The following is a 72,089-nucleotide window of genomic DNA, read 5'->3' as shown; positions in this document are numbered from 1 at the left end:
CTATCCTGTGTGATACTGTCTGCTGAGCTGTGTATCTAATCCTATCCTGTGTGATACTGTCTGCTGAGCTGTGTATCTAATCCTATCCTGTGTGATACTGACTGCTGAGCTGTGTATCTAATCCTATCCTGTGTGATACTGACTGCTGAGCTGTGTATCTAATCCTATCCTGTGTGATACTGACTGCTGAGCTGTGTATCTAATCCTATCCTGTGTGATACTGTCTGCTGAGCTGTGTATCTAATCCTATCCTGTGTGATACTGACTGCTGAGCTGTGGATCTAATCCTATCCTGTGTGATACTGACTGCTGAGCTGTGGATCTAATCCTATCCTGTGTGATACTGTCTGCTGAGCTGTGTATCTAATCCTATCATGTGTGATACTGTCTGCTGAGCTGTGCCTCTAATCCTATCATGTGTGATACTGTCTGCTGAGCTGTGGATCTAATCCTATCCTGTGTGATACTGACTGCTGAGCTGTGGATCTAATCCTCTCCTGTGTGATACTGTCTGCTGAGCTCTGTATCTAATCCTATCCTGTGTGATACTGTCTGCTGAGCTGTGTATCTAATCCTATCCTGTGTGATACTGTCTGCTGAGCTGTGTATCTAATCCTATCCTGTGTGATACTGTCTGCTGAGCTGTGTATCTAATCCTATCCTGTGTGATACTGTCTGCTGAGCTGTGTATCTAATCCTATCCTGTGTGATACTGTCTGCTGAGCTGTGCCTCTAATCCTATCATGTGTGATGCTGTCTGCTGAGCTGTGTATCTAATCCTATCCTGTGTGATATTGTCTGCTGAGCTGTGTATCTAATCCTATCATGTGTGATACTGTCTGCTGAGCTGTGGATCTAATCCTCTCCTGTGTGATACTGACTGCTGAGCTGTGGATCTAATCCTCTCCTGTGTGATACTGTCTGCTGAGCTGTGTATCTAATCCTATCCTCTGTGATACTGTCTGCTGAGCTGTGTATCTATTCCTATCCTGTGTGATACTGTCTGCTGAGCTGTGTATCTAATCCTATCCTGTGTGATATTGTCTGCTGAGCTGTGTATCTAATCCTATCATGTGTGATACTGTCTGCTGAGCTGTGGATCTAATCCTCTCCTGTGTGATACTGACTGCTGAGCTGTGGATCTAATCCTCTCCTGTGTGATACTGTCTGCTGAGCTGTGTATCTAATCCTATCCTCTGTGATACTGTCTGCTGAGCTGTGGATCTAATCCTATCCTGTGTGATACTGTCTGCTGAGCAGTGTATCTTATCCTATCATGTGTGATACTGTCTGCTGAGCTGTGGATCTAATCCTATCCTGTGTGATACTGTCTGCTGAGCTGTGTATCTAATCCTATCATGTGTGATACTGTCTGCTGAGCTGTGCCTCTAATCCTATCATGTGTGATACTGTCTGCTGAGCTGTGGATCTAATCCTCTCCTGTGTGATACTGTCTGCCGAGCTGTGTATCTAATCCTATCCTGTGTGATACTGTCTGCTGAGCTGTGTATCTAATCCTATCCTGTGTGATACTGTCTGCTGAGCTGTGGATCTAATCCTATCCTGTGTGATACTGTCTGCTGAGCTGTGTATCTAATCCTATCCTGTGTGATACTGACTGCTGAGCTGTGGATCTAATCCTATCCTGTGTGATACTGTCTGCTGAGCTGTGTATCTAATCCTATCCTGTGTGATACTGTCTGCCGAGCTGTGGATCTAATCCTCTCCTGTGTGATACTGTCTGCCGAGCTGTGTATCTAATCCTATCCTGTGTGATACTGTCTGCTGAGCTGTGTATCTAATCCTATCCTGTGTGATACTGTCTGCTGAGCTGTGTATCTAATCCTATCCTGTGTGATACTGTCTGCTGAGCTGTGGATCTAATCCTATCCTGTGTGATACTGTCTGCTGAGCTGTGGATCTAATCCTATCATGTGTGATACTGTCTGCTGAGCTGTGGATCTAATCCTATCCTGTGTGATACTGTCTGCTGAGCTGTGGATCTAATCCTATCCTGTGTGATACTGACTGCTGAGCTGTGGATCTAATCCTATCCTGTGTGATACTGTCTGCTGAGCTGTGGATCTAATCCTATCCTGTGTGATACTGTCTGCTGAGCTGTGGATCTAATCCTATCCTGTGTGATACTGTCTGCTGAGCTGTGTATCTAATCCTATCCTGTGTGATACTGACTGCTGAGCTGTGTATCTAATCCTATCCTGTGTGATACTGTCTGCTGAGCTGTGGATCTAATCCTATCCTGTGTGATACTGTCTGCTGAGCTGTGTATCTAATCCTATCCTGTGTGATACTGTCTGCTGAGCTGTGTATCTAATCCTATCATGTGTGATACTGTCTGCTGAGCTGTGTATCTAATCCTATCATGTGTGATACTGTCTGCTGACCTGTGTATCTAATCCTATCCTGTGTGATACAGTCTGCTGAGCTGTGTATCTAATCCTATCCTGTGTGATACTGTCTGCTGAGCTGTGGATCTAATCCTATCCTGTGTGATACTGACTGCTGAGCTGTGGATCTAATCCTATCCTGTGTGATACTGTCTGCAGAGCTGTGTATCTAATCCTATCCTGTGTGATACTGTCTGCTGAGCTGTGTATCTAATCCTATCCTGTGTGATACTGTCTGCTGAGCTGTGGATCTAATCCTATCCTGTGTGATACTGTCTGCTGAGCTGTGTATCTAATCCTATCCTGTGTGATACTGACTGCTGAGCTGTGGATCTAATCCTATCCTGTGTGATACTGTCTGCTGAGCTGTGTATCTAATCCTATCCTGTGTGATACTGTCTGCCGAGCTGTGGATCTAATCCTCTCCTGTGTGATACTGTCTGCCGAGCTGTGTATCTAATCCTATCCTGTGTGATACTGTCTGCTGAGCTGTGTATCTAATCCTATCCTGTGTGATACTGTCTGCTGAGCTGTGTATCTAATCCTATCCTGTGTGATACTGTCTGCTGAGCTGTGTATCTAATCCTATCCTGTGTGATGCTATCTGCTGAGCTGTGTATCTAATCCTATCCTGTGTGATACTGACTGCTGAGCTGTGTATCTAATCCGATCATGTGTGATACTGTCTGCTGAGCTGTGTATCTAATCCTATCCTGTGTGATACTGACTGCTGAGCTGTGTATCTAACCCTATCCTGTGTGATACTGTCTGCTGAGCTGTGTATCTAATCCTATCCTGTGTGATACTGTCTGCTGAGCTGTGTATCTAATCCTATCCTGTGTGATACTGACTGCTGAGCTGTGTATCTAACCCTATCCTGTGTGATACTGTCTGCTGAGCTGTGTATCTAATCCTATCCTGTGTGATACTGACTGCTGAGCTGTGTATCTAATCCTATCCTGTGTGATACTGACTGCTGAGCTGTGTATCTAACCCTATCCTGTGTGATACTGTCTGCTGAGCTGTGTATCTAATCCTATCCTGTGTGATACTGACTGCTGAGCTGTGTATCTAATCCTATCCTGTGTGATACTGACTGCTGAGCTGTGTATCTAATCCTATCCTGTGTGATACTGCCTGTTGAGCTGTGTATCTAATATTATCCTGTGTGATACTGTCTGCTGAGCTGTGTATCTAATCCTATCCTGTGTGATACTGACTGCTGAGCTGTGTATCTAACCCTATCCTGTGTGATACTGCCTGTTGAGCTGTGTATCTAATATTATCCTGTGTGATACTGTCTGCTGAGCCGTGTATCTAATCCTATCCTGTGTGATACTGTCTGCTGAGCTGTGTATCTAATCCTATCCTGTGTGATACTGTCTGCTGAGCTGTGTATATAATCCTATCCTGTGTGATACTGTCTGCTGAGCTGTGTATCTAATCCTATCCTGTGTGATACTGTCTGCTGAGCTGTGTATCTAATCCTATCCTGTGTGATACTGTCCGCTGAGCTGTGTATCTAATCCTATCCTCTGTGATAGGCCGGGGACACACACAACGTATAAAAAAAACGGTCTGTTTTTGACGGACGAGAATCGCACAAATGTTCCCAAAACAGTGATCCGTGTGCAGTGCGAGGATGCGATTTTCTCGCATCAAATCATCCGTATGGTGAGATTTTCTCACACACTTGCAAAATGAGCAAATAATGGCTGAGCCATTCCTGTCACCTGCCCAATGCCTGAGAATTTCTCGCAAGTCACACTGATGGTCCGTGTGCTGTGCTATTTTTTCTCACCCCCATAGACTTTCATTGGAGATTCTCGGCCGAGAAACGCTGACAATCGCAGCATGCTGCGATTTCACTCGGATCCTGAATACAGCCGAGAAAATATCGGATGATGGGAGCTGCCCCATAGATTAACATTGGGACGAGTGCTATGCGATTTTTTTTTATCGCATTGCACTCGTCCGTATTACGGTCTAGTGTGAACCCGGCCTTACTGTCTGCTGAGCTGTGTATCTAATCCTATCCTGTGTGATACTGTCTGCTGAGCTGTGTATATAATCCTATCCTGTGTGATACTGTCTGCTGAGCTGTGTATCTAATCCTATCCTGTGTGATACTGACTGCTGAGCTGTGTATCTAATCCTATCCTGTGTGATACTGTCTGCTGAGCTGTGGATCTAATCCTATCCTGTGTGATACTGTCTGCTGAGCTGTGTATCTAATCCTATCCTGTGTGATACTGTCTGCTGAGCTGTGTATCTAATCCTATCCTGTGTGATACTGTCTGCTGAGCTGTGTATCTAATCCTATCATGTGTGATACTGTCTGCTGAGCTGTGTATCTAATCCTATCATGTGTGATACTGTCTGCTGACCTGTGTATCTAATCCTATCCTGTGTGATACAGTCTGCTGAGCTGTGTATCTAATCCTATCCTGTGTGATACTGTCTGCTGAGCTGTGGATCTAATCCTATCCTGTGTGATACTGTCTGCAGAGCTGTGTATCTAATCCTATCCTGTGTGATACTGACTGCTGAGCTGTGGATCTAATCCTATCCTGTGTGATACTGTCTGCTGAGCTGTGTATCTAATCCTATCCTGTGTGATACTGTCTGCTGAGCTGTGGATCTAATCCTATCCTGTGTGATACTGTCTGCTGAGCTGTGTATCTAATCCTATCCTGTGTGATACTGTCTGCTGAGCTGTGTATCTAATCCTATCCTGTGTGATACTGACTGCTGAGCTGTGGATCTAATCCTATCCTGTGTGATACTGTCTGCAGAGCTGTGTATCTAATCCTATCCTGTGTGATACTGACTGCTGAGCTGTGGATCTAATCCTATCCTGTGTGATACTGTCTGCTGAGCTGTGTATCTAATCCTATCCTGTGTGATACTGTCTGCTGAGCTGTGGATCTAATCCTATCCTGTGTGATACTGTCTGCTGAGCTGTGTATCTAATCCTATCCTGTGTGATACTGTCTGCTGAGCTGTGGATCTAATCCTATCCTGTGTGATACTGACTGCTGAGCTGTGGATCTAATCCTATCCTGTGTGATACTGTCTGCTGAGCTGTGGATCTAATCCTATCCTGTGTGATACTGTCTGCTGAGCTGTGGATCTAATCCTATCCTGTGTGATACTGTCTGCTGAGCTGTGGATCTAATCCTATCCTGTGTGATACTGTCTGCTGAGCTGTGGATCTAATCCTATCCTGTGTGATACTGACTGCTGAGCTGTGGATCTAATCCTATCCTGTGTGATACTGACTGCTGAGCTGTGGATCTAATCCTATCCTGTGTGATACTGTCTGCTGAGCTGTGTATCTAATCCTATCCTGTGTGATACCGTCTGCTGAGCTGTGTATCTAATCCTATCCTGTGTGATACCGTCTGCTGAGCTGTGTATCTAATCCTATCATGTGTGATACTGTCTGCTGAGCTGTGTATCTAATCCTACCCTGTGTGATACTGTCTGCTGAGCTGTGTATCTAATCCTATCATGTGTGATACTGTCTGCTGAGCTGTGTATCTATTCCTATCCTCTGTGATACTGACTGCTGAGCTGTGTATCTAATCCTATCCTGTGTGATACTGTCTGCCGAACTGTGTATCTAACCCTATCCTGTGTGATACTGTCTGCTGAGCTGTGTATCTAATCCTCTCCTGTGTGATACTGTCTGCTGAGCTGCGAATCTAAGCCTAGCATGTGTGATACTGTCTGCTGAGCTGTGTATCTAATCCTATCCTGTGTGATACTGTCTGCTGAGCCGTGTATCTAATCCTATCCTGTGTGATACTGTCTGCTGAGCTGTGTATCAAATCCTATCCTGTGTGATACCGTCTGCTGAGCTGTGTATCTAATCCTCTCCTGTGTGATACTGTCTGCTGAGCTGTGTATCTAATCCTATCCTGTGTGATACTGTCTGCTGAGCTGTGTATCTAATCCTATCCTGTGTGATACCGTCTGCTGAGCTGTGTATCTAATCCTATCCTGTGTGATACTGTCTGCTGAGCTGTGTATCAAATCCTATCCTGTGTGATACCGTCTGCTGAGCTGTGTATCTAATCCTCTCCTGTGTGATACTGTCTGCTGAGCTGTGTATCTAATCCTATCCTGTGTGATACTGTCTGCTGAGCTGTGTATCTAATCCTATCCTGTGTGATACCGTCTGCTGAGCTGTGTATCTAATCCTATCCTGTGTGATACCGTCTGCTGAGCTGTGTATCTAATCCTATCCTGTGTGATACTGTCTGCTGAGCTGTGTATCTAATCCTATCATGTGTGATACTGTCTGCTGAGCTGTGTATCTAATCCTACCCTGTGTGATACTGTCTGCTGAGCTGTGTATCTAATCCTATCATGTGTGATACTGTCTGCTGAGCTGTGTATCTATTCCTATCCTCTGTGATACTGACTGCTGAGCTGTGTATCTAATCCTATCCTGTGTGATACTGTCTGCCGAACTGTGTATCTAACCCTATCCTGTGTGATACTGTCTGCTGAGCTGTGTATCTAATCCTCTCCTGTGTGATACTGTCTGCTGAGCTGCGAATCTAAGCCTAGCATGTGTGATACTGTCTGCTGAGCTGTGTATCTAATCCTATCCTGTGTGATACTGTCTGCTGAGCCGTGTATCTAATCCTATCCTGTGTGATACAGTCTGCTGAGCTGCGTATCCAAGCCTAGCATGTGTGATACTGTCTGCTGAGCTGTGTATCTAATCCTATCCTGTGTGATACAGTCTGCTGAGCTGTGTATCTAATCCTATCCTGTGTGATACTGTCTGCTGAGCTGTGTATCTAATCCTATCCTGTGTGATACTGTCTGCTGAGCTGTGTATCTAATCCTATCCTGTGTGATACTGTCTGCTGAGCTGTGTATCTAATCCTATCCTGTGTGATACTGACTGCTGAGCTGTGTATCTAACCCTATCCTGTGTGATACTGTCTGCTGAGCTGTGTATCTAACCCTATCCTGTGTGATACTGCCTGTTGAGCTGTGTATCTAATATTATCCTGTGTGATACTGTCTGCTGAGCTGTGTATCTAATCCTATCCTGTGTGATACTGACTGCTGAGCTGTGTATCTAATCCTATCCTGTGTGATACCGTCTGCTGAGCTGTGTATCTAATCCTATCATGTGTGATACTGTCTGCTGAGCTGAGTATCTAATCCTATCCTGTGTGATACTGTCTGCTGAGCTGAGTATCTAATCCTATCATGTGTGATACTGTCTGCTGAGCTGAGTATCTAATCCTATCCTGTGTGATACTGTCTGCCGAGCTGCGTATCTAATCCTATCCTGTGTGATACTGTCTGCCGAGCTGTGTATCTAATCCTATCATGTGTGATACTGTCTGCTGAGCTGTGTATCTAATCCTATCATGTGTGATACTGTCTGCTGAGCTGTGTATCTAATCCTATCCTGTGTGATACTGTCTGCTGAGCTGTGTATCTAACCCTATCCTGTGTGATACTGTCTGCTGAGCTGTGTATCTAATCCTATCCTGTGTGATACTGCCTGCTGAGCCGTGTATCTAATCCTATCCTGTGTGATACTGTCTGCTGAGCCGTGTATCTAATCCTATCCTGTGTGATACCGTCTGCTGAGCTGTGTATCTAATCCTATCCTGTGTGATACTGTCTGCTGAGCTGTGTATCTAATCCTATCATAGTAACATAGTAACATAGTTAGTAAGGCCGAAAAAAGACATTTGTCCATCCAGTTCAGCCTATATTCCATCATAATAAATCCCCAGATCTACGTCCTTCTACAGAACCTAATAATTGTATGATACAATATTGTTCTGCTCCAGGAAGACATCCAGGCCTCTCTTGAACCCCTCGACTGAGTTCGCCATCACCACCTCCTCAGGCAAGCAATTCCAGATTCTCACTGCCCTAACAGTAAAGAATCCTCTTCTATGTTGGTGGAAAAACCTTCTCTCCTCCAGACGCAAAGAATGACCCCTTGTGCCCGTCACCTTCCTTGGTATAAACAGATCCTCAGCGAGATATTTGTATTGTCCCCTTATATACTTATACATGGTTATTAGATCGCCCCTCAGTCGTCTTTTTTCTAGACTAAATAATCCTAATTTCACTAATCTATCTGGGTATTGTAGTTCTCCCATCCCCTTTATTAATTTTGTTGCCCTCCTTTGTACTCTCTCTAGTTCCATTATATCCTTCCTGAGCACCGGTGCCCAAAACTGGACACAGTACTCCATGTGCGGTCTAACTAGGGATTTGTACAGAGGCAGTATAATGCTCTCATCATGTGTATCCAGACCTCTTTTAATGCACCCCATGATCCTGTTTGCCTTGGCAGCTGCTGCCTGGCACTGGCTGCTCCAGGTAAGTTTATCATTAACTAGGATCCCCAAGTCCTTCTCCCTGTCAGATTTACCCAGTGGTTTCCCGTTCAGTGTGTAATGGTGATATTGATTCCTTCTTCCCATGTGTATAACCTTACATTTATCATTGTTAAACCTCATCTGCCACCTTTCAGCCCAAGTTTCCAACTTATCCAGATCCATCTGTAGCAGAATACTATCTTCTCTTGTATTAACTGCTTTACATAGTTTTGTATCATCTGCAAATATCGTTATTTTACTGTGTAAACCTTCTACCAGATCATTAATGAATATTTTGAAGAGAACAGGTCCCAATACTGACCCCTGCGGTACCCCACTGGTCACAGCGACCCAGTTAGAGACTATACCATTTATAACCACCCTCTGCTTTCTATCACTAAGCCAGTTACTAACCCATTTACACACATTTTCCCCCAGACCAAGCATTCTCATTTTGTGTAGCAACCTCTTGTGCGGCACGGTATCAAACGCTTTGGAAAAATCGAGATATACCACGTCCAATGACTCACCGTGGTCCAGCCTATAGCTTACCTCTTCATAAAAACTGATTAGATTGGTTTGACAGGAGCGATTTCTCATAAACCCATGCTGATATGGAGTTAAACAGTTATTCTCATTGAGGTAATCCAGAATAACATCCCTCAGAAACCCTTCAAATATTTTACCAACAATAGAGGTTAGACTTACTGGCCTATAATTTCCAGGTTCACTTTTAGAGCCCTTTTTGAATATTGGCACCACATTTGCTATGCGCCAATCCTGCGGAACAGACCCTGTCGCTATAGAGTCCCTAAAAATAAGAAATAATGGTTTATCTATTACAGTACTTAGTTCTCTTAGTACTCGTGGGTGTATGCCATCCGGACCCGGAGATTTATCTATTTTAATCTTATTTAGCCGGTTTCGCACCTCTTCTTGGGTTAGATTGGTGACCCTTAATATAGGGTTTTCATTGTTTCTTGAGATTTCACCTAGCATTTCATTTTCCACCGTGAATACCGTGGAGAAGAAGGTGTTTAATATGTTAGCTTTTTCCTCGTCATCTACAACCATTCTTTCCTCACTATTTTTTAAGGGGCCTACATTTTCAGTTTTTATTCTTTTACTATTGATATAGTTGAAGTATCATGTGTGATACTGTCTGCTGAGCTGTGTATCTAATCCTATCATGTGTGATACTGTCTGCTGAGCTGTGTATCTAATCCTATCATGTGTGATACTGTCTGCTGAGCTGTGTATCTAATCCTATCATGTGTGATACTGTCTGCTGAGCTGTGTATCTAATCCTACCTGTGTGATACTGTCTGCTGAGCTGTGTATCTAATCCCATCATGTGTGATACTGTCTGCTGAGCTGTGTATCTAATCCTATCTTGTGTGATACTGTCTGCAGAGCTGTGTATCTAATCCTATCATGTGTGATACTGTCTGCTGAGCTGTGTATCTAATCCTATCCTGTGTGATACTGTCTGCTGAGCCGTGTAATATTCACTTCTCTTCCTGTGGGTTCTATCCGTGGATTGCTGACATCACGCCGCACTGTTCTCCGCTCAGAACATTCCATAGTACTATAATTCAGGGGAGTTTGGTTACCATAGAAACAAGCATGGAGGACTCTCCCTCACAACATGTAGGGCGTGGACCTGTATTCAGAGCATGGGTGTGACTGTAGTCCGAATGATGATGTCACTGTCATTAAACCTTTATAACAAGAAAAACTGAAGCAGCTGGAAAATGTCTAGATATTTCAGCAGAAAGATAATTACGTATCTGACACATCACCGGGATGAGGTAACAAGAACGATGCTATTATCATGGGCTGAGCTACACTACACTCACACTGCATTCTCCTATATGTATCCAAAGGAGTAGTAGTTATATTTTTGTACATAGGGGCAGTATTATAGTAGTTATATTCTTGTACATAGGGGCAGTATTATAGTAGTTATATTCTTGTATATAGGGGCAGTATTATAGTAGTTATATTCTTGTATATAGGGGCAGTATTATAGTAGTTATATTCTTGTACATAGGGGCAGTATTATAGTAGTTATATTCTTGTACATAGGAGCAGTATTATAGTAGTTATATTCCTGTACATAGGGGCAGTATTATAGTAGTTATATGCTTGTACATAGGGGCAGTATTATAGTACTTATATTCTTGTACATAGGGGCAGTATTATAGTAGTTATATTCTTGTACATGGGGCAGTATTATAGTAGTTATATTCTTGTATATAGGGGCAGTATTATAGTAGTTATATTCTTGTACATAGGGGCAGTATTATAGTAGTTATATTCTTGTATATAGGGGCAGTATTATAGTAGTTATATTCTTGTACATAGGGGCAGTATTATAGTAGTTATATTCTTGTACATAGGAGCAGTATTATAGTAGTTATATTCCTGTACATAGGGGCAGTATTATAGTAGTTATATGCTTGTACATAGGGGCAGTATTATAGTACTTATATTCTTGTACATAGGGGCAGTATTATAGTAGTTATATTCTTGTACATGGGGCAGTATTATAGTAGTTATATTCTTGTACATAGAGGACAGTATTATAGTAGTTATATTCTTGTATAGGGGACAGTATTATAGTAGGTATATTCTTGTACGTAGGAGCAGTATTATAGTAGTTATATTCTTGTATATAGGGGGCAGTATAATAGTAGTTATATTCTTGTACATAGGGGCAGTATTATAGTAGTTATATTCTTGTACATAGGAGCAGTATTATAGTAGTTATATTCTTGTATATAGGGGCAGTATTATAGTAGTTATATTCTTGTACATAGGGGCAGTATTATAGTAGTTATATTCCTGTACATAGGGGCAGTATTATAGTAGTTATATTCTTGTACATAGGGGCAGTATTATAGTAGTTATATTCTTGTACATAGGGGCAGTATTATAGTAGTTATATTCTTGTACATGGGGCAGTATTATAGTAGTTATATTCTTGTACATAGAGGACAGTATTATAGTAGTTATATTCTTGTATAGGGGACAGTATTATAGTAGGTATATTCTTGTACGTAGGAGCAGTATTATAGTAGTTATATTCTTGTACATAGGGGCAGTATTATAGTAGTTATATTCTTGTACATAGGGGCAGTATTATAGTAGTTATATTCTTGTATATAGAAGCAGTATTATAGTAGTTATATTCTTGTACATAGGGAGCAGTATTATAGTAGTTATATTCTTGTACATAGGGGGCAGTATTATAGTAGTTATATTCCTGTACATAGGGGCAGTATTATAGTAGTTATATTCTTGTACATAGGGGCAGTATTATAGTAGTTATATTCTTGTACATAGGGGCAGTATTATAGTAGTTATATTCTTGTACATGGGGCAGTATTATAGTAGTTATATTCTTGTACATAGAGGACAGTATTATAGTAGTTATATTCTTGTATAGGGGACAGTATTATAGTAGGTATATTCTTGTACGTAGGAGCAGTATTATAGTAGTTATATTCTTGTACATAGGAGCAGCATTATAGTAGTTATATTCTTGTACATAGGGAGCAGTATTATAGTAGTTATATTCTTGTACATAGGGGGCAGTATTATAGTAGTTATATTCTTGTACATAGGGAGCAGTATTATAGTAGTTATATTCTTGTACATAGAGGACAGTATTATAGTAGTTATATTCTTGTATAGGGGACAGTATTATAGTAGGTATATTCTTGTACGTAGGAGCAGTATTATAGTAGTTATATTCTTGTACATAGGAGCAGCATTATAGTAGTTATATTCTTGTACATAGGGAGCAGTATTATAGTAGTTATATTCTTGTACATAGCGGCAGTATTATAGTAGTTATATTATTGTACATAGAAGCAGTATTATAGTAGTTATATTCTTGTACATAGGGAGCAGTATTATAGTAGTTATATTCTTGTACATAGGGGGCAGTATTATAGTAGTTATATTCTTGTACATAGGGAGCAGTATTATAGTAGTTATATTCTTGTACATAGGGGGCAGTATTATAGTAGTTATATTCTTGCACATAGGGGCAGTATTATAGTAGTTATATTCTTGTACATAGGGGCAGTATTATAGTAGTTATATTCTTGTACACAGGGGCAGTATTATAGTTGTTATATTCTTGTACACAGGGGGCAGTATTATAGTAGTTATGTTCTTGTTCATAGGGGGCAGTATTATAGTAGTTATATTTTTGTATATAGGGGCAGTATTATAGTAGTTGTATTCTTGTACATAGGAGCAGTATTATAGTAGTTATATTATACATAGGTTCAGCGTCGGACTGGCTTGGTAAAGGCCCACCAGTAACATTGACTCCTGGGGCCCACTGTCCTCTATGCAAAAATAAATAATCTGACCCTAGTACACACATTTACATATGCTTCTATATAATATTCATTAGGCTAGCTTGCTTAATGAATGAATAGACACCTTTTTCTGCAATTGTGAATCAAGTGTAATAGCATTACTCATTAACAGTCCTGTATTAGCAGTATTATAGTAGTTATATTCTTGTACATAGGAGCAGTATTATAGTAGTTATATTATACATAGGGGGCAGTATTAACATAGTGATATTCTTGTACATAGGGGCAGTATTATAATAGTTATATTCTTGTACATAGCGGCAGTATTATAGTAGTTATATTATTGTACATAGAAGCAGTATTATAGTAGTTATATTCTTGTACATAGGGGCAGTATTATAGTAGTTATATTCTTGTACATAGGGGCAATATTATAGTAGTTATATTCTTGTATATAGGGGGCAGTAAAATAGTAGTTATATTCTTGTACATAGGAGCAGTATTATAGTAGTTATATTCTTGTACATAGGAGCAGTATTATAGTAGTTATATCCTTATATATAGGGAGCAGTATTATAGTAGTTATATTCTTGTATATAGGGGGCAGTATTATAGTAGATATATTCTTGTCCATAGGGGCAGTATTATAATAGATATATTCTTGTCCATAGGGGCAGTATTATATTAGTTATATTCTTGTACATAGAAGTATTATAGTAGTTATATTCTTGTACATAGGAGCAGTATTATAGTAGTTATATTCTTGTACATTGGGGCAGTATTATACTAGTTATATTCTTGTACATAGAAGTATTATAGTAGTTATATTCTTGTACATAGGAGCAGTATTATAGCAGTTATATTCTTGTACATAGCAGTATTATAGTAGTTATATCCTTATATATAGGGGGCAGTATAATAGTAGTTATATTCTTGTACATAGGAGCAGTATTATCTATATATATAATTGTCTAAGGGTTTTTCCGTCTGTCTGTCTTTCTGTCTGTCTGTCTTTCTGTCTGTCCTGGAAATCCCACCTCTCTGATTGGCCTGGCGGCCTCGACCAATCAGCGACGGGCACAGTATCGACGTAAAAATCCTGCGTCTCTGATTGGTCGATGCCGCCAGGCCTCGACCAATCAGCGACCGGCACAGCGACGATGATGTCATAAAGGATGTAGACATCCCGCGTCTCTGATTGGTCGATGCCGCCAGGCCTCGACCAATCAGCAACGGGCACAGTGACGATGATGTCATAATGGTTGCCATGGCGACGATTATGTCATAAAGGTTGCCTCAACCAATCAGTGACGGGCACAGCGACGATGATGTCATAATGGTTGCCATGGCGACGATGATGTCATAAAGGTTGCCTCGACCAATCAGCGACGGGCACAGTCTGCCGCGAATTCTGTAATCATCATTGTCCATATACTACGGGGACATGCATAATCTAGAATACCCGATGCGTTAGAATCGGGCCACAATCTAGTAGTAGTTATATTCTTGTACATAGGAGCAGTATTATAGTAGTTATATTCTTGTACATAGGGGCAGTATTATAGTAGTTATATTTTTGTACATAGGAGGCAGTATTATAGTAGTTATATTCTTGTACATAGGAGGCAGTATTGTAGTAGTTATATTCTTGTACATAGGGGCAGTATTATAGTAGTTATATTCTTGTACATAGGAGGCAGTATTATAGTAGTTATATTCTTGTACATAGGAGGCAGTATTATAGTAGTTATATTCTTGTACATAGGAGCAGTATTATAGTAGATATATTCTTGTACATAGGGGCAGTATTATAGTAGTTATATTCTTGTACATAGGAGCAGTATTATAGTAGTTATATTCTTGTACATAGGGGCAGTATTATAGTAGTTATATTCTTGTACATAGGAGGCAGTATTATAGTAGTTATATTCTTGTACATAGGAGGCAGTATTATAGTAGTTATATTCTTGTACATAGGAGCAGTATTATAGTAGATATATTCTTGTCCATAGGGGCAGTATTATAATAGATATATTCTTGTCCATAGGGGCAGTATTATAGTAGTTATATTCATGCATCCAGTATAATTTATAATTTGGAAGCTGCAGACACTTGTCTCAATCAGGTTACGACAGCAGTAGAGTCATTACCTAACACAGAGGGTGATGGGAGACTTACTAGAGAAAAACAAACATTTCCACAGAATTACAAATCCCTTGCAATAAAGTCTTTATATGGATCTGATTCTGTGTGGCGCTTTTTTTTTTAACAAAGAGGCCAAATCTTTTTTTGAGCCTCAGGAAGGTCCTATTATTTTACCAGAGCTTCGTTCCCAATCATGTAACTCCACACAAAAGACCTTTTTATCGGATGGTAAGTCCCTCTCATATGTGATCCGAATTAATGGCGGTGAATGAGGATGGGTTGGGAGGGTTAATGCAGACTCATGGGGGGCCGGGAGCTGTTCTTTTTGGGCAGGCTTACCATTCAATATTAAATACATTTCTTCCAGCCCTTCATTTTTGCATTTTGTGTGTGTAAAGATTAAGTGAGCTGCGTATGGGCATCTTCCCGTGCCCAGAAGAGGACCCCTGCCAGGACAGAAGAAAGGGGAGCAAAACAAAAACTTCTTCCATATTTGTCCAAAATCCTGCAGTGGAGCGAAATGCGGAAAAACATAATCTAACATTTGGTTAAAAAAAACAAAACACATTTCATGAAAAGAAAACTTAACAGTTGACGCAAATAGTAAAGCCACTAAAAAGGGCAAATTACTCCAGAAAAGTGGAGAAACGGCAATGATGAATCGGGGCCAAAATAGGGGAAAATTTGACAACCACAATTACATTTCACTCCTATGTGTCGTTCATCTGGATATGAAGCCATCCCAGGGTCTCCGGCCTCCCGGGTTAATAGGCTTATGTGTGCGGCCCTTTTTCCCACGCCTGGGCCGGGATGGGCCGGGAATCTCCCTCCCAGAATGCTTTATTTCCACATCAGTTCTCAGGGATCCTACAACAAAAGTGTCGTATAATAATGGAATTCATCTCAGACAGGGCTCTGTGCGGCTACAAGGGGTGTCTGAATGAGGCGACTATTGAGAAAGACGTACTACATGTCAGATAATGAAGTCGGAGATCTCGCCCATTTAACCTCTCTCCAGCAGACAAGATAATCAGAATCCAAACAAATGGCCCAGTCTAGAGCTCCGGTGTGATATGTGCAAATAAATACATTTAGAGAATATATTAATCTGAACATCAATTTACACTCCACATGTAGTAAGATTCTACATAAAAAGTAAAGTAAATACTTTATACCACTTGTCCTGTATTATACTCCAGAGCTGCACTCACTATTCTGCTGGTGCAGTCACTGTGTACATACATTACATTACTTATCCTGTACTGATCCGGAGTTACATCCTGTATTATACCCCAGAGCTGCACTCACTATTCTGCTGGTGCAGTCACTGTGTACATACATTACATTACTTATCCTGTACTGATCCTGAGTTACCTCCTGTATTATACCCCAGAGCTGCACTCACTATTCTGCTGGTTCAGTCACTGTGTACATACATTACATTACTTATCCTGTACTGATCCGGAGTTACATCCTGTATTATACTCCAGAACTGCACTCACTATTCTGCTGGTTCAGTCACTGTCTACATACATTACATTACTTATCCTGTACTGATCCGGAGTTACATCCTGTATTATACTCCAGAGCTGTACTCACTATTCTGCTGGTGCAGTCACTGTGTACATACATTACATTACTTATCCTGTACTGATCCTGAGTTACATCCTGTATTATACTCCAGAGCTGCACTCACTATTCTGCTGGTGGAGTCACTGTGTACATACATTACATTACATATCCTGTACTGATCCTGAGTTACATCCTGTATTATACCCCAGAGCTGCACTCACTATTCTGCTGGTGCAGTCACTGTGTGCATACATTACATTACTGATCCTGTACTGATCCTGAGTTACATCCTGTATTATACTCCAGAGCTGTACTCACTATTCTGCTGGTGCAGTCACTGTGTACATACATTACATTACTTATCCTTTACTGATCCTGAGTTACATCCTGTATTATGCTCCAGAGCTGCACTCACTATTCTGCTGGTGGAGTCACTGTGTACATACATTACATTACTTATCCTGTACTGATCCTGAGTTACATCCTGTATTATACCCCAGAGCTGCACTCACTATTCTGCTGGTGCAGTCACTCTGTACATACATTACTTATCCTGTACTGATCCTGAGTTACATCCTGTATTATACTCCAGAGCTGCACTCACTATTCTGCTGGTGCAGTCACTGTCTACATACATTACATTACTTATCCTGTACTGATCCGGAGTTACATCCTCTATTATACCCCAGAGCTGCACTCACTATTCTGCTGGTTCAGTCACTGTATACATACATTACATTACTTATCCTGTTCTGATCCTGAGTTACATCCTGTATTATACCCCAGAACTGCACTCACTATTCTGCTGGTGCAGTCACTATGTACATACATTACATTACTGATCCCGAGTTACACCCTGTATTATACCCCAGAGCTGCACTCACTATTCTGCTGGTGCAGTCACTGCATACATACATTACATTACTTATCCTGTACTGATCCTGGGTTACATCCTGTATTGTGCTCCAGAGCTGCACTCACTATTCTGCTGGTGCAGTCACTGTGTACATACATTACATTACTTATCCTGTACTGATCCTGAGTTACATCCTGTATTATTCTCCAGAGCTGCACTCACTATTCTGCCGTTCCAGTCACTGTGTATATACATTACATTACTTATCCTGTTCTGATCCTAAGTTATATCCTGTATTATACTCCGGAGCTGCACTCACTATTCTGCTGGTTCAGTCACTGTGTACACAGCGTGCAGCTCCATGTGTTGCTGCAGCGCCCCAGAGTCCTGGTCGTTGCAGTAATGTCGTTCTTCCACCAGGGGGAGCGATGTTACATCTGATGGCACCAAAGGAGTTCACCCTGCCAGATATCACAGCCACACACACACTTCACACGCCGGCCACCAGGGGGAGCAAAAGGTTCTATCTATTAGGCGACTCCTCACACTTGGGTAAAACTGGGGGGGTTGGTTAGGAAGTCAGACAGTTGGAGCCAGGAGGAGGAGAGGAGCAGACTGGGCTCGGCCCAGGTAAAGGGAAAGAAGGACACGGAGCTGCGCCTGCAACCCATGCGGCAGCCTCCTAAGAAAGGACACGAAAGGAAGTGTGCCATAGTGAGTGAGCACAGAAGTCATAGCAACAGGAGTGAAACAACAGCAGGAGACCAGCTAGAAGCAGGCTGCCTCCCTCTGAGCGCAGATCTGGTGGCCAGAACACCGAGGGAGTAATAGACTCTACGCTTTACTTCAGAGACCGGCAGGGCAGTCGATTCCAAGTTGGCTGTCCGACCTAAAAGCCTAAGCAGACAAGGTGGCAAAGCGTAGGAGGGGCGTTTCTAGGGTCCCTATAAAATAGCCTCAGGCCACCACCGTCATACGGGTTATGTCCTATCCATCTGGGGGACAGAGAGAGAGAAGCAACAAGAGTGAGGACCTTATGGTAGCTAATGCAAGTAGGGACCTACTACGTTACTGTGCGCAAGGGGAAGGCTACTGATTTCCACCTGGATAAGGGGACTCTGGAATTGCCATCAGACCGGCCGGACCCTGCTACCCTGTCATCCGGCACTCTGGACTGTGGATGCTGAAGCCTTCAGGAAAGGTAAAGAGACTGCACCCATTGTGTCGTCGTTATTTGCCATGCCTTACATCATCCACCATCACCATCTACACTTCTGGGAAGCCCTGGGGATATACTTCACCTGTGGGAAGGTACACCATCTAGCTGCCATTCCATCACCCCAGCGGACCCCTAAGCAGCGTCGGTCACCCTGACCGAATACCACAGGTGGCGTCACGAACACTGCCGTTATCTGCAAACTCTAACCTTTTATTGGGCGCCCATCATAGGGCCACGGTCCGGGTCAGGCCACCGTGACATCCTCGCTGAAGGAACTGAAGGACCCAGTACCGAGTACCCCATTGCCCTTACGTGGGGGCGATCCATTGCTATGCAGCCGCACGCTCCGCTCTGGAGTGCCGATGCCAGAGCTGGGTTTTAACCAGCGAGACTCGGCCGTATCTCGTTGTGTGTGATCCCGGCCTTTGAGTGCAACTGCACGTGGTGACAAGTTCAGTTTGGGTAGCCCGAGTACGCTTAGCAACCGGTAAGGAGATCACCACCGTATCTGTAGTGGTAATGGTGCACACATCTTGCTGTCATGGTGGTGCTAGCAGGAGTTACTGTGGGTGTGGTAGTGGTTGTGGCCGCTTTGGCACAAGGGGACGCTGTTACAGCACGAGGTGGCATGGCCGGTGTCTTTGAGCTGGACGGCTTTGACGTAGAGTCTTTACACTTGTGTATGTTTAAAGCGTACCACCCTTTTGCGCCAAAGTGCCTAGTGTACGTAACACAGTCTCCGGGGTAAAGATGCCTTTCCGGGTGTCCTTCCCAAAGGTGGGACTCCACGTCCCTCCTGTTGACAAAGATTTCGGCATAGAGACCGGACTCCTTTATAAACCCCCAGCCTTTTTGTAATCTGAAAGCTACCACGGTGCCCTGCTTCAGTGGGGACTGGTTTGCCTGATAGTCGTTTCGGGTCTGGGCCTTAGTTTGCAGGTCTCACTCGTCAAAGGCTCTACGCTGGGCCTCATATTCCTCTTCCTCTACCTCCCATATACTGGTGAGTCGGCGCTGGTACTCGTCCCAGCCTAGGACTTCCAGGGTTTCCTCCTCGCTCTTTCTCCTCCCAGGGAACCCCATGAAATCAGGTCCGGGATTGACCCAGCGGTAAACGAGTTAAATTGGGGCCTTTAGGAACTGCTCCATCCCCGTAGGCTGGTCCCATTGCCTCAAGTTTTGGATCCGGCTGGACCCGTAGGGAGGTGGCACTGCAATGGGCCTACCAAAAGTTAATCGGCTACCGGGGCAGGGTTGGCGTCCTTACCTGCCGCTGCGGTATCTCCGGTGCCGGTCTTCTCCATCAATGTCGGAGGCTGTTGGACAGGGAGTGGCGCTGGTAAATCCTCCGCGGGTGCCATCTGACACGTGGCTTTGGTGCCCAGCTGCATCCACAGGAGCTGGTCGATGAGCTCTTCCACTCCGGACTGCAGGAATTCAGGGGCGACAGGTGGGGTCTGGCCTCGGCTTTTTTCCAGGTGTCTGAGGGAGTCCTCCGCTTCCACCCCACGCTCTGGTTCCTTGCTGCTGGCCATGGCGTCCTCCACGCAGCTCCCTCCATCCTGGTCTCTTTCCCGCTCTCTCCTTCGGGGCGGTTTCTTCTTCTTGGTCTCCTCCCGCCATTTAGGATCAGAAGGCGGATCTCTGCTGCTGACGGACATGTCCTCAGGGTACAGAGATACTTGGACGGCCATTATTTTTCGCGCTTCTCAGTTAGTTCCCGCCCACGATGTTGCACTTGTCTTTTCTGGTGTTCTTCGTGGCGCTGCAATGTCTACGGTTTTGGCGGCAATTTTGGCGGTCTTTTACAGTGAACAGTCTCACAATAAGGTACGATTCAGGCACAGTTCTGGCACAATCTCTAGGCGCACATGACCCGATTTACGGGGTTTAATAGATCCTGTTCGTGACGCCAAAGTTGGAGCGCCCCGTCAGTGCAAGGGGGTACTCGGTACCGGGTCCTGCGGTTCACAGGGGGATGTCACAGTGGCTGACCTGGGACGTCCGTATAAAAGGGAAAGGTCGCTAAAGGGATAAAGTTTGTGTTCGTGACGCCACCTGTGGTATTCGGTCAGGGTGACCAACGCTGCTTTAAGGGGTCCACTGGGGTGATATTATGGCAGCTAGATGGTATACCTTCCCACAGGTGAAGTATATTCCCAGGGCTTCCCAGTGTGTAGATGGTCATATGGTGAGAGGTGCAGAGAAGAACGAGGACACAAGGTTGCAGTCTCTTTACCTTTACTGAAGACTTCAGCATCCACAGTCCAGAGCACCAGACCACAGGTCAGGCAGAGTCCAGTCGGTTTGGAGGCAAGTCCAGAGTTCCCTTGTTCAGGTGAAAATCAATAGCCTTCCCTTGCGCTGCAGTGGTGTAGTCCCTTACTGCCTATGGCTTCACATAAGGGTCTCACAGATGTGATGTTTCGCTCTCTCTGTCCCGCATATAGGATAGGACAAAACCCGTATGATGGGTGACTTGAGCCTTTTTATAGGGTCTCTTAGATAACCCGGCTCTATTGGGTGTCACCATGCCTCCTGGGTGTAGGTGCAGACAGGTAACATGCAATTAGCTGTCCTGCCGGTCTCTGAAAAAAGGCGTAGAGGTCCTTATTCCCTCGGTGTTCTGGCTACCGGGGTTCTGCGCCTCAGAAGGAGGCAGCCTGTTCGGGTCTGGTCCCCTTCTGGTTTCCTCTCCTTTGCTTCGACTTCCTTCACGCTCGCTGCAATACATTTCTGCCTTCCAATGTCTCTTTCTTGGAGCTGCAGCTCTGAGGGCATGCACAGCTCCGTGGACCCTCTATCCTCCTCAGATGGCTGTCTGGCACTTTCTCTAACTTTCCCTACAGACTACCAGTTTTATATATATATATATATATATATATATATATATATATATAGGGACTGACCTAATAAATAGGAGCAGAAGCTCTCCCTGGTGGCCTGGAGTGTGAATGTGTTGCATGTTTGTGATACCTGGATGCAGTTATCCTTTCTTGCCTCCAAACGTAGCATCACTCTCCCCGAGAGGAAAGCAATACCACTGTGACGACCAGGACCCTGGGGCGCCACACTTGCATACCAGGATGGGGATGAGGGGGGGCATGCATACAGGGATGGGGATGAGGGGGCCATGCATACAGAGATGGGGATGAGGGGGCCATGCATACAGGGATGGGGATGAGGGGGGCCATGCATACAGGGATGGGAATGAGGGGGCCATGCATACCAGGATAGGGATGAGGGGACCATATATACCAGGATAGGGATGAGGGGACCATATATACCAGGATAGGGATGGGGCCATTCATACCAGGATAGAGATGAGGGGGCAATGCATACCAGGATAGGGATGGGGGGGCCATGCATACCAGGATAGGGATGAGGGGACCATATATACCAGGATAGGGATGGGGCCATTCATACCAGGATAGGGATGAGGAGGCCATGCATACCAGGATAGGGATGAGGGGACCATATATACCAGGATAGGGATTTGGCCATTCATACCAGGATAGAGATGAGGAGGCCATGCATACCAGGATAGGGATGAGGGGGCCAGGCATACAGGGATGGGGATGAGGGGGCCATGCATAAAAGGATAGGGATGAGGAGGCCATGCATACCAGGATAGGGATGAGGGGACCATGCATACCAGGATAGGGATGAGGGGGCCATGCATACCTGGATAGTGATGAGGGGGCCATGCATACCAGGATGGGAATGAGAGGACCATGCATACCAGGATGGGGATGGGTGCCATGTATAGCAGGATAAGGATGGGGATGGGCGCCACGTATACAAGGATTGGGATGAAGGGGTCATGCATACCAGAATAGGGATGACAGGGCCATGTATACCAGGATAGGGATGAGGGGGTCATGCATACCAGAATAGGGATGACAGGGCCATGTATACCAGAATAGGGATGAGGGGGTCATGCATACCAGGATAGGGATGATAGGGCCATGTATACCAGGATAGTGATGAGGGAGACATGCATTCCAGGATAGGGATGAGCTGGCCATGCATACCAGGATAGGGATGAGGGGGTCATGCATACGAGGATAGGGATGAGTGGGCCATGCATACCAGGATAGGGATGAGCGGGCCATGGATACCAGGATGGGGATGAGAGGGGGGACCATGCATACCATTATGGGAATGAGGGGGCCATGCATACCAGGATGGGAATGAGGGGGCCATGCATACCAGGATGGGAATGGGCACCATGTATAGCAAGATAGGGATGGGGATGAGGGGGCCATGCATACCAGTATAGGGATGAGGGGATCATGCATACCAGGATGGGGATGAGGGGGCCATGCATACCAGTATAGGGATGAGGGGGGCATGTATACCAGGATAGGGATGAGGGGGCCATGCATACCAGGATGGGGATGAGGGGGCCATGCATACCAGTATAGGGATGAGGGGGGCATGTATACCAGGATAGGGATGAGGGGGCCATGCATAACTGGATAGGGATGAGGGGGCCATGTATACCAGGGTAGGGATGAGGGAGCCATGCATACCAGGATGGAGATGAGGGGGCCATGTATTCCTGGATTTGGGACATATATATACCAGGATAGAACTACAATACCCAGATAGATTAGCGAAATTAGGATTACCGTATATACTCGAGTATAAGCCGACCCGAGTATAAGCCGACCCCCCTAATTTTGCCACAAAAAAACTGGGAAAACTTATTGACTCGAGTATAAGCCTAGGGTGGAAATGCAGCATTTACCGGTGAATTTCAAAAATAAAAATAGATCATTATTTCCCCATAGCTGTGCCATATAGTGCTCTACACCGTTCATTATTTCCCCATAGCTGTGCCCCATATAGTGCTCTGCACCGTTCATTGTGCCCCATTGCTGTGCCATATACAGTGCTCTGCACCGTTCATTGTGCCCCATTGCTGTGCCATATACGGTGCTCTGCACCGTTCATTGTGCCCCATTGCTGTGCCATATACGGTGCTCTGCACCGTTCATTGTGCCCCATTGCTGTGCCATATACAGTGCTCTGCACCGTTCATTGTGCCCCATTGCTGTGCCATATACGGTGCTCTGCACCGTTCATTGTGCCCCATTGCTGTGCCATATACGGTGCTCTGCACCGTTCATTGTGCCCCATTGCTGTGCCATATACAGTGCTCTGCACCGTTCATTGTGCCCCATATCTGTGCCCATATACGGTGCTCTGCTCCGTTCATTGTGCCCCATTGCTGTGCCATATACGGTGCTCTGCACCGTTCATTGTGCCCCATATCTGTGCCCATATACGGTGCTCTGCACCGTTCATTGTGCCCCATTGCTGTGCCATATACGGTGCTCTGCTCCGTTCATTGTGCCCCATTGCTGTGCCATATACGGTGCTCTGCACCGTTCATTGTGCCCCATATCTGTGCCCATATACGGTGCTCTGCACCGTTCATTGTGCCCCATTGCTGTGCCATATACGGTGCTCTGCACCGTTCATTGTGCCCCATTGCTGTGCCATATACGGTGCTTTGCACCGTTCATTGTGCCCCATTGCTGTGCCATATACGGTGCTCTGCACCGTTCATTGTGCCCCATAGAAATCTCTGCCGCCGCTGCTGCAATAAAAAAAAAAACCACATACTCACCTCCCTTGATTGCAGCTCCCGGCGTCTCGTTCCGGCGCCTCCATCTTCCCGGCGTCTCTGCTGACTGATCAGGCAGAGGGCGCCGCGCACACTGTATGCGTCATCGCGCCCTCTGCCTGAACAGTCAGAGCGCAGACGCCGGGAAGATGGAGGCGCCGGCTGGGAAGATGGAGCGGCGCCCGGCGGCTGGAACGAGGACAGGTGAATATGCTATGCTTACCTAGTCCTGGCGATCCTCGCGCTGTCCCTCTGCCTGGTCTTCGGTGCCGCAGCTCTTCCTGTCAGCGGTCACCGGCACCGCTGATTAGAGAAATGAATAGGCGGCTCCGCCCCTATGGGAGGTGGAGCCGCTTATTCATATCTCTAATGAGCGGTCCCACGTGACCGCTGAAGAGGGGAAGAAGCTGCAGCACAGAAGCCCGTGGGACGGCAGGGACAGCGCGAGGATCGCTGGGACTAGGTAAGTATACCTCAGCACCCTCACCCCCTCACCCGCCGACCCTGCCACCCACATTGACTCGAGTATAAGCCGAGAAGGGCACTTTCAGCCCAAAAATTTGGGCTGAAAATCTCGGCTTATACTCGAGTATATACGGTATTTAGTCTAGAAAAAAGACGACTGAGGGGCGATCTAATTACCATGTATAAGTATATAAGGGGACAATACAAATATCTCGCTGAGGATCTGTTTATACCAAGGAAGGTGACGGGCACAAGGGGGCATTCTTTGCGTCTGAAAGAGAGGTTTTTCCACCAACATAGAAGAGGATTCTTTACTGTTAGGGCAGTGAGAATCTGGAATTGCTTGCCTGAGGAGGTGGTGATGGCGAACTCAGTCGAGGGGTTCAAGAGAGGCCTGGATGTCTTCCTGGAGCAGAACAATATTGTATCATACAATTATTAGGTTCTGTAGAAGGACGTAGATCTGGGTATTTATTATGATGGAATATAGGCTGAACTGGATGGACAAATGTCTTTTTTCGGCCTTACTAACTATGTTACTATGTTACTAGGATGGGGGATATTAGTACAGAAACGACCACATTTTTTGCTTAACTTTTTTTTTCTCTTTTCCTCCTCTAAAAACTGGGGACATGTTTACAATATAGGGAAATGGATAGGGCCATAACTACAATATGGGGACATAGCTACAATATGGGGACCTGGATTGGGACATAACTACAATATGGGGACCTGGATATGGGGACATAAATACAATATGGGGACCTGGATATGGGGACATAAATACAAAATGGGGACCTGGATATGGGGACATAACTACAATATGGGGACCTGGATATGGGGACATAACTACAATATGGGGACCTGGATATGGGGACATAACTACAATATGGGGACCTGGATATGGGGACATAACTACAATATGGGGACCTGGATATGGGGACATAAATACAATATGGGGACCTGGATATGGGGACATAACTACAATATGGGGACCTGGATATGGGGACATAACTACAATATGGGGACCTGGATATGGGGACATAACTACAATATGGGGACCTGGATATGGGGACATAACTACAATATGGGGACCTGGATATGGGGACATAACTACAATATGGGGACCTGGATATGGGGACATAAATACAATATGGGGACCTGGATATGGGGACATAAATACAAAATGGGGACCTGGATATGGGGACATAAATACAATATGGGGACCTGGATATGGGGACATAAATACAATATGGGGACCTGGATATGGGGACATAAATACAATATGGGGGCATAAGTACAATATTAGTGCACATTTGTAATAACCACATCCATAATGACCAAGGCTCTAAAAAATTTAAAAAACTGCAAAAATGTTCAAAAGATGCATAGAAAAAAATGGTATCACTAAAAGTGTCACTTTGTCCTTCAAAGAATGCAGCCCTCCCCCCATACTCAATTTTTTTCTATATGCTGCCCATATACCTGGCCCGGTGGGATCCCGATTTCAAATTCCCAGAGACCCCCTTGCATTATATATATAAACTGTGCTGTAAATATTTTATGTCCACACAATAAATAGACACCAAAATCCTGTGTTGCAGTTGCAGGAAGGAGACAGCTGCTATTTCTGATAGAAAAACATTTGCTTCATCTACTTCCTGTTTATACATTTCCTGTGTCTCACGCAGAAGCAGCGGTAACTCTTCCTCTACCAAATCACTTCCCCCATTCCCTCAACTGAGTCCTATTCTATGTATACACAATGTCATCAAAACCGCCAGCAATGTATTATAGTATATAATCTTGCATATAGGGGCAGTATTATAGTAGCTATATTCTTGTACATAGGGGCAGTATTATAGTAGTTATATTCTTGTACATAGGGGCAGTATTATAGTAGTTATATTCTTGTACATAGGAGCAGTGTTGTAGTAGTTATATTCTTGTACATAGGGGCAGTATTATAGTAGTTATATTCTTGTACATAGGGGCAGTATTATAGTAATTATATTCTTGTACATAGGAGCAGTATTATAGTAGTTATATTCTTGTACATAGGGACAGTAATATAGTAGTTATATTCTTGTACATAGGGACAGTAATATAGTAGTTATATTCTTGTACATACGGGCAGTATTATAGTAGTTATATTCATGTACATAGGGGCAGTATTATAGTAGTTATATTCTTGTACATAGGAGCAGTATTATAGTAGTTATCTTCTTGTACATAGGGGCAGTATTATAGTAGTTATATTCTTGTACATAGGGAGCAGTATTAGGGTATGTGTCCACTTTCAGGATGGCCGGCGGTATCGTCGGAACGGCTTAGCCGCTCTGCGGTAAGCCCCGCCCCCTTTCTGGGACGCTATGATGCCGGATGTGTTCATAGCACACATCCGGCATCATCGCTCCCCACCACAGGGCCCTGTGCTATATCTTGCGGCGACGCAGCGTCGCCACAAGATATACGGACATGCTGCGATCTGAAAAGACGCGCAGCATGTCCGGAGTGGCAGGGCCGCCGCGTGCGTGTTACCACGCATAGTGGAGACGGGATTTCATTAAATCCCCTCCACTATGCTGTAACATCTGGACGCTGCGTGTCTGACGCTGCGGCTCTATGCAGCGTCAGACACGCAGCGTTTCCTGCACGTGGACACATACCCTTATAGTAGTTATATTCTTGTACATAGGGGGTGTATTATAGTAGTTATATTCTTGTACATAGGGGCAGTATTATAGTAGTTATATTCTTGTACATAGGGGCAGTATTATAGTAGTTATATTCTTGTACATAGGGGGTGTATTATAGTAGGTATATTCTTGTACATAGGGGCAGTATTATAGTAGTTATATTCTTGTACATAGGGGGCTGTATTATAGTAGTTATCTTCTTGTACATTGGGGCAGTATTATAGTAGTTATATTCTTGTACATAGGGAGCAGTATTATAGTAGTTATATTCTTGTACATAGGGGGTGTATTATAGTAGGTATATTCTTGTACATAGGGGCAGTATTATAGTAGTTATATTCTTGTGCATAGGGGGCTGTATTATAGTAGTTATCTTGTACATTGGGGTAGTATTATAGTAGTTATATTCTTGTACATAGGGAACAGTATTATAGTAGTTATATTCTTGTACATAGGGAGCAGTATTATAGTAGTTATATTCTTGTACATAGGGGGCTGTATTATAGTAGTTATATTCTTGTACATAGGGGCAATATTATAGTAGTTATATTTTTGTATATAGGAGCAGTATTATAATAGTTATATTCTTGTACATAGTGGTCAGTATTACAGTAGCTATATTCTTGTACATAGGGGCAGTATTATAGTAGCTATATTCTTGTATATTGGAGCAGTATTATAGTAGTTATATTCTTGTACATAGGAGCAGTATTATAGCAGTTATTTTCTTGTACATAGGGGCAGTATTATAGTAGTTACAGTATATTCTTATACATAAGAGGCAGTATTACAGTAGGTATATTCTTGTACATAGGATCAGTAATATAGTACTTATATTCTTGTATATAGGAGGCAGTATTATATTAGTTACATTCTTGTATATTGGTGCAGTATTATCGTCTTATTTTGGTGTAGTAGTGAATTAGTCTACGGTAATTTTCAAAGACAATGGATGAATATTATTAAAGTTGTGTCCCCTGGCTGCATTTTATTTTTAAATAACAAACTGTCCTCCCCAGGTCCAGTTCCAAGACTCCACCACTGCTGCTCCCATCCTCTGTTATTGTCTGCAGTGGTGACATCTCATCTACAACACTGGCTGTGCGCAGCTGAGTTCACTGGCTGCAGCAAAGTCGACATAACAATAAGGGGCAGCAAGACTCGGTGCTGGACCCAAATAGAGTGAGTTAAGCGCAGTTTGTTTGTTTTTTTTATGCTCAAACTGCAACTAGGGGATAAGGGAGTCTCCAAAAACTTTTTCTTAGCATTTTGCCCCCAGGTTCTAAAGAATATGATATTTGTGCTTTGACCTGATGATGAAACATTCAGAACAGAAATAACAGAACCTGCTTTTCGGAACCTCACTGGCCGGGACAGTCACATATCTGATTGTGGATGCCTGACATGTTCTCATGCACTTTCCCTTTAATCTTTGTTCCTCATTCCTTCGCTGATGGTGTCGGCGATCATCATATGACACATGAAGTGACGCTCACATTTCACCACTCCTGACTCATCCCACTGGGGATTTGGTGGTGATATCAGGCTACGAACCATTGGGCAATAATGGATGCGGCACCATGTTCTATTCATTCTGTGCATAGAGTAGTAATATATTACTTCACAGCCGCGGCTCAGTCGTCCACGGGAGTAAAACACAGTGAACTGTATGGAACGTCCTTTATTCTGACATCAGATGTTTCCTATAGAAAGCTCACCCTAAACTTAGGCAAGGTCAAAGTTGTCCCCTTGAAGGTCATATTTGCCATTGGCAATGGATTTTTTTTAAATCATTTTCTAGGTATGTACTAAATACAGTAAGATAGTGACCAGCCTACGGGCTATGAGTCCTTTCACCTGTGCCAGCCTTATGCCATAGCGGCTGATGTGAGTTGTCCTGGGCACATAAATGGGTTACTTATGGTTACTGCATCTGAGTCCATATTCATCATATAGTCGCTGCTCAAAATTTAAGGGAAAATTCTACATATCTTCTTTTAAAAGTGCCAATAGGGCACTTGACCATGGAGAAAGTATGTGCCCCCTCCACATTATACAACAGGAGCTTTTCTTACCTCCCATTCTACATCCATAGACAGTAATATGGAGTTGGTTTGAAGACATTTTCTCCAGAGTCCAGTGGTGGAGGCTTTACACCACTCCATCTGACTCTCGGCATTGTGCTTGGTGATGTAAGGCTGCATGCAGCTGCTCGGCCATGAAGCTCCCGGCGGGGGCGCATTGTTTGTGCTGATTGTAATACCAGAGGAGGTCTGGACTCTGTAGTATTGGGGTCAGCAGAACTTTAGTGACTTTTCTGCCCCCTGCTCTGCAACGTTTCGGGGTCTCCATTTCGGGACTGAGTTGCTGCAGTTCTTACACTTCTCAGTAATATCACACACAGGTGATGGGGAAGATTTAGGAGGAGTAAGAAATGTAGTGAACGGACTTGTTGCATCGGTGGCTCCTATTACAAGACAGCGCTGTTATCAGTGAGCTCTGCACCACAAGCCCCCTGTGTGTAACATGTTACTAATGACAGACGGCATGGCAGGGGCAGATGTTATATACGGGGGGGGCAATAGGGATGGATGTTAAGCCCTGGGGTCGAGGGACCGGATGTTATACACAAGGGGCGAGGGGCCGGATGGTATACACCAGGGGTCAAGGGGACGATTGTTTTATGCCAGGGGCCGGATGTTATACACAAGGGGGGGGGGGGTGAGTGGCTGAATGCTATACACCAGGGGCAATGGGGCCGGATATTATACACTGAAGGCAAAGAGGCCGAATGTCATACACCAGGGGGCGGAAAGCTGGATGTTATACAACAGGAGGAAATGGGGTCGGATGTTATACACAGAGGTGATGGGGAAACATATTGTACACCAGGGGGGCCAGAGGCCAGATGTTAAATATGGAGGTGATGTGGCCGGATGTTATACACCGGGGGCCAGCTGTTATACTTGGGGGTGATGGGGCCGGGTGTTATACCCATGAAGCGAGGGACCAAATTTTTACAATGGGGTCAGATGTTATAGATGGGGGTGATAGAGCCAGATGTTATACAACCCCTGGCAAAAATTATGGAATCACCGGCCTTGGAGGATGTTCATTCAGTTGTTTAATTTTGTAGAAAAAAAGCAGATCACGGACATGGCACAAAACTAAAGATTCAAGCAATAGAAAGACAGCGCTCCATCCGGGTGTAAAGTCCAAACAAATGAGTTTTATTGAGCCATCAAACAGCAACGTTTCGACCCAGAGGGTCTTTGTCAAGCATAACATTCAGTGCACAGGTGCGGCTTTAAATAGTGTGTATGCCACACAGGGCACCAATCACCATCAAGCCGCCCCTTTAATACATTTAACATATAATAAAAAGTACAAAATAGACATCAGACATGTACATATTAAAAGTTTCCCTCCATCTGTGGCAGCAATCCGTGTGGCAGATCGATATAGCCCTGTAACATAGATATACAGAAGTAAATAAAGAGTCATAAGTAGTTAACTTCCGGCATCAGGATCCACCTTAAGTCGTTTACCCAATCCCCTGAGAGCCACATGGCTACCCATAAACAAAAGAGAGCCAATAGGCTCCAAACTACCATATGCTCCATGTTAGCACCAATCATCAGCACCAGGAAATCACCCCGGACCAATCCGAGGGTTCCCAACAGGCCCAGAGCCTCCCATATCTCCTCGCACGTCACTGGCATGGAGTTACGCCCACCTTCCAAAGCCCCACGGCGCAACGGCGCAAGCGCATCCCCGCCATGTAGGTAACAACACCCAACCAGAGCGTGTCACTGCCTGGGAGTCCCGGCAACCATCTGGAGCTCCGCCGCGCAACACCTAGGGGACGCATGCGCACCTCCGCCCGGACCGGCCCCCACACACGTCACCGTGTAAGGAACCGCCCCCCGCCAGATCGCGTCATGCGTCCACCTCCAGCGGCGTCTGACGAGCTGAGAAGCGGTTGCCAAGGAGACAGACACCATGAACTACATGGCCGCTATTTAAGTCTCCTCAGGGCAGCATCCAAAAAACACATATGCGCCCCACTCTCAGGACCAACTCCCCACTTCATATCACGCCAGGGGACCAACCGTACATATATCTCATGTGACCAATAAACCACATTAGGGGCAATAAGAAAGGCTGATAATTACTAGCATCCCTCATGGCACAAAAAATGGAACACAGTACTCCAGATACTTAATTAAGGGGAAAATATCCTACAACTACATAATAGCTTCAATATAAAAATGTACAGGGCTCTATACTTATCAGTCCAAATATCCATACGAGGCATCGCACAACTCCATATAGTAACTATATACATCTCAGAAAAATTATATATAATATGTATAATAGTCCACCATAGAACAGTCGAAGAAACTAAAGGAGGGGGACCGGACGAAATCCCACATAGTACAGTTGACCGTCCCCACATCACTTCAAAAAGTCCCGTCCTCCTGGTGGCCGACTGTAGCAGACATAATCTAGAACAGAAAAAAATATCAGAACCAGAAACAAAACACCAACATTGTATCCAACCTCTGGATACATATTATATATAATTTTTCTGAGATGTATATAGTTACTATATGGAGTTGTGCGATGCCTCGTATGGATATTTGGACTGATAAGTATAGAGCCCTGTACATTTTTATATTGAAGCTATTATGTAGTTGTAGGATATTTTCCCCTTAATTAAGTATCTGGAGTACTGTGTTCCATTTTTTGTGCCATGAGGGATGCTAGTAATTATCAGCCTTTCTTATTGCCCCTAATGTGGTTTATTGGTCACATGAGATATATGTACGGTTGGTCCCCTGGCGTGATATGAAGTGGGGAGTTGGTCCTGAGAGTGGGGCGCATATGTGTTTTTTGGATGCTGCCCTGAGGAGACTTAAATAGCGGCCATGTAGTTCATGGTGTCTGTCTCCTTGGCAACCGCTTCTCAGCTCGTCAGACGCCGCTGGAGGTGGACGCATGACGCGATCTGGCGGGGGGCGGTTCCTTACACGGTGACGTGTGTGGGGGCCGGTCCGGGCGGAGGTGCGCATGCGTCCCCTAGGTGTTGCGCGGCGGAGCTCCAGATGGTTGCCGGGACTCCCAGGCAGTGACACGCTCTGGTTGGGTGTTGTTACCTACATGGCGGGGATGCGCTTGCGCCGTTGCGCCGTGGGGCTTTGGAAGGTGGGCGTAACTCCATGCCAGTGACGTGCGAGGAGATATGGGAGGCTCTGGGTCTGTTGGGAACCCTCGGATTGGTCCAGGGTGATTTCCTGGTGCTGATGATTGGTGCTAACATGGAGCATATGGTAGTTTGGAGCCTATTGGCTCTCTTTTGTTTATGGGTAGCCATGTGGCTCTCAGGGGATTGGGTAAACGACTTAAGGTGGATCCTGATACCGGAAGTTAACTACTTATGACTCTTTATTTACTTCTGTATATCTATGTTACAGGGCTATATCGATCTGCCACACGGATTGCTGCCACAGATGGAGGGAAACTTTTAATATGTACATGTCTGATGTCTATTTTGTACTTTTTATTATATGTTAAATGTATTAAAGGGGCGGCTTGATGGTGATTGGTGCCCTGTGTGGCATACACACTATTTAAAGCCGCACCTGTGCACTGAAAGTTATGCTTGACAAAGACCCTCTGGGTCGAAACGTTGCTGTTTGATGGCTCAATAAAACTCATTTGTTTGGACTTTACACCCGGATGGAGCGCTGTCTTTCTATTGCTTGAATCTTCTGTGGTCCTGGTGGGTTCCCTGGACCTGGACGGGCGCTCCAGACTGTGAGTGCTGTCGGCCATTTCTCTCTTTTTTATGGCACAAAACTAAAGTAATTTCAAATGGCAACTTTCTGGCTTTAAGAAACACTAAAAGAAATCAAGAACAAAAAATGTGGTAGTCAGTAATGGTTACTTTTTTTAACCAAGCATAGGGGAAAAATTATGGAATCACTCAATTCTGAGGAAAAAATTATGGAATCACCCTGTAAATTTTCATACCCCAAAATAACTCCTCCATCAAATTAGATCTGCTTGTTAGTCTGCATCTTAAAAGGAGTGATCACACCTTGGAGAGCTGTTGCACCAAGTGGACTGACATGAATCATGGCTCCAACATGAGAGATGTCAATTGAAACAAAGGAGAGGATTATCAAACTCTTAAAAGAGGGTAAATCATCACACAATGTTGCAAAAGATGTTTATTGTTTACAGTCAGCTGTGTCTAAAATCTGGACCAAATACAAACAACATGGGAAGGTTGTTAAAGGCAAACATACTGGTAGACCATGGAAGACATCAAAGCATCAAGACCGGAAACTTAAAGCAATATGTCTCCAAAACAGGAAATGCACAACAAAACAAATGAAGAACGAATGGGTGGAAACTGGAGTCAACGTCTGTGACCGAACTGTAAGAAACCACCTAAAGGAAATGGGATTTACATACAGAAAAGCTAAACGAAAGCCATCATTAACACCTAAACAGAAAAAAACAAGGTTACAATGGGCTAAGGAAAAGCAATCGTGGACTGTGAATGACTGGATGAAAGTCATATTCAGTGATGAATCGCGAGTCTGCATTGGGCAAGGTGATGATGCTGGAACTTTTGTTTGGTGCCGTTCCAATGAGATTTATAAAGATGACTGCCTGAAGAGAACATGCAAATTTCCACAGTCATTGATGATATGAGGCTGCATGTCATGTAAAGGCACTGGGGAGATGGCTGTCATTACATCTTCAATAAATATACAAGTTTATGTTGATATTTTGGACACTTTTCTTATCCCATCAATTGAAAGGATGTTTGGGGATAATGAAATCATTTTTCAAGATGATAATGCATCCTGCCATAGGGCAAAAACTGTGAAAACATTCCTTGAAAAAAAGACACACCGTACATACTCGAGTATAAGCCGAGAATTTCAGCCCATTTTTTTATGCTGAAATTGCCCATCTCGTCTTATACTCGAGTGCAGCGCCCCAGAGATCTGGTCGTTGCAGTATGACACTCTGCCACTAAGGGGAGTGATGGTACGTCTGATGGCACTGAAGGAATTCTACTGACCAGGTATCACCAGCACACATTACACTTCACACTCCGGCCACTAGGGGGAGAAAAAGTCTTTATTTATTGGGCCACTCCTCACACTGGTAAAACTAGGGGTTGGATAGGAAGTTAGTCAGAAGCTGACTGGGTTGGATTCAGGCAACATCCCGTGGCAGGGGGTGTTGCAGGGAGAAGACACAGGGGGGTCCCTGTCAGGCGTGGGAACCTGGCAGGTGCCTAGCGAACAGAGCAGAACGTTATGGAACCGCGCCTGCACACCCTGCGGCGGTATCCTAAGAAAGAGACACGAAGCGAAGGATATTGTGGAACAGTGAGAAACGAGATCTAGCACAAAGGAGAGCCAGTAGGAGTCGTGTCGTGAGACCGAGGCAACATCCTACTGAGGCGCGTGGCCGGTGGCCGGAACACCGAGGGAGTAACTGACTCTACGCTTTACTTCAAACTCCGCAGGACAGTTAATTATAGGTTGGCTGTCTCACCTAAACACCTACGAAGACATAGGGGGCAACTGTGGGAGAGGGGCGTCTCTAGGATCCCGGAAGAACTCCAGGCCTTCCCGTCATACGGGTGCGTCCTAGCCATAACATACCTGGGGGACGTTGAACTAGAAACATCTGGAACGAATAAGAAAGAATGAACGAATGAGAACAGAAGTTGTGAGGACTATTCCGAATGCTCAGCAGGGTAGCACTACAACACACAGGCGCTATTGGTAGGCAATGATTTCCACCTGCAAAGGGAATTCTGGATGTGCCCATCGGACCAGCCGGTCTCAGAGAGCCCTGTTAAACGTGCTCTGGAGTGCGGATCCTGAAGTCTTCAGTAAAGAGGTAAAGAGACTGCAACCTTGTGTCCTCATTATTGATTGCACCTCACACCATCACCATCCTCCTTACTTGGAAGCCCTGGGGATGTACTTCACCTGTGGGAAGGTATACCATCCAGCTGCCATTCCATCACCCCAGCGGACCCCACAGCAGTGTCGGTCACCCTGACCGAACACCACAGGTGGCGTCACGAGTCCCTGATAGACTGTACCACCTTTATTGGACGCCCCTTAGCAGGGTCGCGGACCGGGTCTAGCCACCGTGACAGCCTCAGAACCGCACCAGAGAGGCCCGGTACCGAGAACTCGTGGTCCTGTGTCTGGGGGCGCTCCAACTGTCATACCCAGGAGTCGGCAGGGGAGGGGGAGCGGCAGTTGTGTAATAATACTCACCTGCTCCTGGTGCGGTCACTGCGTGTCCCTGGTTCTCCAGCGCTGACAGCTACTTCCTGTAGTGAGCGGTCACATGGTACCGCTCATTACAGTATTGAACACGGACCTCACTCCACTCCCATAGGGGTGGAGCCGCATATTCATTACTGTAATGAGCGGTAACGGTGACCGCTCAATACAGGAAGAAGCTGCTGGCGCCGGAGAACGAGGGACGTGCAGGGATCGCGCCAGGAGCAGGTGAGTATAACACAGTGCGCGATATTCACCTGCTCTGCGTTCCACCACCAGCCGCCGCTGCGTCTTCCCGTCCTCTGCAGTGATGCTCAGGTCAGAGGGCGCGGTGACGCGATTAGTGTGCGCGCCGCCCTCTGCCTGAACAGTCAGTGCAGTGGATGGGGAAGACGCAGCGGCGGCTGGTGGTGGAACGCAGAGCAGGTGAATATAGCAAGTGCCGGGGGCCTGAGAGGTGAGTATGTAATTTTTTTATTTTTTTTTTATTGCAGCAACAGCATATGGGGCAAATGTCTGTATTGGGCATCTTATTGGGCCATGTGCAGTGTTATATGGGGGAAATATCTGTATGGGGCCATGTGCAGCATTATATGAGGCAAATATCTGGATGGAGCATCATTATGGGGCCATAATGAGCATTTGTGCAGCATTATATGGGGCATATTTTAATATGGAGCATCTTATGGGGCCCATCATGAACTGTATGGAGCATTATATGGGGCTCCTAATTCAATATGTATATTCAAAAACACGTAACCTACTGATGTCTCGGTTAATTTTACTTTTATTGGTATCTATTTTTATTTTTAACATTTACCGGTAGCTGCTGCATTTCTCACCCTAGGCTTATACTAGAGTCATTAAGTTTTCCCAGTTTTTTGTGGCAAAATGAGGGGGGTCGGCTTATACTCGGGTCGGCTTATACTCGAGTTTATACGGTATAAGGTCAATGTCCTGGCCTGCAAATGGTCCGGATCTTAATACAATTGAAAATCTTTGGTGGAAGTTGAAGAAAATGTTCCATGACAAGGCTCCAACCTGCAAAGCTGATCTGGCAACAGCAATCAGAGAGAGTTGGAGCCAGATTGATGAAGAGTCCTGTGTGACACTCATTAAGTCCATGCCTCAGAGACTGCAAGCTGTTATAAAAGCCAGAGGTGGTGCAACAAAATACTAGTGATGTTTTCGAGTGTTTTTTTTGTTTGTTTTTCATGATTCCATAATTTTTTTTCTCAGAATTGAGTGACTTCATAATTTTTCCCCTATGCTTGGTTAAAAAAGTAACCATTACTAACTACCACATTTTTTGTTCTTGATTTCTTTTAGTGTTTCTTAAAGCCAGAAAGCTGCCATTTGAAATGACTTTAGTTTTGTGCCATATCTGTGATCTGCTTTTTTTCTACAAAATTAAACAACTGAATGAACATCCATAATTCCATAATTTTTGCCAGGGGTTGTACACCGACATGATACTGTATGTCGTACTGGGGTGGGGTGGGGGGGCGAGGGTCCAGATATTATACTTATACACCTTGGGGCAAGGGGCCAGATGTTATACACCTTGGGGCGAGAGGCCAGATGTTATACACCTTGGGGCGAGAGGCCAGATGTTATACACTGGGGGGCGAGGGGCCAGATATTATACACCTTGGGGTGTGGGGCCGGATGTTATATACTGGGGGGCGAGGGGTCAGATGTTATACACCGGGGCGATGAGCCAGATGTTATACATGGGGAGGGGCCAGATGTTATACATGGGGTGATAGGGACAGATGTTATAAACCAGGACAGGGGGACAGATGTTATACACCAGGGGTGAGAGGTCAGTCGCTATATACCAGAGGGTAAGGGGACTTATGTTATACATTGTGGATGAGGGGAGATGGGTCCGGATGTTATAGGGGGGGGGGACGAGGCCGCATATTATACACTGAGGAAGGGGGAGATGAGTCCGGATGTTATAGGGGGGGGGGGGGGGACCGAGGCCGCATATTATACACTGGGGGAAGGGGGAGATGGGTCCGGATGTTATAGGGGGGGGGGGCCGAGGCCGCATATTATACACTGTGGAAGGGGGAGATGAGTCCGGATGTTATAGGGGGGGGACTGAGGCCGCATATTATACACTGGTGGAAGGGGGAGATGGGTTCGGATGTTATGGGGGGGGGGGACCGAGGCCGCATATTATACACTGGGGGAAGGGAGAGATGGGCCCAGGTGTTATGGGGGGGGGGGGGGGACTGAGGCCGCATATTATACACTGGGGAAAGGGGGAGATGGGTCCGGATGTTATGGGGGGGGGGGGGGACTGAGGCCGCATATTATACACCGGGGGAAGGGGGAGATGGGTCCGGATGTTATGGGGGGGGGGAACTGAAGCCGCATATTATACACTGGGGGAAGGGGGAGATGGGTCCGGATGTTATGGGGGGGGGGGACCGAGGCCACATATTATACACTGGGGGAAGGGGGAGATGGGTCCGGATGTTATGGGGGGGGGGGGGGGACTGAGGCCGCATATTATACACTGGGGGAAGGGGGAGATGGGTCCGGATGTTATGGGGGGGGGACTGAGGCCGCATATTATACACTGGGGGAAGGGGGAGATGGGTCCGGATGTTATGGGGGGGGAACTGAGGCCGCATATTATACACTCGGGGAAGGGGAGATGGGTCCGGATGTTATAGAGGGGGGACTGAGGCCGCATATTATACACTGGGGGAAGGGGGAGATGGGTCCGAATGTTATGGGGGGGGGGGACTGAGTCCGCATATTATACACTGTGGGAAGGGAGAGATGGGTCCGGATGCCATGGGGGAAGGGGGAGTAAGACCGCATATTATACACAGGGGGAAGGGGGACATGGGGCCGGATGTTATAGGGGTGGGGGGGGGGGACTAAGGCCACATATTATACACTGGAGGAAGGGGGAGATGGGTCCGGATGTTATAGGGGGGAGAACTAAGGCTGCATATTATACACTGGGGGAAGGGGGAGATGGGTCCGGATGTTATAGGGGGGGGGGGGACTAAAGCCACATATTATACACTGGGGGAAGGGGGACATGGGGCCGGATGTTATAGGGGGGGGGGACTGAGGCCACATATTATACACTGGGGGAAGGGGGAGATGGGTCCGGATGTTATAGGGGGAGGGGACTGAGTCCGCATATTATACACTGGGGGAAGGGGGAGATGGGTCCAGATGTTATAGGGGGGGGACTGAGGCCGCATGTTATATACTGGGGGAAGGGGGAGATGGGTCCGAATGTTATAGGGGGGGGACTGAGGCCGCATACCGTACACTGGAGGAAGGGGGAGATGGGTCCGGATGTTATAGGGGGGGGGGGACTGAGTCCGCATATTATACACTGTGGAAGGGGGAGATGAGTCCGGATGTTATGGGGGGGGTGACCGAGGCCGCATATTATACACTGTGAAAGGGGGAGATGAGTTCGGATGTTATAGGGGAGGGGACCGAGGCCGCATATTATACACTGGGGGAAGGGGGAGATGGGTTCGGATGTTATGGGGGGGGGGACAGAGGCCGCATATTATACACTGGGGGAAAGGGGAGATGGGTCCGGATGTTATGGGGGGGACGGGGGGCGGACTGAGGCCACATATTATACACTGGGGGAAAGGGGAGATGGGTCCGGATGTTATGGGGGGGGTGACTGAGGCCACATATTATACACTGGGGGAAGGGGGAGATGGGTCCGGATGTTATGGGGGGGGGGGGGGACTGAGGCCACATATTATACACTGGGGGAAGGGGGAGATGGGTCCAGATGTTATGGGGGGGAACTGAGGCCGCATATTATACACTGGGGGAAGAGGGAGATGGGTCCGGATGTTATGGGGGGGGGGGGGGACTGAGGCCACATATTATACACTGTGGGAAGGGAGAGATGGGTCCGGATGTTATGGGGGGGGGGGGGACTAAGACCGCATATTATACACTGGGGGAAGGGGGACATGGGGCCGGATGTTATAGTGGGGGGACTAAGGCCGCATATTATACACTGGGGGAAGGGGGACATGGGGCCGGATGTTATAGGGGGGGAACTGAGGCCACATATTATACACTGGGGGAAGAGGGACATGGGGCCGGATGTTATAGTGGGGGGAACTAAGGCCGCATATTATACACTGGGGGAAGGGGGAGATGGGTCCGGATGTTATGGGGGGGGACTGAGTCCGCATATTATACACTGTGGGAAGGGAGAGATGGGTCCGGATGTTATGGGGGGGGGGGGGGGACTAAGACCGCATATTATACACTGGGGTAAGGGGGACATGGGGCTGGATGTTATAGGGGGGGACTAAGGCCGCATATTATACACTGGAGGAAGGGGGAGATGGGTCCGGATGTTATAGGGGGGGGGGGGGGAACTAAGGCCGCATATTATACACTGGGGGAAGGGGGAGATGGGTCCGGATGTTATGGGGGGGGGGGACTGAGGCCGCAAATTATACACTGGGGGAAGGGGGAGATGGGTCCGGATGTTATAGGGGGGGAACTGAGGCCACATATTATACACTGGGGGAAGGGGGACATGGGGCTGGATGTTATAGTGGGGGGAACTAAGGCCGCATATTATACACTGGGGGAAGGGGGAGATGGGTCCGGATGTTATGGGGGGGGGGGGACTAAGGCCGCATATTATACACTGGAGGAAGGGGGAGATGGGTCCGGATGTTATAGGGGGGGACTGAGGCCACATATTATACACTGGGGGAAGGGGGACATGGGGCCGGATGTTATAGGGGGGGACTGAGGCCACATATTATACACTGGGGGGAGAGATGGGTCCGGATGTTATGGGGGGGGGGGGGGGGGACTGAGGCCGCATATTATACACTGGGGGGAGAGATGGGTCCGGATGTTATGGGGGGGGGGGGGACTGAGGCCGCATATTGTACACTGGGGGAAGGGGGAGATGGGTCCGGATGTTCTAGATCAGGGGGTCGTGTTGAGAGATGACAGATGTGGGGTCCTATATGACAAACCATCAGCACACCGTGATCTCATTGTGGGCTGTGGTGTTCTGGACCGTTGTACTGGGTCACAGAGTGATGGGGAGGGTACACATCGTTGCGTGGATACTGAGGGTTATAGTTCTCGACTCCAGCCTGTACACTGTACAGAGAGGAATGATTGACAAGGCGTCAGCTGTAAGCGTATCACGTGACGGTAGGCGGGACCCAGACGTGATTGACAGGGCGTTAGACGGGGTACGTCACGCTCGGGTGGGCGGGGCAATCCGCTGCTTGGATGCGCGGACACGCCCCTGGCTGCTGCTGACGTATGACGCTGCGTGTCTGCCGGAAACCGCCGCTCAGTCACCGGGGACAGCGGGAGGACCGGGGCCTCCGTGACGGGTAAGAACACATTATACTCGCGGGTCACCGAGGAGCCTGACGTGTCCGTCACTTAGGGTGGAGCCTGCGATATATGGAGGAGGGAGGGGAACACGAAGAAGGCTCTGGCAGGGAGGGACAGGGATTTGGGGGGTGACAGGGACTGAGGGAAGAGCTAAGATTTGGGAGTGACAAGGAGGGGGCGGAGACTTGGGGTGTCTGGTGACGGTTACGACATTTGGGGGTGACAGGGGGGCTGAGATTTGTGGGTGACGGGGGGGGGGCTGAGATTTGTGGGTGACGGGGGGGGGGCTGAGATTTGTGGGTGACGGGGGGGGGGGCTGAGATTTGTGGGTGACGGGGGGGGGGCTGAGATTTGTGGGTGACGGGGGGGGCTGAGATTTGTGGGTGACGGGGGGGGGGGCTGAGATTTGTGGGTGACGGGGGGGGGGGGCTGAGATTTGTGGGTGACGGGGGGGGGGCTGAGATTTGTGGGTGACGGGGGGGGGGGGCTGAGATTTGTGGGTGACGGGGGGGGGGCTGAGATTTGTGGGTGACGGGGGGGGGGCTGAGATTTGTGGGTGGGGGGGCTGAGATTTGTGGGTGACGGGGGGGGGGCTGAGATTTGTGGGTGGGGGGGGCTGAGATTTGTGGGTGACGGGGGGGGGGCTGAGATTTGTGGGTGACATGGGGGCTGAGATTTGTGGGTGACAGGGAGGGGCAGAGATTTGTGGGTGACAGGTAAGGGGGCTGAGATTTGTGGGTGACGGGGGGGGGGCTGATATTTGTGGGTGACGGGGGGGGGGCTGAGATTTGTGGGTGACGGGGGGGGGCTGAGATTTGTGGGTGACGGGGGGGCTGAGATTTGTGGGTGACGGGGGGGGGCAGAGATTTGTGGGTGACGGGGGGGGCTGAGATTTGTGGGTGACGGGGGGGGGGGGCTGAGATTTGTGGGTGACGGGGGGGGGGCTGAGATTTGTGGGTGACGGGGGGGGGGGGGCTGAGATTTGTGGGTGGGGGGGGCTGAGATTTGTGGGTGACGGGGGGGGGGGGGGCTGAGATTTGTGGGTGACATGGGGGCTGAGATTTGTGGGTAACGGGGGGGCTGAGATTTGTGGGTGACAGGGAGGGGCAGAGATTTGTGGGTGACAGGTAAGGGGGCTGAGATTTGTGGGTGACAGGGGGGGGCTGATATTTGTGGGTGACAGGGAGGGGGCTGAGATTTGGGGGGAGGGAGCCGAGATTTAGGTTTGAGGGTTATGGGAAATGGCTGAGATTTGGGAGTAACAGAGAGTGGGGGTGATGGAGGGGCTGACATATTGGGGTGATGGAGGGGCTGACATTTGGGGCTGACATTTGGGGGTGATGGAGGGGCTGACATTTGGGGGTGATGGAGGGGCTGACATTTGGGGGTGATGGAGGGGCTGACATTTGGGGGTGATGGAGGGGCTGACATTTGGGGGTGATGGAGGGGCCGACATTTGGGGGTGATGGAGGGGCTGACATTTGGGGGTGATGGAGGGGCTGACATTTGGGGGTGATGGAGGGGCTGACATATTGGGGTGATGGAGGGGCTGACATTTTGGGGGTGATGGAGGGGCTGACATTTGGGGCTGATGGAGGGGCTGACATTTGGGGGTAACGGGGAGTGGAGGTGAGATTTGGGGGTAACGGGGAGTGGAGGTGAGATTTGGGGTGACGGGGAGGGGGCTGACCCTTGGTGTTTATGGGAAAGGGATGAGATTTGGGGTTATGGGATAGGAGGCCGAGATTTGGGGGTGACGGGTAAGGGGCTGAGGCTTGTGGTTTTAGGGGTGACATGGGGTTGGGGACATGAGGAATATATTGTGGGTTAGTTTTATGGGTAGCAAAAAGCTTCCGCACTTGATGAACTAGTAAATGATCCCACTGTACCCGTTGGGGGCAGATATCGCCCCCACACCTGCTAGTCAGGAGAGAGTACCATGTGGCCCATGTTGGCATGGAGGTGAGTGATACGTGCCCATCACGGTACGCGAGGTGTTTGGCCGGTGATTGGCGATACGTGCACTGTATGTGCTGCGGTCGTTGGTGGTGGCGGAGCAGATTGTGCCGGTGCCCCCCTGTGCCAGTCTGTATGTGGTGAAGCTGTGTCTGTGCTGCAGATTTGAATCAGATGAGGGGTCCCAGCATCGCCCCTGTGTGGTCCCTAACAGATGTTGTGACCTTTAACCCCACATCCTTGCAGGATGCTTAAAGGGGAAGTTCACTTTTGCAGCTTGTTTTGACCGCCAGGGTACATGACTCGGGTTGTTACATTGCATTGTTTGAGGTGACATTTCAGTGAACAGATGGAGCAGAATTAAGTGCAGCATGAAGTGTTGTAAGCTCTCATTGTCACCTGTTATGCCTGTGTAGGAGGGGTGGGGGGAGCACATCCGAAAGCTGTCAACCTGTTACCACCCTGTTGATCTCAGATTGGCGGCTGATCTGGGGAGGGTGTAGGCTTCCTCCGTCATGATTGGCCGTGCCCGGGATCACTCACTCCCTATGTTGTGTCTGTGGCCATAGCTGTAAGCTGACACGTCTGATCCCCAGTGTGAGCAGATGCCAGGATAGCATGGTATGTGCCGCTCTCCTCTATGGGATTACAAGGAGCTGACTCTCAGGATCCCTTTAAATACGACACTGTTCCCCTGACTTCCAAGATCATCTCTAAATTCCCAGGACCCTGTCGTGATCTCATCCTGTTTATTCCTCGGCCGCTTCCTTTGGGGCTTTTACCCATCTCTGGAGTGAACTCTTAAAGGCGCCAGCTGTTGTTTTTTTTTCTGGCTGTCCACATCACATGCGGATTCTAGTTACTGGTATTTACGGGGGACCCTTTTAGGATGTTGTGCTTATTTTTGGGGGCCGCAGATGCATAGAGAATCCTTCATGATCGGAGGGATCGTACGGTGGGTGATACCTTTTCCCCTATGCATATATGTGGGTTAGTGAGTAAAATGAATGACGCAACAGATTCGTTTTAGGTCATCATTAACCATTTAAGTTACTTGAATGTGACGTCTTGCTACTCATGCTGTGACTATTATATGGCATTTGTACATGGGCTTGGGTAAGTTCTATAACGTCACGGCAGGTATCTATCTCCTCGCCTTCTGTAATATCCCTATTGTCCTAATCCCATATAGGCGCAGTCAGACGGCCGTATAAATCGGACGGAGATTGGAACTCAGTGTCCGGACTGGCCGGCAGTTCTCTCACGCGTGACCGCTTTGTATATTTTTATGCAGATATCACGCTCAGGTCGGGAGAGCTGCCGGCCAGTCCGAGCATTGTATTCCGATCTCTGTGCAATTTATATGGCTGACTGGGTCTTTAAAGGGTTGTCACAATTTCGAGGATTCCCCTACACGTTGTGACGAGTGGGAGACTTATCATTAAAGGGAACCTGTCACCTGAATTTGGCGGGACTGGTTTTGGGTCATATGGGCGGAGTTTTCGGGTGTTTGATTCACCCTTTCCTTACCCGCTGGCTGCATGCTGGCTGCAATATTGGATTGAAGTTCATTCTCTGTCCTCCATAGTACACACCTGCACAAGGCAAGATTGCTTTGCGCAGGCGTGTACTATGGAGGACAGAGAATGAACTTCAATCCAATATTGCAGCCAGCATGCAGCCAGCGGGTAAGGAAAGGGTGAATCAAACACCCGAAAACTCCGCCCATATGACCCAAAACCAGTCCCGCCAAATTCAGGTGACAGAGTCCCTTTAAGATGATGTGGTTTGTGGCAATCGTTTCCAATGTGGATGTGCTGCAATTCCCTCCGGAGCAGCCCATCCTTCCTTAATAAAGTTAACGCAGCGCTGCCACCCTTTAGTATTAGAATCCTAGCAGTCCCAGAGATCTGACTTCCATCTTTTATGAAGTTTGGTCTCTATGGAGACCGAAAAATATACTCCCATCCCGCCACCTTTTTGGCTTTCTTACCTGTCAACACCGTGGCCTGCTGTGATGACATCCCCTCCTATGTGGCAGCAGCGCCATCATGCCAAGGGGCCACGTTGTGCAGAGAGCTGCAGTGGACCGTAGTCATTAAGGATAAGGCCACATGGGCCGACACTGGCGTGGCTGCAGTGCAGTTGAGAACTACGGTGGTGTTCAGCGATTCAAGACCCGGACTGATAACCCGCCATACACTGTAGGGTCAACCATTATGTGGGAAAGATTTGTTTCTCAGATATTATCTCTTATCCAGATCTTTATTGATTATCATTTGACGCTTTTCGGGAATCCCCCAAACTTTCATGTTCTAGGAAGAGGGTTGGGTTTACTTATAATTAATGCAGGATTGATTGATGTGGTCTGATGTGTCTGCGCTAGGTATGTCCATAGAGTCCGCACAGAGCAGGCGTGACCAGCCGATCCTTGTGACTTGGCTCTATACAGGCCGATGTGATCCTTCATGACCACTTGTAGGACCGCCGGCCGTTCAGGATGGAGCTGGTGGGAACATCTGGTACTAGTGAGGCTGAGACTAGACACATGTTGCCCAGTGTCATCCATGTGAGAACTTCCTGCCGGACCTCCTCCACACATCAGCCCCGGGTCCCACCTCATACGGACAGAAGTCAGTGCATTTTGGGACCAGTGATTGCCAGTTTTGTAAACGGCAGAGTGGGCTACAAGTTCTGACAGCTTAGACCCACAAAAGCAGATCGATGGAAGCTCGATTAGTCCATTTACTTGCTACAATCGCTCTGGGGGTCTTCTTTTGATCCATCAGTCCCCATCCTGTTTGTATTATTGACAGCAGCACATGTGCTACCGAGATGGGGGCAACGATCGGACGTACGACCATCAGTCCATGTGAGAGAAACTCCGTCCCTTGTGTATAAAGGCGAAGGTGGTGGTTGGCTGATAACTTATCTGTGGCCGTCATGATTCATAGGTGACCCTGGGAAATGCAGACATTGACCTTTGAGCGCACAAATCTGACATGGCGTCATGTCACCCGAGCAGATCTCCTCTAGGATTTCTACACGGAGATTTTTTTTTTTGTAGCTTTTTACTTGCCCAAAAGTGTGAAAAAGGCCAGTGCCATGACTATTTTCCTGTAGCCCACGTCTATCTGTAGCCTTTTTGTAGAGTCCATGGTTTCATAATTTTAGGTTCGGCCTTTATAGAAAACGAAGGCAGGTCCTGCCGCATTCTTCTCCATCACGGAAAAGTCTTAAAAATGATATAAATGTCGTTACCTGAAGGAGCGTAACTTTCCCGGCAGTAGACTGGTATATGCAGGTGGGACATCTTTAGCTTCTTTCACCTCTGCATGCGGAAGGGAGTAGTACTATAAAGCCCCTGAAAGATTCCTGCAAAATGTAGGATCTTTATTGGGCACCCTTTTTAGCTGCACCCCTTGAAGTAGAACTCCCCCATTTTGCGTTAATGTGATATATCCTGAATTTCCCCATCCATGAAGTGGGTTGACCACTAATTTTATTTAGAACCGACATTTTAAAGCTAAAATTAAAAAAAAAAAAAAAAAAAAAGTTACCTACCAGACTGCACCACTCCTGTGGTCAGTCTCCGGGATTCCTCTGAGGCCTATTACTGATTGACTGCAGTGGTCTGTCTGTTTCAGTCAGGAAACTGCTGCTTCAGGCTGACAGAACATGACTGTTGCTGCCAAACAGAGGCCACTGACTGGCTGCAGTGGTCACTTAACGTTGCCTATCGGACCCCCAGTAAACCTCGGTTCTGTTGTCAATGTTCTCCGGCAGTCTCATTTGACTTGGATCAGTCCGGTGGGCACTAACAGTGGCTACATTTTGGCTGCGGCAGTCATCTGACACCCCCTTTATATCAGAAAACTGGCAGGGTAGAAGGGCAGCAGTACGCAGAAGCTTCAGGGGTCCGGTTGGTCACTTTTTTTAATGTTCATCCAGTTTAGTGGTGGGTTGCGACTCTTGGCTGTTCCTGATCATGGCCCATGTAAACATGACGCAGAGCTGATCAAATCAACCATTAAATCGTTTATCACCCCGTGCTGACCATATGGGAGCATTGTTTACCCCCGTACTCATTGCTTCGTTCCCGATTGGCCCTCGTTATAGGCCTATATCTGCCATATATTGATGCCAGCCGGAAGCTTGCTGGGTATATAAAAGTGCAGTTCTGCCTTGTCCCTCTGATCAGTGCACTGCCCTGCATACCTGGTAAGTTGCGCTCCAGTTACAGGATGAAGAATTCTCGTCATTGAGAAACAAAAAGTTTTGACAACTTTCATTTATCATGAAATACTAGAAGAAATTGGAGCCTCGTCTCTAGGCGTCCTCCAAAGGGGAATGGATCTGATTACAAGTGTTCTCCAGGCTATGGGGTGGGGGGACGAGCGCATCAACATGGGGATAGACTAACTATAGACTAACTATATCCCCACTTTGCGGTGGGCGCTGCCCTGGACGTGCCACCTTCATTGTAATGGATTTGTTAGCCGCGTATTTGTCGCATGCACCAATGTTGTCATGACTTGGGGTATGAACCTCCCACCAGAATGGGGGGAAATGGTAATAATTAGGGGGTTTCATTTTAGGGAAGAGTTAATATTCTCATGTCTGAAGCCGCTGCGTCTGGAATTTTGTGGTAACCCATCATGAGATCTATATATCTATCATCACTTTACTTTAGCACAAATTCCACTGGTGGTTCCACTTCTTGGATCTAGAGTGGGAAAACCTTGTTGATCATTGAACTGGGACTATTACATATGCCATATATGAGAGGGGGCGGCTGCAGGAATTCTACGGGGCAAGCACCAACCCACTGAACGACAGGGCAATGGGAGCTGTTAGTGGTCCTACGAGATGTGGCACCCTACCGTCACACAATATGGCATCCGATGGCGGTATAAGGGCTCAGCCCGTGGCTGTAGTCCATGCATCGACCATATGGGGTGCGATTTTTGCCTTGTGAGGCTGCCATTCCATATCCACGATGCATTATGCAGCTCGGCCCCTGGGCACAGCCTGGCACCAGTACTCTCTTAGCCCACAGCTGACCCTTTTCCTGCTCACATTTGGAGCACGTGAACACAATGTGATTGCCAAGGTCACGGTGGTGGGAAATTACTGGGACAGCTGGATGGTGTAATCGGCCATGACCGCGGAGATTTACCGCCCATTACGGGAGCAGTGATGAGATCCGATGCCAGTCCGTGCCACATCGTTCCTGACCAGCCGTTGTAAATCACCGCTCACCCTTCCCTTTTGATCGACCTTGACTTTTCTTTTTTGCAACTTTTGACCGCTGTCCATGTAACTCTATAGATCTCGTCTATGAAGTATGGGGACAGGCGTGCTTGAACTTGTAGTCCCCCCCTAACGTGTCCGAACCTGTCTCTAGAGATATCTTATTCCAAAAAGACATGAGTATCGAGTCCCCGAGCCACATTTATTGTTCTCGGTGTATGGTCAGACACTCCTTCCCGTGCGAACATGGGCGGCTGCCGACTTCAAACACATTCCTGCCTGCGTCACCCTGTTTGTCAGACGCTATCGAGTGTCTTTTCTTCACCTTGTTACTGAGTCTGTAGGAATTTCTGGTGCGGATTCTGCCTCTCCTGGCAGAAAACGCACCTGCAGATTTGTCGCATTTTTTGTGCGGATCCGCAGCGGTTTTTGTGCGTTTTTGCTGCTTGCTTTTTTTTTTTTCCGGATTTGCTGCGTTTTTTACCCCTGCGGATTTCTATAATGGAATGGGTACAAAAACGCTGCAGATCCTCAAAAAAGAAGTGACATGCTACTTCTTTTAGGCTATGTGCACACGTAGAATGGTCCACTGAGGATTTTTCCGCAGCAGATTTGATAAATCCGCAGTGCAAAACCGCTGCGGTTTTTCCTGCGGATTTATCGCGTTTTCTATTGCGGATTCCGCTGCGGATTTACATCTGCAGTTTTCTATTGGAGCAGATGTAAAAACACTGCGGATTCCGCAAAAAGAATTGACATGCTGCAGAAAATAAAACGCTGCGTTTCCGCACGTTTTTTTCCGCAGCATGGGCACATCCTTTTTGGTTTCCCATAGGTTTACATTGTACTGTAAACTCATGGGAAACTGCTGCGGATCCGCAGCGTTTTTTGAGGTGCAGAAACGCTGCAGATCCGCAATTGATTTACAGTACAATGTAAATCAAGGAGAAAAAAAAAATGTTGTGCACACTTTGCGGAAAATCTGCTGCGGAAACGCTGCGGTTTAAAAGAAGTAGCATGTCACTTCTATTTTGTGAATCTGCAGCGTTTTTGTACCCATTCCATTATAGAAAACCGCAGGGGTAAAAAACGCAGCAAATCCGCAAGAAAACCGCAGCAAAAACGCACAAAAAACGCTGCAGAACCGCACAAAAAACGCTGCGGAACCGTAGGTGTGTTTTCTGCCAGGACATAGCCTCAGGGTATGTGCACACGATGCAGATTTAGTGCAGAACTGCTGCAGAAATGCACTGTGATTTACAGTACAATGTACGGTAAATCAATGTGGAAAAAAAAAAGCTGTGCAGAAAAATCTGTGCAGAAACGCTGCAGATTTCAAAGAAGTGCATGTCACTTTTGTGCAGTTCTGCAGCGTTTCTGCACCCCTCCATTATAGAAATCCACAGTGGTAAAATCTGCACGAAAACTGCACAAAAAAACGCATAAAAACCGCACCTGCGGATTCTGCCAGGAGATGCAGATTTAGTGCAGAAAATTCTGCACCACATTTCCTACGTGTGCACATAGTTTTAATCTGCAGCGTTTCCACAACGTGTGCAGTTTTTTTTTTCTCATTGATTTACATTGTCCTGTAAATCAATTGCGGATCTGCAGCGTTTCTGCACTGCAAAAAACGCTGCAGATCCGCAGAGAATCCGCATCGTGTGCACATACCCTAAAGGTCTTTGGGGATAGATCGGCCTCTAGGGGGCGCAGTGACGTCTACAGGGCCACTAACGTCCACCATTGCACTGCCCATAGGGAAGCATTCAGCAGGCTGGTGACGTCATGCAGGGTTCTTGCCCCCATAGAATTCCTTCAGCCGCCCCCTCTCATTTTTCATTGAAGTCTCTGGTGGTCGGTCAGGATCTAGTCGCCACCTGAACCGGTGTTGTGAAGAATATAGGGGCAATATTGCATATTCTGTAACTTGTCTAGTTCCTGGTTGGTGCGGACATGCTGAGAGTTGTAAGTTCCACCACAGCTGCTCTCAATCACTGTGGCTGTGCTTCCTGCATCATTGGCAGCGGTGGCATCAGTGGCAGCCGCCCCGATTGTTTATTGTACCCTCGCCGTTATTCACTTCCAAGCCGCAGCTCTAATGAATGCGGGAATTGTGATCTGTTCCCACACACAACACTATTATGTCTGCTGCGGCTCTTCTTTCCTCGTCGTCCTGCTAATATTGGTCCCATAAGAAGGCTGTTGGGGAATCATGTTTTGCAGGGCACCATCCCCCACACATACTGTTAGAATCCTCCCTAATATATTCTAAAATCCCCCTTCTGCATTATCTGGCATTCTGTTCTTCATGCTCTACACTGCAGCTCTACTTGTCCAGTCTAAACTTATCAGACTTTTTTTTTTCCCCCACCCAGGCTGAGAAGGCTTCACTATAGCCTGATGTCTCTGTCTTCAGTACCAGTAGCTCAGGCTTCTGCTGTCTCTTCTCCATGCTTTAGAGTGCAACTTTGCTCTTTCCACCACACATCTAGAACCCTTTGTCTCATAGACTATACCCATTGGATTGTCTTCAAAAACCTTTTATGCAGGCTGAACCCCCCCCCCCCCCCCACTCCATCCCTCCTCCATGCTTTACACTGCAGCTTTTTCAGACACATCTATATCTCTCATTGTCATAGACCTATTGTATTGTCTCGAGAAACCTGCAATCCCCTTTTAGTATTATCAAAAGCTCTGGTTCTGTCTTCTTCCTTGCTTTACACTGCAGCTTTGCTTGGTTAGATCCACCAGACATCTATTACTTACAGCCTACAAAAGATCAGGAGTATACTCTCATAAATATAAATCTAGAAAAAGTAGAGCCTGAAGTCTGAAAACAATAATCTCAAAAGTGAATATTTATTAAACAAACAGCTCATTAATAATACACAACAGCTAAAAGCCCAAATGTACAAATACTTGACGAGAGGACAAGGGGGAAAAAACACATAAAACAATCAGTCCGCCGAAACAGGTTAATCCCTATATGTTGGTACTTCGAGTGGGTTAAAAATAGGCATCCCATAGTCCAAAATAGTTACACAGGGAGCCTATATATATATATATATATATATATATATATATATATATAATTGCCCGTACTAGTGTCGCTAAAGTCCCCTCACTCATAAGACTCAACAGGGGACCGTGAGGTAGCTGAGGAAGCCAACTTCGCGAAACGCGCGTTGGGGCCCTTCTCTCCAGTCTGCCGCGGTCTTTTCCCTCCCACATGGGTAAGCATTTGGCATGTTGAGTCTTATGATTATTATTGTTAAACAGACATCTATTACTTGCTCCTTTTAGACTAAACATTTTACTTTGCCTTCAATATCGTGAAATATGTAAACTCCTGCTCCAGTATTCTCACGAGCCTCTCTGCTTTACACTGCAGCTTTGCTTGTTCAGTCGTTATGCATCTTTTCCCCTCCTCACATAGCTATTATTGGATTGTCTTGTGAAGCATAGTGGAGTACTTTGAGGCCATCTGACATTTTTCCCTCTTCCATGCTTTACACTGCTGCTCTGCTCTATTGAAGCAAATTATGCCTTTGCAGTGGGAGACCCTGCTGTGTTTTACACATTTTTCATCCTCTTGTCTTTATATCATTTTTTCCTTCCCGCCATTAGTGTCTTGTAGGATTTCCAAGTCTCCAGAACGCATGGCACGGTCCGTCCACATTCCTGGGGGCTGATGTCATGCGGAGAGGGGCAGTGGAGAAAGGAAGCGGCCATCATAAATCCATCTGGTGAATCCTGGTCCAGGGCTTGTGATCACCACCCATTGTTCTGGGGGCGGATGCGGCAATGATAAGTCCGAATTCCGCTCTCATTTCCAGGAATGTTGCTCCGACGTCATCGCCATCGGGGAATCTGCCGCCACTTGTAATCTCACGTGGTAAATGGGGGATTTATGGCAATGCTTCTATGTTCTAGGATCACAAGCTGGGGAATAGGGGAAAAAACGCTAAGCGGCTTTACAGCTGAAAATCCACGGGAAATACAAGCCCTTGACTCGTCCTTCTGTTAGGCTGCCAACACGAAAGGTGGGAGACCGACGCTACTACCCCCCATTACAGACTCCTTAGTATGTAGTTAGGAGTTAGAGTTAATCCCATGGATGGGTAATATAACCTTTAGGGGTCCGCACCACAGAACACATGCACGTTTGCTGCTCCACTAATTGTCTGAGGGTCTGCCGGAGTGCACGGCTTTTTTCTGGCGGTCCCGGAGACCAAGAATGGACCACTTTAGAGCCCAGTTTTCGGGAGCCGTGCAGGTGCTAGCAGTGGACCTCCACCAATCCGTTCCTTTTGGATAGTTGATAACTTTTAATGCTGGAAATATCCTTTTAGGCAAAGTCCAGATGACATGTTTTCACTTGTCCTCGAAGGGACTGATCATGGGTCTCCTTTCCCGAACTTACAGCCTCATAGATATATATGGGGCTGTACGTTCGTTCGGGCCGGGAGGATCTCGGGCAGTCAGTATACAGGTGAATTTGACCTAAAGGAGGTGTTGGGTAATGACCCCAATAATAGTCCTCATGCCCAGCTGAGCTCATGTCTCTGGATATATCAGGAACTCCGTAGCCCTGATGTTAGTGTAGGATGTTGTCTGATTTTCCTGGTTGTCGAAATTTATGGGGCCTTTTAGACAAAACATGCCGACCATCTGACTATGGGGGGCCTTTTGATGAACTGATCGGGCATATCAAATTTGTGTCTCATCCTTTTGTTCTTCCTGCGGTTAAGCCGCCTCCAAACTTTTCATAAGACCTTTTTACCTGAGCTGACAATTGGTGGAACGCATGAGCCCAGTTATCTGTACTGATGAGTGCTAGTCATTATTTATTTGTACCTCAAGAGGGGCGACCACTCGAGCTTCTGTGGTCTGTTCTTTAAAGGGGTTGCCATTTTCATACACGTTACTGGGGATTTCAGAGTTCATTGTGAGGGTCCTCTGTTCAGGATCCGGATCTCGTTGCCAGAGTGGTACAAAGTGCGTCTCTCGCTCTGGAGGACCTGACCAGTCCTCTATATATTTTGATATGTCTGCCATGTGTACTGCCTCATTTCTCCTCTTGAGGCGCTGCAGGAGAATTGAGCACTTAACTCAAGGTTTCCCACAGATCACAGCAGATCGCCAAAGGGTGCCATCTTTGTGATCAACCTATAATTAAGATGTTCGGATTGTTCTGTTTCTGTAGGAAACTTTTCCGGAATTGAGAGGTCACTGAACGTGACGTGGACTGCAGAAATGAGACCCTCTTTGCCAAGAGGGGCACACAACCCAAAGGAAAGCAAATACCCCTCTAAGTGGCACCTCGGTGCCTTCTGGTAAATGCCTCTGTGTCTATCCTCAGTCGCCTCCCGTCAGCGTCTGCCAATTACCTCTTACATAATCCGTACACCCTTCCGTGGGTTTACGACTTGTTTTCTGTGTTGCCCTTGACTCCGGGCACAGGGACGATGGCACCACATGATCTTCTCTCCGTAGCGTGTCTTATGTGTAAGCCTGCGGGCAGGAGGCATTCCTAATTGGCTTTGACTCTGATTCATGTGCTCCGTGCCAGCTTAAAGGCTTCCTGCTAAGTCCCGTCCCCCCCTTAATTTTTTTACAGGACGAAGCTACGTGCTTGCACTTTTTCATGGGGATTGTGCCCTCGTTATGTCATTGTCCATACCCATTTAGTCCTTTTTTTTTTTTTTTCTAGATCTTCCTAAACATGGACAATGAAGAAGTCCCGGAGTTCATGAGCCCGAAGGAAGAAATTGTTTACTGGAGGGAACTGTCCAAGACCTTCAAGCAGAGGTACATGGCACCAGAGCCCATTAGTATGCTGGACATCTACACAGATGACTATTGTAAAATTTTTTGCAATTTACACCTTGTTAAAATTTTCAGCCATTCTTGAGATATTTGCGCTTTTCTTTTGTTTTCAGCTGGTTGCCTTGGAGACCGACCACCGCTGCCAGACAGCAGAATATGCACAGTTCATACAAGCTTTCTGTTGAGCTTGTACTCTCCGTTTTGAAGCTGGCCAGGATGGCTGGAGCACACTGTTACCTCCTAGTCCTTGACTGCTTCAGGACAGTCCTTAGAAGCTAGACAGCAGCAGTAGTGGTCGGTCTCCTAAGCATCAAAGAAAAGTGTTAATACCCACCTCTGTGACTGAGGGTAGGTCCCGTCGCCCTTCTATGAAGTCCTAATGCTCCCTCCCTCTACATATGGGGACAGTCCAGCTGAACTCCTATTTGGCAGCTGCTTATCACTTTGTCTATTTGATCATGCGTATAAGGAGGCTGGGGAAGCATGCGTGAGCTTTGTCCAGAGCTCCCACCATAAATAAAAATTGCAGGTAAAAGGCATAATGCATCTAAAGAAGTTGGGACAACCTTAAAATTCCCGTGCATTCCACCAAATTCCCTTACTAAGGCTACGTTCACATTAGCGTTGTGCGGGGCAGCATCGGGCGCAGCCACGGCGACGCATGCGTTATGCGCCCCTATATTTAACATGGGGGGCGCATGGACATGCGTTGTCTTGCGTTTTGTGACACATGCGTCATTTTGGCGCAACTGTCAGGGCGCAGAGGACGCTGCATGATGCAGTTTTTTCTGCGCCAAAAATCATGCAAAAATGAACGCATGCGTCACAAAAAGCTGCGTTGTGCATGCATTTTTGCATGCGTTGTGCGTTGCGTCGCCGACACTGTCCCGCACAATGCTAATGTGAACGTAGCCTTAATTGTCTGTAAGAATTTTTTTTTTTCCAGAAACCGCGCCCCCTCTTGTCCAAAAGGTTGTATATGGCATTGCAGCAATTCCCACCCCAACCCATAGACAGTCTTTGTATTTAGAAGAAAGCAGCCATATTTTTTTTTTCTTATCCTAGACTATCCAATTTTGTTTTCTTTTCACCCTTTAGTTACCAGGAAGCACGTGACGAGTTGGTGGAGTTTCAAGAAGGGAGCCGAGAGTTGGAGGCCGAGCTGGAGACTCAGCTGGTGCAGGCGGAGCAGAGGAACCGGGATTTGCTAGCAGATAACCAAAGAATTAAATATGAGGTGGAGTCATTAAAGGTATGGGTCTGCCGCGAGGGGCCCAGAATGTCAAGCATGTGGGTAATGTGAAGCAGAAGTATAGGTGGGAGGTTGTAAACAAGTGAAATATAAGAAAGAGTTATAAGAATGTAATCAGAAATCAGATGTGCGTGTGTATATATACATACATATAATCTAATCATTGTAAGATTGCTCTTACTGAGTGTATTGGGGGACACTCGCTTGGCACGGGATTTAAGCACACGGGCACTGTTTTTCACTTAAAGCAGTCTGTTTGGTTTATTCTCTCCATAAACCATAGAAAGATGAACAAACGAAAAACAGTCTTACATCATAGTACATGACTGTTAAAACACGGTTACTAAACACGCCAAACCTCTGTGTTCAGTTATCGTGGGTGACCGGATGCCATACAGATCACTAATGTCCATGGAGCACAACAGGCACCAACATACGACATTATGGTTGCAGCAACTAAACACGCTGGTCCTCCTTTGACCAGTTGCTGTGGGTTTCCACACAGTTCATAGAAACAATAAGGACCAACAGTCTATGGAGGCACCTTACGGGAGCTCCTGCTCTTCCTGCTGACTCCTTGTCAGTCCACTCTTCCGGGAAAGCTGCCCATGGGGATCACCAACTTGCCTGGACGGCACACATTAGTTAGTCCAGACCCACCGAAGGTCGGTAGCTTCCCCAACACAGATTATCCAGGTCCACAGTTTCACTGAGTGCTGCTCAGGGATCCGGTCCTACTCCCAGGACCTCCCAACACCAGCATGTGCTTTTCAGGAAGCCTACTCCCAGGTCTTCCAACACAGGAACCACACAGGAACATACACAGGGACCACGTGACCCACACCCTGGTCACATTATATATCCTTAACCACTCCCCTGGGTGGGAGTGTGGGTGTGTTTGGCTAGTTTGTCCCGCCCATCTCACATAACTAGCCCAGCCAGCCTCCCATGACTATTGCACAACATGCAACATACTAGTGGGACTATAGGTCCCAGAACACCACATCACTTCAGGCTGGCAGCGCAGAGTCTTCTCCTCTGCGACACACATATCGTCCATTCACCACAATGCCGGACTTTGTCTTATAACCACAGTCATGCATGCAACTGCAATGCACTCTCAAGGCCTCAATACACCTCTGTGTGCACACTGGGGAGACCATGCAGCGCCCCCTACCTGTTACAGGGGTCACTGCGTCACATCTTGTATATCAGATATTTTATTAAGACACACAACTACACAATAAAAATAAGTTAATCGTGACAGCAAGAAACAATGAAAGCAAGGGGAGGCCAATGAGAGACACAAAATAATAAAAATAACAGCAGTACAAAGTGCAATGTAATGCACAAAAATAAAATGAATAGTGAAGAGATAGCGATGCATTACAATCAGTCATACCCAATAATAACAGTAGAATGTGTCACACCGGCCTCCATCTCAGACCCTGACGCGCGTCTCGATTCTACTTCGTCTAGGGGTAAAGCAGTGTTTTACTACCGCAGGTAGTCAGGGCATGTTGGGAGTTGTAGTGGTGCAACAGTTGCAGACTAAACATGATGTTGTCGCACCTCGCAGGAGAAACTAGAGCATCAGTACGCACAAAGCTACAAGCAGGTGTCCCTCCTGGAGGACGAGCTGAGCCGAGCCCGAAGCATCAAGGACCAGCTGCACAAGTACGTGAGGGAGCTGGAGCAGGCCAACGACGACCTGGAGAGAGCCAAACGGTGAGTGGCCATCCCAAGGGGGTGAACCCATGAGTTACAGCACAGCAGTCCTCAGCCAGACTTACCATGTGACCTCTGTACTGATTTCTTTGCTGCATACTTATTTGGGTAGCACTGCGGCTTTATGTAGGGGCAGGTTAAGGTTTTTCCGCATTAAGGCGCCTTATTTATTTTTTTAAATGCATGCATGTGGGGCTAAAAATTATTTTTTGGGATTTCATTAAGAATTTTGAATAATTTGGTTTTCTGTAGCCTCTGTGCTGCACTGTGTATTGCTGGCTGCAGAATGAGCTGAGAATCCGTCAGTGAGTGTTTTCTGACAGTGGCAAGGGAGAGTTTCTAAAAAAAAATATATATATGTATTTTTTCAACATAAAAGTTGCATGGGCAGGACATATAAAGAGTATGTAAACGCAAAATGGTGTAAATGTTTTAATTGCAAAAATATTTAGCACCTTATGTTTAAGTTAAAAAAAAGAAAAAAAGTCCCCGAAAGTGGACAATCCTTTTAAGACCATATTTGGCTCCTGTTTCTTCATGGGTTTTCTGTTTTGAAGTGCAGCAGAATGGATCCGAATGTATCACCGATCGAACCGTAGACTTCACTTTAGGTAAACGTAGTCAACACATTGCTACCCGTTTTTTCAGGCTCAGACGTGGTCTGAAGGCAAAATACTGACCCCCAAATTGTCAGGCAACAGGAAAAGGGACAACAGAAGAAACCTTTCCCCTGTAGTAAACCTCTTTGCTGATGACTCCTTGTTTTTCTTCCCCCTCCCCCATCCGTAGGGCCACAATCGTGTCCCTGGAAGACTTCGAACAGCGGCTGAATCAGGCCATCGAGAGGAACGCGTTCTTAGAGAGCGAGCTGGACGAGAAGGAGTCATTGTTGGTGTCCGTGCAGAGATTAAAGGACGAGGCGCGAGGTACGGGTTTCTCTCTCGGCGCAGACACCACGATCTGTATGCTCATCTTCCTGTACACACCCAAAGGCATTAATAGGCTGCCAAATTAAGCTCCCTTACTAAATATAGCCAGACAAAGGAAGCATTATGTAAAGGATCCGTCTATAACCACACTGTGTGACTGCTTCTATCTGTAGTCACAGGTTTGTGCCCCCTAGACAAAGACACAGTGATCATTACACCTCTGCTTTCCTAAATACTTGTATCAGTCCTGTACACTGCCATTTACCTTCAGACCCTCTGTTACTCCTCTTGGAAATGCTCGATAACTGGGTACTACAATTCCCCTTGTTGATAAGGCTTGTCTCTGCCCCTGTTGGAGCATCTGTATGCTGACATTTACCTTCAGACCCTCTTACTCCTCCTGGAAATTCTCGATAACCGGGTTTTACCATTTCCCTTGTTAATGAGGCTTGTCTCTGTTTATCAGGGTAATTCTTTATTGTCAAAAGTGATGGTAACATGATGTTTTTCCCAAATGTGTAGGAAACTTCAGATGAAACTTTTTACATCATTTTCAGAGAATGACAGCGGCATCTAAATAGTTAAAGGCAGCAATAGCAGCTGTTAAAGGCAGGCGTCAGCTGTATAACACAGCCATCACCCGCCGTGTATGGTGCAATCTCCGCTCCTGTGCCCGCTCCATAAACCCACACCTGACCTGTGATGTAAAAATACATCACCAGTTAAGGGGTTTATGTTCCCATATGAAAAACAAGGTAATCTGATTGCAAAAATCAGGCCACATTGGAAACCAAGCGTTCTTGGAACAATTTTACCGCTATTTTCAGATTTACCTATGTCTCCAACATCATGTCCTCCCTCTATCTGAAGCTGAACCTGTCAAAAACTCGTGTTTCCTCCCTCTACTATCCTACCTATGCCCGACATTGCCATTTCTGTGTGTGGCTCCACCATTACTTCCCAGCAACATGCCCGCTGCCTTGGGGTCATACTTGATTCCGAGCTTTCATTCACCCCCCACATCCGATCACTGTCTCGCTCTTCTAATTTGCATCTCAAAAACATTTCTAGAATTCGACCTTTTCTTACTTTCGACTTTGCAAAAACTCTTACTGTTTCACTTATTCATTCTCGTCTGGACTATTGTAACTCTCTACTAATCGGCCTCCCTCTTACCAAACTCTCCCCGCTCCAATCTGTCCTGAATGCTGCAGCCAGGATCATATTCCTCACCAACCGTTACACCGATGCCTCTACCTTGTGCCAGTCATTACACTGGTTGCCCATCCACTCCAGAATCCAGTACAAAACTACTACCCTCATCCACAAAGCACTCCATGGCTCAGCACCACCCTACATCTCCTCTCTGGTCTCAGTCTACCACCCTACCCGTGCTCTCTGTTCTGCTAGTGACCTAAGACTAACATCCTCAATAATCGGAACCTCCCACTCCCGTCTCCAAGACTTCTCAAGTGCTGCGCCGATTCTTTGGAATGCACTACCTAGGTTAATACGATTAATCCCCAATCCCCACAGCTTTAAGCGTGCCCTAAAAACGCATTTCTTCAGACTGGCCTACCGCCTCAACACATTAATCTAGCTATCCCTGTGTTGCCCATTCAAAATTTTTACCATAATCAGGTTCCTCGCATCATGTTCTCATACACTTTATGCAGTTATTAGCCCTCTGTGTCTGTACTGCTACATATTCTGGCTGATAACCGGTTCATGCAGCTTTACATGAACACCCGAGCCTTACACTATGGCTGGTCCGAACAACAAAAGTAATTGTTACCATCCACCTCTCGTGTCTCCCCTTTTCCTCATAGATTGTAAGCTTGCGAGCAGGGCCCTCACTCCTCTTGGTATCGGTTGATTTATGTGATTATTGTTATGCTGTATTTTATTGTCTGTACAAGTCCCCTATAAAATATAAAGTGCTGCAGAATATGTTGGCGCAATAGAAGTAAAATTTTTATCATTATTATGTCAAAGTCTCCCCATTCATCAACAAGTAAAGCCTCGCAGTCATGGCAGACATCCAGTATCTGTCCCATTCGTATGACAAGGCTGATAAGCCAGGAAAGACTTTCACACAGTAGCTGACAGCCATTTGTATATTTCCTGGATACAGTGCCCTGTGTCTTGGTCGCTCCGGCTGTGCCTCAGGCAGCGGCGGGCTGTTCACACCCTGGCAGCACTTCATAGAAGGGGATTATTTGGGGTCTGTAGGAACATTTAGCAGATGGCTCTTTAATCATCAGATCTTTCCAATGTTTCCGCTAATTAGTGAGATCTGCAGATATTTTACCTTCTCTTTCTCTTTTTTTTTTTGATAGATTTACGGCAGGAGCTAGCAGTCCGGGAAAGACAGACTGATGGAACAAGGAAATCGGCCCCCAGCTCCCCTACTCTAGACTGCGAGAAGGCAGACTCCGCCGTGCAAGCCTCGCTCTCCTTACCTGCCACCCCTGTGGGCAAAATCTCAGACAACAGTTTTACCTCTCCGAAAGGTATGGCTTCATTCTGGTAATGCACCCGAGAACACAGGGAAGTCCAGGCAGTAACGGACCGACGTTATATGCATATGCATTTCTTGTATCTGGACAGATGTCCCCACGTCACACCGAAAGGGTCATTCCCTCATTCTCTAGGGGAATGCCGGAGACAGCCAAGTACTGTACCTTGCTGCACTCCCTTTCGGAATGAATGGCCGCCACTTCTTTCCGACAGGAATCCTTTATTTCAGGATTGGTGGGAGCTCCCAATGGTCAGACTCCCATTGATCCTCAGAATGTCGGAGCAAGCACACGTAGAATATATCATCTCAAGATACTTCAGCATTAGTGATGTGCGAACTTGCTCAGATAAGGTGTTATGCCTGGTCCTGGGTGCTAACCGAGTGATGTCGGTGTACTCAAAAATAGGTTCGAGTCCCCTCGGCTGCATGTCATGCGGCTGTTCAACAGGTGCAACACATGCAGGGATTGCCTGTTTGTTACACAATGGCGAGACATGCAGCCGCGGGGACTTGAACATACTATTCAAGCACACTGAAGACACTCGGTCAGCACACGAGAATGCAGGATAACACATTATCCGAGCACATTCGCTCATCACTATTCAGCATCGAAATGCAAAGAGCTGACATCACTTGTTAGTGATCATCTGATTCCCTTACGTAAGTGGTCTTTTCAATCAGCCTTGGCATTTTGGCATTTGGTGGATGCGGTCTGGGAGTCACAAAATCATATAATTATACAGACATCATTCTCCCATGATGGATCCTATGTTGATCATTTCACATAGCAGTTGAAACCTTTGTATTCGTATTGAAAGTGTTGTCTCACCAGACATGGGTGGCATCACCAGGAGTTCCTGTCGGTGATGGACCCCCAGACACATTAGACTAGACTAATGTCATCCAAACCCTCAATATTGACATGTTTGACCGACAGTCTAATATCTATGGGTCCCCCGACTCTTCCCCGACAGATCATATCAGAGGAGATGAGAATCTGCCATGTCTGATTTCAGACTGCTGATCCTTTTGTTCTCTAGATATGAGCCGCTGGCAGAGATGTCATCAGTGTCTGTGCTGAGACTACACCTTTAAATAAATAATGCTTTTTTTTAATGTCAGGTATACCAAACGGTTTTGGTACTACGCCACTAACTCCGTCCGCCAGAATCTCTGCCCTGAACATTGTAGGGGACCTCTTAAGAAAAGTGGGTGTAAGTATTCTGCATTTTGGAGAGTTCTCATACTGACTATCAATGTACAAAGCGGCAAGACTTTTCCATCTCTCCGCCTTCGTTTTAATGATGAGTGACTGCTCGAGGGGGTCTCATTTGTCGAGCATATACTGTTAGCGTGTCTCACAAGTAGCCCCTGTGCTCCCAGATTGTAGGTACGTGTGACTATTTCACCCCTGCTGTTTTCCCTCTCACCAGGCCTTAGAGTCTAAGCTGGCAGCATGCCGGAACTTTGCCAAGGATCAGGCTTCACGGAAGTCCTACGTCCCGGGCAGTCTGAACAGCAATAGCAGCAGTAGTAGCATACTAAACAGCGGGACCAAGTTCTCCCATCCAGCGCACACGACGTACTTCGATAAAGGGTGAGTCTACACATGGCAGCCTTCAGATGTCCCCAGACGTGGACTGTATGATACCATATTGTGCATATTCTCCTGAAGGACTGATGGCTGTTCCTGCTGAGAATCATTCTATGATTCCACTTCCTTTTTAAAGGGGAACTAAAGCAAAATGGCCACTTCCGGTCGTAACTATTCATGATGAATGTATTTATCAGCTGCTTATAAATAACTTGCATGGTGTCCTGTAACTCCGCCACATCTGCATATTGCCAGAAATCATGGCCCCCAGGCCTTATTACTGAAAGGGGGTGTTCAGAGGGTAAGTAAATGGCTTAATCAGTTGGCACCCATAATTTACATTGCTGTGGTTTTTGCCAATAGAAGGGCGTTAACCAAGTTCTTGCTCAGTATCTGAAGACCCCCTACACATTAGATTAATATTAGACCCTTTAGATTGCATTGGCGGCCGATATGTATGAGGAGGGAAGGATTGGACACGCACGCTTAAGGAGGGTTCCCTTTAAGGTGTTTGTAAGCTTAAAGTGGGTATACACAAAATAAAAACAATCCCTGTCTCGCAGTAATCTTATGTGCCAGCACTGAGAAATCAAGCTTTATAGCCACATGCAAATTAGCCAGGAAGTGCTTTTGGGGCGTGTCAGTGTATCAACACCCCCTCCCCAAAGCACTTCCATGTGATTTCATAGCTTGATCTCTCCACGTTGACACATCGGATTACTACAAGACCCGTATTGTTTTTATAGTGTTCCTTTGGTATCAGCTTGTTTGCTTTATTGGGCAACGAGAAAAGGTTTATTCCTGGTGGTCCATGCCCAGTTCTGTTCTTTGCGGGTTACATTGCATTGGATGATGCGCTTTCCTTTTGCTTCCCTAAGCCCTGGCCCTCAGGTAAGTGCTCGCAGGAGGTTTGGTGCAGTGTTTAAGTGCCTCCGGACAGCCGGAGTAATCTGTTTTTTTTTCTTTTCCCTCCCTACTAGGCAGGAAACGGTCATATTCCCCACGTTGTTTATGGGTAATTGCACATAGTGATAAGGCTGCATGCTGGTGTGACCTCTGGGTGGCGCACTGTATTTATAACCACTTTCCGAAGCGTCCAGACTAACCGCATGGGGTTGACTCTCTATAGTCAGTAACCCCCCTGGGGACGCCGGGGGAGCTACTGGGGTACCTGAGGCTACAAACAATCATGATTGGGTGACTGGGAGAATGATCAAGTTCTCTTTGATACATGATACTAACTGTACAAATACTTCATATGACGGGGTGCCGCTCACTGTTGGGCTGTGTGAACGACATCCTCCCAATAATGCCCGCGTCCCGGATAACCCACTGATGTAAAGTCGGCCACATCGGGCAACCCTATTAAGAAGAACTTTACTGGTCTCGAGATGTGTTAAGTCTCCAGTCTCATCCAGAGCAGCATTCACAGTTCGATCCACTTCTGTAGAGCGGCAAGTGTGTGAAACAGCAGAAGCTTCAGGAGTTATTTGGAGCGCTGCTCTGGAAGTGAATGGAGTCTAGGATATGGTAAAAGCTGTGATCACAGGATGTGGTAAGTGACATATAGTATGTAAGCTTGGTTTGACCAATTAAAGAGTGTTCTCTAAAAAATAAAAAATAAAGCTTTATTATATGGCTGTAGAGGAGTCCGTTATCTGGCAGCACCCCACCTTTATTACTAGTATTAAGGACCATGTCAAGGTACAAACCTTGTAGCCTGGATAGTGCACCCCCAGTAGTTGCTATCTGCATGAGGATCCTAGTTTCTTGGGGATTTTTTTAGATCATTAGATTTTATTTAGTCGCCCAGCTTTGTCTTGTCTTGTTTTATCGTCAGCCTCCCCTCCTGTGTGTACGGTTTTATCAGTAGCCCCACAGGCCTCCTCACGCAGGTCTATACTTCTCCCCAGCCTGTAGTGACAGTGCATGCTTTCCTTTCATAACCCACTGACTGAACGCATGAGAATTGACCCCTGCGAATAACAGCATAACCCCCGGTGACTGGCATTGGGGGCAGTGGGCAGGCCGTCCATCACTGACATGACTCTGTTCACATAGTGGGTTGTTACGGATGGCAGGCGACACGATCACTGGAGCGGCCGAGAAAGATAAACGGAGCGTTCATAGCGTTTTAGGAAAGGGTATGTCTCTGTGACCATTACAGGGGGCTGCTCATAAGTAGAGAGCAAAACTACTATTCTCCATGGACTGAGATGCAATACCAGACCCTTCCTGTGGACAATAGGGGCGTTGTTTCTCACATAACCCCTTTAATCTGACCACAGACTGGTTAACTGCAATCCTGCCAGAGTTGCATCTGGTACATGTGATCCGTCTGAGGTCATCCAGCTTAGTCATGATCCTCGGAGAAGGTAATTATCCTGCTAGTCTGACACGGCATGCGATGCTGCACTGCATACGCGCAACCCATGTTGTCATTTCCCATCCTGTACCTAGCTGCTCCCTTCACTTTCTGTGTAGTAATAGGATTGTCAGTGTGACAGCAGGCCTGAGAATAGAGGGTCTTCCTCCAATGTGACTGACTGTTGCTGGTCTTTTTCACTTGGTTGATCTCCTTTAAGATTACATAATAACCTTACTGCCGCAGGAAAAAAGCAAAGCCTTAAAGGCTCAGTCGGTGTGTCTGTGGACAGGCATGTGTGTGTGTGTTTGCATGCGTGTGCGTAATTGGAAAATGAACTTGTTTTACCTGCTGAGACACGTCACGGGGCAAAAATAAAGGAAAATTCCATCAAATCCTTTCCATCAACTGCAATACCACTTTTTACCACTAACTGCAATTATTGATTTCCATAGGTAACGATGCAACAGCGCCCTCCCTCCCCCCCCCCCCCCCCCCTCTTAATTGACTGTGCCATTTTAATATACACTGCAATTTATATTTCCTTTATTGAATTATTGCAATATCCAAGGGTGATAATCAAGAGTTTGGTCCAGATTAATACTGGATTTCTGCACAGCTCGTTCTAACGGAACACAAGCTTCCCCAATCCCCGTTTTTTGTTCAGAACAGGACACACGTTCCCTTCTCCTCTGACCATTTGTATTGTGCACCTGTGTCCTACCTTTACCTCCACTGATAGGTATATATGTGTATACAGTATGCTCTGTTATGATGAAGGTGCAGAAACTCCTGGCAGCATTGCTATGTTGGGTATATATTGGGTGCCACGTTTTGTGCAGGGTGCATCATCGTATTTTAAGGTTGGTAACATTTTGGGAGAAGCAGATCTGTTGTGTTTGTTTCCAGGATCCTCTTGGAACCAGGATCATCAGGGAAGGTGGGACATTGATGAGCTGTGGGTAAGGGATCATGAAAGGAGATACAGCAGAGAAGAGGGACACTGATGAGCTGTGGGTAAGGGTTAGTGGGAGATATAGCAGGGAGGAGGGACACTGAGGAGCTGTGGGTAAGGGTTAGTGGGAGATATAGCAGGGAGGAGGGACACTGAGGAGCTGTGGGTAAGGGTTAGTGGGAGATGTAGCAGGGAGGAGGGACACTGAGCTGTGGGTAAGGGTTAGTGGGAGATATAGCAGGGAGGAGGGACACTGAGGAGCTGTGGGTAAGGGTTAGTGGGAGACGTAGCAGGGAGGTGGGACACTGAGGAGCTATGGTAAGGCTTAGTGGGAGATGTAGCAGGGAGGTGGGACACTGAGAGCTGTGGGTAAGGGTTAGTGAGGCGATGCAGCAGAGAAGAGGGACACTGAGGAGCTTTGTGTAAGGAATAGTGGATGAGATGAAAAAAGATGATCCAGCTTGTGAAAATGTATTTGATTTAAAAAATATTAATAGGATTCCATCAAGAGAGTAGACACCGCTACGTGTTTCGAACATCCATTGCGTTCTTTAACAAAGCTTTGTTAAATTTTTGAAAGCTGGATCATCTTCTTTTTTCATTTCCGCAAGTGGTTCCTTGCAGATCCGTGCCTCCTGGGATGCTTAGCTGGGGTGAGCTGGTTAATCTTTTTCTATTAGTGGAGGAGATGCAGCAGGGAGGAGGGACACTGAGGAGCTGTGGGTAAGGGTTAGTGTGAGGAGATGCAGCAGGGAGGAGGGACACTGAGGAGCTGTGGGTAAGGGTTAGTGTGAGGAGATGCAGCAGGGAGGAGGCACACTGAGGAGCTTGTGGGTAAGGGTTAGTGTGAGGAGATGCAGGGAGGAGGGACACCAAGGAGCTGTCAGGCTATGTTGGTGGAGTTTCAGCAGCAGGGAGGAGTGACAGTGAAGAGTGGTCAGGCTAGGTTGGAGATTCAGCAGCAGGAAGGAGCTGTCAGGCTATGTTAATGGAGATTCAGCAGCAGGGAGGAGGGGCAGTGAGGAGCTGTCGGGCTATGTTGGAGATTCAGCAGCAGGGAGGAGGGGCAGTGAGGAGCTGTCGGCTATATTGGAGATTCAGCAGCAGCAGGGAGGAGGGACAGTGAGGAGCTGTCGGGCTATGTTGGAGATTCAGCAGTCGCAGGGAGGAGGGACAGTGAGGAGCAGTCTGGCTATATTAGAGATTCAGCAGCAGCAGGGAGGAGGGACAGTTGGGCTTTATTGGAGATTCAGCAGCAGCAGGAAGGAGGGACAGTGAGGAGCTGTTGGGCTATATTGGAGATTCAGCTGCTGTGAAGAGCTGTCGGGCTATATTGGAGATTCAGCAGCAGGGAGGAGGGGCAGTGAGGAGCTGTCAGGCTATGTTGGTGGAGTTTCAGCAGCAGGGAGGAGTGACAGTGAAGAGTGGTCAGGCTAGGTTGGAGATTCAGCAGCAGGGAGGAGCTGTCAGGCTATGTTAATGGAGATTCAGCAGCAGGGAGGAGGGGCAGTGAGGAGCTGTCGGGCTATGTTGGAGATTCAGCAGCAGGGAGGAGAGGGGCAGTGAGGAGCTGTCGGCTATATTGGAGATTCAGCAGCAGCAGGGAGGAGGGACAGTGAGGAGCTGTCGGGTTATGTTGGAGATTCAGCGGTAGCAGGGAGGAGGGACAGTGAGGAGCTGTCGGCTATATTGGAGATTCAGCAGCAGGGAGGAGGGACAGTGAGGAGCCGTCGGGCTATCTTGGAGATTCAGCAGCACATATACAAGGTGACATGTCTCATTCAGTCTAGTCATAGGGTATTTCCACAAAAATGAAATTTGTCCCTTTTTTTTCAGGGACGGTGACAGAATTGATTTGCTTCTCCACGCAGCGCCCGGTGTGTCAGTTCCTCTATAGTCTCCTTTCAGTCTATTAATATTCCGTAATTTCTATCTGCAGGGCAATGAACGGTTACGATCCCCCAGGAATCCTAGGATCACGGCCTGCGTCTCCTCCCGGGATGCTCCCCCTCAGTGTATGAGCACAGGAACCCCCCGAGAAAAGACTCTGGACCTTCGTTCTTCACAGTTTCTGAAAAATAAAGACAAACTTCGCTTCACTTTAACCTGTTCACTGCCTTTTGGAGGGAGAAGACGCCGCTCCCTCCGGGGAGGAACAGGAAAAGGGGTTCACCTATATTTACTTGAGCTGGAATTGAGGCTGCGCAATATACTCTCTCCGCTGCCGCCATTTTGGATGCTTCTAAACCCCTTGGACACGGCTTCCGCGACTTCTTCCTTCTCGTGTCCCGGTTTGCTGTACTGCTGTGAAATGGCTGTGTTAATCATGCTGCAGGCTCGGCACAACCACTCATGGCTTAGAAATAAGTATGAACTCTCCTCACACTTCGCCCTCTGAGGCGCTACGACGCGGCAGGTGGAAACGGCGGACAGTTGTTGGCGTCCCACACCTGCGAAGGATGCACCGGGCTGTGGGGTCTCCGATCCCGAGCCTCCGATTCTCTCCTCACCCTCTTCTCTCCCACCTCAGATCTATATTACAGGGTTGCAGCTTGGCTTGTGTCAATCAGAATGTCTACTTTTTTTTTCTTTTTTTTTTTTTTCGCCCCCTTCTCTCCACCTTTTTAAACAGTATTGACAGTGTAATGTTTATGGGGTCACCAACAGGGCTCCCTACCCCCTCCCCTGTTCTGTGCCTCTATTCCTGTGGATGCCTGCCCTGACATGTACATAGGTGTTACACAGCGTAGTTCCCATTTACTTCCCAACCAAAAGTGCAGATCAGATCGCCAGGACCTTCAAGCGCCTTCCCCTGGATGATATACCATATTCTCCCATCATCCCCCTCCAAACTTCTTCAGCAGCTGGAATATAGAGTGACTTTGGATCATAAGTTATATTGTGGGTTATACTCCAGTCACATCCAGAGCAGCATTCAAAATTCTGCCGTTTACATTGTGGTGCAATGTGGGAGATGTAGTCTTTACACCAGGTACTGTGCAGTCTTCTATGATGCCAGGTCGTTGCTTGCCAGTGCCAAGAGGCTGTCAGCCAATCGCAGCTCTGGGTGTGAATGGAGTAAAAGACATGTAAAGAATGCTCAACATTATCGGACCCCATTTATCCCCACATTTCAGTTTCGTTGCCTTAGCTTGGTCAAAAGGCTTAAAGGAGGCCCCATAACTTGATTTTTTTAATGTAGATATCGGGGCCCCGTATTGCGCAGGGTATTGATAATCTGATTGGTTGATGCTCTGATCAATTTTGGCCTCTCCCTCCTACATCTATACATAAACTACGTGGAGACGTCCATTATAGATCAGTCTGTACCCACATAGGGCAGTATAACGACACTTCATCATGGCCTCCGGTGCATAGGATGCAGCTTAAAGGGAGTCTGTCAGTAAGTATGACCTCTCCAAACTAGACAGGTGAGCAGTTAAAACATACCTGGGCAGATAGTCTTCCTTGCTTTGTGACCTTGTTTTCATCTGCTTCTTAAGTGTCCAGGGGGCGGTCCCTTCATGTGAAGTGCTCCGGTCTCTCTAAACTCCCCGTCTTCTCTGCTGTGAACTCAGGGTTGTTTTGAGGGCTGCTACATGTAAAAGTCTGGAGGGCTTTATGTGCAGAGACCCCAGGGCACTCCATAAGACGGGATCACACCCCCAGGAGGAATAAAAACTACCGCTGTCAGATGTTTTGAAGGGTCGAAACCATTGACAGAATCCCTTTAAGACCAACTCTGCATTTTGCCGTTAAACAGGGACCAAAAACAAGAACCCCTTTCAAGGGTTGTACGGGACTAGTAAAACATGGGTAGAAACACCGGACTGCTGGTTGTGTCTGGAGTTGCAGCTCAACCCACGGACAGATGTGGCGCTGTTTTTGAAAGCAGCCATATTTTTCCACTTTTTGTACGGTGGCCTAAGGGTCAAAAAGTAGCAAGGTTTTTGGTACAATGTGAAATATAACAGTCATCCAGCCTCCTCCTTCATGTACAAATTCTATAGACTAGGTAAAGAGCACTTTCAGGCCAGCCCCCTTCCCGCCAATTGATGGGCATCGATCAGTTTGATACACGGGTACTTTTCTCATAAGACCACTGCTTTTCTCTCTGATTGCCCCTCCCTCCCTGCACATTATTTTAAAGCACACTTAATTTTAGTCTAGCCCCTCCCTCGCTGCTCTCTCCCGACTCCCGCCCCGTCCCCGCTGTTCTTATCGTTGACGTTGTGACTGTTTACATTTTTTTTTTGTTTGTTTTTATTGTATATAGATTTGTAAACATAATATTTTTTTGGCCTGAGATATTTGTACATAACTCGGGCGACGTAGTTCTATATTTATTGAAGATTCTATACGGCATGTTCCAAGGACGGCGGGCGAAGGTGCGTCACAGGCGCGGCAAGTAATATCCCGAAATCTGTTTGTGACTGTCGGAAACGGTGGCAATTTTAGAAGGGAATAAAAACAAATGAACAAAAAGAGAAAAAAAAAAAGTGTCTTGTTATTGAGATGAGGGGGAGATGGGCTCTCAATGCCAAGATGGAGTTGGAAAGTTTCTGCAGTTAATGGATACTGGTTCAAGGCCACAGACGCCCATCAGGGTGCAATGTTCACAGTAATAACGTCAAAGTAAGGCATCGCTAGACCCTAAAGCGCCACTATACCACTGCCACAAGTGTACCCATGGGTAGCATCGGCCTATGTGGACCTTCTATGGGGAGTTTTGGTTGGCAACTTCTACCTCCCATGGTGAATAATGAAAGTTCCAATAGATTCCAAGAAGAACGGCATCCAGAAAGATAAGAAAGGGTCAAAGGATATATTAGAATGGTAGAGTGGGAAGGGACCTCCTGGGTCATCTGGTCCAACCCCCCTGCTCAATGCAGGGTTCAGAAAGTATAATACACCCATAAATTGTGACCCAACTCCCAGGAATGGATCCATTATGCCAAGGTATGGTGCACACACAGGACCCCAATCTACATCTGATGGGTATAATAATGTATGAGTATGATACTGTAACAGTGGCACTATATATGGCAGCACAATAAGTGCTTCCACAGGTGATATAGACTTCTAGGAACTCCCGACAATACCACACCTCTCCTCTATCATGGAAGGCTGAAATAGACCAGGTGATGTGGCGCTCCCGATGCGGAGAGCTGTATGGAAGGTCAAAAGTGTAAGGCTATGTGCACACGCTGCGGATTCACAGCTGTTTTCCATGAGTTAACAGTACCATGTAAACCTATGGAAAACAAAATCTGCAGTGCACATGCTGTGGGAAAAAAAACGCGCGGAAAAGCAGCGTTGTTTATTCCGCAGCATGTCAATTCTTTGTGCGGATTCCGCTGCAGTTTACACCTGCTCCATAATAGGAATCCGCAAAAAAAATTGCTGTAATTCCGCAGGTAATCCACAGTGCGGTTTACCTGTAGATTTACAAAAACAGGTGCGGAAAGATCCGCTGAGATCCCACCGACGTGTGCACATACCCTAAAACCACAATATAAAAGCAGAACAAAAGCACCTTTCTTTAAAAAAAAAAAAAAAAATACAGCGCGTTTCGACTGCATTCTGCCTTTATCAGGTGTTCAAGACAAAATGCAGCTGAAACGGGTTTTCTTTTTAATAAAGGTGCTTTTGTTTTAATATGGTGGTTTTATACTTTTCACCTTTCCCTGAGTGCTACATCACCTTGGCTATTTAACCCTTCTACTATTGTTTTATGCTGGACCTCTTCTGGGCGGAGGTGACCCAGACCAAGTGTCCTTTCTCACTCCTATATACAATCCTATGTGGCACATCCCCACCAGCTGAGAGTTTTCATTTTTACTTCTGTTAATTTACTACTAATGTTCTCCTTCCCTGAATTGGCTTCCATTTACTTCTTCAATGAATAGTTTGACTAAGGCCTCTTTCACACGTCAGTGTCTCTGGTACGTGTACTGACAGTTTTCTCACGTACCGGAGACACTGACACACGTAGACCCATTCAAATGAATGGGTCTATGCACATGTCTGCTTTTCTCCCGCAGCACGTACCGCAATACGTCCCGCACACGGAGAACAGTGTGTACTCTCCGTGTGCACGTACCGCTGCAGGAGAAGCAGCGCTACAGTAAGTGCTGTCCCCCCTGCGTGTGGTGCTGAAGCCGGCATTCATTCCTTCTCCCTAGCAGCGTTCGCTGGGGAGAAGGAATGAAAAAAATCATTATTTTTTGTGTTAAAGGGACTCTGTCACCTGAATTTGGCGGGACTGGTTTT

General features: G+C 46.8%; 1 protein-coding gene across 5 annotated transcripts; it reads left to right on the top strand.

Annotated features, from left to right (window-relative positions):
* Positions 1–41,325: 41,325 nt before the first annotated feature.
* Positions 41,326–70,315, top strand: NDEL1 (nudE neurodevelopment protein 1 like 1). Of its 5 annotated transcripts, none has more exons than XM_069750663.1 (10): positions 41,326–41,427; positions 54,357–54,454; positions 55,571–55,724; positions 57,304–57,452; positions 58,242–58,378; positions 60,721–60,894; positions 62,025–62,116; positions 62,336–62,499; positions 63,477–63,511; positions 67,756–70,315. In XM_069750663.1, exons 2-10 carry the CDS (start codon positions 54,369–54,371, stop codon positions 67,761–67,763), a joined length of 999 nt encoding a protein of 332 aa, XP_069606764.1. In that variant the 5' UTR covers positions 41,326–41,427; positions 54,357–54,368; the 3' UTR covers positions 67,764–70,315. The 5 variants fall into 5 exon arrangements, with proteins under 5 accessions (XP_069606764.1, XP_069606761.1, XP_069606763.1 ...); XM_069750662.1 differs by lacking the exon at positions 41,326–41,427 and adding an exon at positions 43,960–44,008; XM_069750660.1 differs by lacking the exon at positions 63,477–63,511.
* Positions 70,316–72,089: the final 1,774 nt, after the last annotated feature.

This window comes from Ranitomeya imitator, chromosome 2, assembly GCF_032444005.1.
Source record: "Ranitomeya imitator isolate aRanImi1 chromosome 2, aRanImi1.pri, whole genome shotgun sequence".
Taxonomy (NCBI): Eukaryota; Metazoa; Chordata; class Amphibia; order Anura; family Dendrobatidae; genus Ranitomeya; species Ranitomeya imitator.
This window is presented reverse-complemented; position numbering and strand designations above follow the sequence as displayed.

Excerpts from the sequence above, each read along its gene's own strand:
- NDEL1 (XM_069750664.1), top strand. Across the intron at positions 54,455-55,570 it reads TCCAAGACCTTCAAGCAGAG|TTACCAGGAAGCACGTGACG; the intron begins GTACATGGCACC and ends TTCACCCTTTAG. Across the intron at positions 58,379-60,720 it reads ATTAAAGGACGAGGCGCGAG|ATTTACGGCAGGAGCTAGCA; the intron begins GTACGGGTTTCT and ends TTTTTTTGATAG.